The 72,089-nt window shown below is 40.6% G+C and overlaps 1 protein-coding gene across 1 annotated transcript; it reads right to left on the reverse strand.

Annotated features, from left to right (window-relative positions):
* Positions 1-22,506: 22,506 nt before the first annotated feature.
* On the reverse strand, positions 22,507-37,908 carry LOC310662644 (vomeronasal type-2 receptor 26-like; the record flags this gene model as incomplete). Its single annotated transcript, XM_083409588.1, has 4 exons — positions 37,654-37,908; positions 35,439-35,666; positions 35,122-35,248; positions 22,507-23,408 (listed from the first exon to the last, which is right to left on the reverse strand). The coding sequence occupies exons 1-4, from the start codon at positions 37,672-37,674 to the stop codon at positions 22,507-22,509; spliced, it is 1,278 nt and encodes a 425-aa protein (XP_083265714.1). The 5' UTR covers positions 37,675-37,908.
* Between the last annotated feature and the right edge of the window lie 34,181 nt (positions 37,909-72,089).

The following is a 72,089-nucleotide window of genomic DNA, read 5'->3' on the forward strand; positions in this document are numbered from 1 at the left end:
TGCTTAATAAAAGTTCCTAGTACCAAAGCTGTGATTAGGGAAAAGGCTAGGGCAACTGAGGCTAAACTGATCCCTAAAGGTTCCTCATAAGAAAGGAAGTTTCTAGATTTGGGGATACAGCCATCTCTGTAATTGTTTGGATATTGATCTTCTGGGCATTTGAAGCAGTCCACCATATCTGAAAAATAGAAAGAGGTTCTATTTCAGTGTCAATCCATGTTTAATTTGGGGAAGTATTACGTTGCCTGAAACACATTTGTTTCTGTAAGTGGTCATATAAAAATGAATTTAATAGTCTCTTTATCCAACTGATTAGCTGAGGGTGAAGTGTGTCAGATGTGTGTGAGTTAAAGCGTAGCTTGTGTGAAAGCTGAGGATTTGTTAGGCAGGATATGATTAGGAACAGGACCAAAGGTATGAACACATGGTAAGACATGTAAAATATGCAAGCATAATTACTGAATGAAATATTTCAAACATATAGTTATTAACAGATATTTGTTTAATCAAACCACATCTCATACTTGGCCAAGCTATCCAGGCTATGAGAAAGTCAGCTAGAAATATTTTGTCTTGTTGGCAGCATGGGAAAAACTATGGAAAGATGACTTAAAATTTATAGCATGTTAAACGCTGAAAGAAAATTACCTGAAGATGATGTGCCATTGGTACTTAACACCTAAAGGTAAAGGGACCCCTGACCATTAGGTCCAGTCGTGGCTGACTCTGGGGTTGCGGTGCTCATCTCGCTTTATTAGCCAAGGGAGCCAGCATACAGCTACCGGGTCATGTGGCCAGCATGCCTAAGCTGCTTCTGGCGAACCAGAGCAGCGCACGGAAACACCATTTATCTTCCCACTGGAGCGGTACCTATTTATCTACTTGCACTTTGATGTGCTTTCGAACTGCTAGGTTGGCAGGAGCTGGGACCGAACAATGGGAGCTCACCCTGTCACAGGGATTCGAACCGCCAACCTTCTGATAGGCAAGCCCTAGGCTCTGTGGTTTAACCCACAGTGCCACCTGTGTCCCTTACTTAACACCTAGCAAGTAAGCAAAAATGTATAGGACTAACTCAAATGTATGTTGGAAATTCAAGGAAAAAGAGGGCACCTTTGATCATATGTGGTAGAATGGTAAAAGATAAAGAAATTCTGGGAAATGATATATAATGATCTTTTAAAAAATGTTTAAAATAACATTTTAAAGACCAGAAGCCTTTTTCCTAGGAATTATAGGTGCAGACATACAGAAAGATTTGAGAAGACTTTTCATGTATGCAACTACAGCTACAAGATTGCTGCTCACCCAGCGTTGGAAAATCTGAAATCAGGAGGATCAACATTTCAATAGGGAATGGGACAAATATAGATTGTATTTAAAAGAACACTGTCATCATCTGAGTTCTTCGTCAGGCTTTCAGTAACTCTTGCAATGTTACAAAGACTTTGGATATATTGGAAAACAATAATGCAGAAGAACTATAATATGCAGTTGATTTAGACATATAAAGGACCCATAGAGGGGAGGAGGGAAATCCTAGGACTTGGAAGAATCTGGTTTGATGTTAAAATGTAAATGTGGTAAATGTGAAATTTATTTATTTATTTATTTTACAAAATCAATTAAAAAAAATCAAAACAGAAATAACAAACAGAAAAGGCAAATAACAAGTTAGAAGCCTGAGGCATTGGCTTCCCAGACAGGGGAACCCTATAAGGCAAATGGGAACCAAAGCAGACAGAGAGAACATTTACCAAGCAAAAGAGATTTTAAATAAAGTACAGTGGTACCTCGGGTTAAGAACTTAATTCGTTCCGGAGGTCTGTTCTTAACCTTAAACTGTTCTTAACCTGAAGCACCACTTTAGCTAATGGGGCCTCCTGCTGCCACTGCTCTGCCGGAGCATGATTCCTGTTCTCATCCTGAAGCAAAGTTCTTAACCTGAAGGACTATTTCTGGGTTAGCGGAGTCTGTAACCTGAAGCATATGTAACCTGAAGTACGGCTTCAGGTTACATATGCTTCAGGTTACAGGATGAGAACAGGATGTAACCTCAGGATGTAACCTGAGGTACCACTGTACTCTCTTATTCCTAAGTGGTGGGTTTGGGCAGAGATATATATGACATAAGGGCATCCCACAGTGCTTGGCCAATGATAGAAAATACTCATTTTCCTGTCCCAGCCATGTCATATTCTATAGGCTTGGTGTGCTGTTGTGAGTTACATTTCATGTATGACCGCTTGGCCAAGTGGTTACATACATGATGTGAGCAATTTATCACTGGTCATAGGACACAAAATCTGAATTAATCTTGGGGGATGGGAAAAATAGATTTCTACATCACCTACCATTCTGTTTTGAAATCTTCCCTTCTGGGCATGGAATACAGTCATAACAGCAAAATTTTTCCCCTTCCTTCTTTTTCTTCAGTTGACCAGGGTGGCAATGTTCATTACACACAGAGACAGGCTGCACCTATCCAGGAAAAGGGGGTTGGATATCAGAAATATGTGCACACTCTGTCTGTAAAGCCATCCATACATCCATCATTGATTCACAGAAGCGTAGCACATCTGCTATGTTTTCCTATTAAGTAATACATAGACATACATTGTTCGACTATAGATCTACAGATCAAGAAGCTGAAGCAATTACCATATGCCTAGAAACAGAGAATGTCAAATTGTGCTCACTGAGGAAAGATTACATGCATTTTATCCAGACTAATGATCTAGAGCACAGAGCAGCTCCCAATAATACCCTAAAATCTCCACCTGGTTGAAACCTCTGTGCCACACAATTATATCTTCATTAAGGGTGAATCCATTTCCTTGAAGAGCATTGAGATCCTCCATTCTTCCAACTTTCACTCTCTGGAAGGATGTGTTTGGGAATATGATCATGTTCATTATTTCAAATCCACCACCCATTTCCGTCTTCCCGTTAAAGGACATAGTTTCTGCAGCCGAGTTGTTGAATGAAATGCTCTTAAGAATCAAATGGAGCTAATTGAAAGAGCAAAAGAAATAAAGGGTTTTGACACAAATGAGAAAGGGGAGGATACTGTACATTGTTCTGAACTTAAAAGTGTGCTCTTGGGTAGTGGAAAATATGGCATTGGAAATTTTAGAAGCCAAGTCAGGCAAAGACCAGTTATATGCATTTTCTGTTCTTATCTTATCCTCAAGAATATAGTTTCTGGTTGTCTTCCCCACAATTTGTGATTGGGTCAACTTGATCAGTCCAAATAAAATGATTTCATTGCATAACTGTCAACTTTTCCATTTTCTTGCGAGGAATCCTATTGGGAATAAGGGAATTTCCCTTAAAAAGGGGAAAGGTTGACAGCTATGTTTCATTGTGACGGAAGAAGTTCAACTGTCCTGTATTACAGAAAGCTGAGTGGAGGGCGCTCATCTCTCCTACACCAGCCCTTATTAAAGTTCAGTGAACAGAGATCAATGTGGTCTATAGAAAGTCCATTCCAGCCTAACTGTCCATCTGAGTGCCAACCTTGAATGCTATGAGCACACAGGAAAGATTTGGAAATTTATGGTGAGCCCCCTATCCTGTTGATATCTCTGCTTCAGGTGAAGGAGCTGCTCTTTAAATAGTCCTTAAATGTGTGGGTGTGCCCCCAAAATTATAATAATAATAATAATAATAATAATAATAATAATAATAATAATAATAATTTATTGAATTTATATACCGCCTTATACCCGGGGGTCTTAGGGCAGTTCACAGAATATGCACTGATAGAATCTAATTATCAGAAAACTAAAACTTTGACAACGGATAACCTCACAATTTGATCCCAACAGTTATAAATAATTTGTTGTTGTTTGTTAGATTTTCATACCATCCTTCATCAAAAGATTTCAGGGCAGATCACATGATAAAAATACAAGATAAAAATGCAAATGAATAGTTAAAACAAAAATAACGAAACAGTACCCTCAAACACAATAGCACATTTAAAAGACAGTAGAATATTACTGTAGAATATTACAACAACAAAAACAACAACAAGTGGGATGTTTTCACCCAGCACCTTATGATATATCAAAAAGGTACTAAACGAACTTCCCTGGAGAGAGCATTCCACAAATGCAGAGCCTGCAGAAAAGTCCTGTTCTTGTGTTGCCACCCTCCAAACTTCACATAGAGGAGGCACATGAAGAAGGGCCTCAGAAGATCAAAGACAGCAGTACCTCAAGGACTGCCTGTTCCCATATAAACCAACTTGGACTCTGAGGCTAGTTTATATAGGAACAGGCAGTCCTTGAGGTACTGCTGTCATTGATTATTGATTCATTTTTAGCATTTTTGCTATGTAATAAGCATGCTTAGTTGTAGAGCCATTACCTGCCAAGGCTGGATATCTTCAAGGTCTAATCTTCTGCTATCCACCATTGCTCTGTGCTTGGATCTAGTTGAGTAAATGGCATGCAAAGCATGAGCAACAGCATAGACAGCATTATAGATACTGTAGCTGTGGCCAGTCATGTCCATTTCAAACAATTGCCTAGGAAGACTATCTATCCTCTCATCTCCACTGCACATCCCACTGTCGTGCACTGTCATGTTGTCATCTGGAAATGAACAGTCAAATGCTTGCGCCCAGAAATCCTTGAGGAAACCATCTCCTTTGTTCCAGCCAGGTTTTATGCTCTGAATAAATTTCTCAAATTCTGGAAGCTCTTTTGTGCGAATGGTGAAGGAAATGGCGCCTTGGAAGAGCTGAAACCCCCAGTTTCTTTGAATTCCTGTTGCTAAGAAATCAATCTGAGTAGTCATAATCCAAACTTTTACAAATGATGGCATCTCTACATTTCCTGGGTTTTGCAGAGTTATACATGCCCTCAGCCATGCTAATGTCAAGGACTCTCCATTGATGATGCAGACATTGGTTCCATAATCTTTGAAGAATATATGAATAATTGAGAATATATCCATAATTCCATCAAGGTCATCCCAGTGGGCTTGCGCTGGAAGCCTTAGTGTGAAAGCTGAACAGATTCCATGCTGGGAAAACAGTGCTTCCAGGGTGTGTAAGAATTTTTCTCCACTATCATCATCTGCAGCAAATAGGCCTACCCATGTCCATCCGAAATGTCGAAGCAAGTGGACAATCCCACTGTACTGATGGGCTTCATTTGGGACCATGCGGTAAAATGATTGAAACTGTGTCATCTGTTTGTCCTCTAGAGCAAATGAGCCATAAGTGAGCTATAAAGCAATATCCACATTTAATAGAGAAAACTTAGGTGCCATCCATGTTCATGACTATAAAACAAATATACGATGAAAGACTTTGTAGCTTTGGAAAGACTGAAAGTCAATAACTCTTCTGGATGGTTTTTCTCAATTTATTGACATGCAGTACAGTTTTGGGGGGATTTTCTCTCTTGGCTGTATCCCTTCAGGAACTTTGCATTCAGCTAAGTTTATTCATAGAATCGTACAGATTTGGTAGGTACCCCTAGGGTCATCTAGTTCAACCTCCTGCAATGCAGGAATCTCAACTAAAGCATCCATGAACATTAATTTCAGTGGTTCTACTCTGAACAGAACTGTTATTTGTTACAAATCAGTATTTAGAAACATAAACCTATTCCTGGAAAAATAAACAACAGAAGAAGAAGAAGAAGAAGAAGAAGAAGAAGAAGAGGAGGAGGAGGAGGAGGAGGAGGAGGAGGAAGAAGAAGAAGAAGAAGAAGAAGAAGAAGAAGAAGAAGAAGAAGAAGAAGAAGAAGAAGAAGAATTATTTTATTAATTATACCCCTGCAATCTGGTTGCTCCAGCCAAAAAGTTATGAATTATGAACAGACTTATTGTTTACGCTCTTTGCTTATGCTATTCTTTTAATGAAAGATTTGAAAATGGCAATCCATGTGTTAACAAATGTTTGCATAATTATATGCTACAATGCAGAGTGTGACAAAGTCACACACTACAAGACTGAATTATTAATGTCTCTAGGCAAATACAGTTTAACTAAGTAACAACAGACTAAAAACCTGTAATTTATTTATTGAAAAATTGACTTAATTTTATATGAATTGGTGCAGTCATTATTAACTTCATTTCAACACCAGGTAAAGTTAGACTCCTTATCTAGCAAGCAACTAGCAAGTTGAAATGTTACTGAGACTATTACTAATGCACAATAAAGACTCAGCTTTACACATTATTAGGGACTGTATTAGGGCTTGTCCATGCCTCACCTCAGTGTGGATTGTGAACTCTATGTGCCTTCTTTAATTTCCTTTCACCCATGCAGTATTTTCTTCCAACTACTGCTGACCCACACATTCTCCCCCCCCCCTAAATTTGGAAATTTCCCAGTGCAATTGATGTAGCTCTCCCGTTTGGATATTCAAAACATGGGTAATCTCATATGCCTCCTAATTATGTACACAGAGGCACACACACCAAAGGAGCAACAACTTACTTTCATAATTACAAGAGAATAATGTAGCTGGTGGATGTCTCCACACTCTCATCTGCATATCATACCTGTGGAATCTTGTAGAGACCTAGACTTTCTGTCATGAGAAAAGAGGTATCGAAACCAAGTCCCCCAATGACAGCCATGAGGTTTTTCTGGGTGTCACATTTGTAGTTGGCGACAAATCTGTGTGACTTGAAGAGCAGGTCCAGAGTGCCACGATAGGTCATCCTTGGATTGGAGTAGCTGTCAAGGATGTGGAATCCAAGTGTGACATTTGTCAGGATGTTGGGGTTCTTGTTGATCTCATTGATGGTGTATGCCAAGGCCAAGGCATGCTGGTAGAACTTGATCACCCAACTGCCAATAAAGTGAAATGACTATTTCAGTGGACAGCTCTTCAAAGGAATGAATTTCTTATCATTTGTTTATCACAACAATTTATACAACATTTAATGCCATAGTTTCTAAGCTCTGTAAAACCTTTGTTCTGTGCCCAGTAAGCACGGGACGCCTTTGCCCGGCGTTGCTGTTGCCCATAGATTACAGCAAAATACTGGGTAAGGTTTTGCCCAATATCTTGCCTGTGCGATGGGTTCGTGGGAAAAAGCTGTCCCATGAGCCCTTGCAAAGGAGAGGGGAAAGCAGACAAAAGCTGCCTCATCTTAAAGAGATTTCTCACTGGCAGTGTTCCAGTTTTGGGACACACTTCATATGGAACAATCCAGTTATGAAGTACTCCTCAGAAAGATTTATATGGCGTAATATTTTCAGTGCAAGACAAAGGGCTTTTTTTTTTAATTACCCAAGCCCTTTAGAGGGAATTTACTCATTTTTTAATTCCTCTTCTGTGATCTTATAGTCTTTTACTTTATTATTACTGTTTATTGTTGTTATTATTTATTATTACTGTTATTTTTAGTTACATATTAGTTGCTTTATTTCTTCTTCTAAGCCACCATGGGAGCATGATTGAAGGGTCATGTTAAAATACCTCTGTTGAATACCTACCTACCTACTGAAACATTTTTTTTTTCAGAGGCTGTGCAGCACCTTTTAGCCACTACAGAAATCAGAAGTGTACTTTGGAAGTTCATGGAAGCTTATGGTACACTTTATTAGTTTTGCTTAGTTGGGAAATCATCAGATACAGAAAACATGGGGAGTGCACTTTCTGGCTTTTTGGTTTTTTAACCGTTTCTCGCAAATTTTCAGGTTTGGGCACTGACTAATAATGTGCACTGCTGCACCACGGACAGACAGCAATATACAGCTTGGCGCATCTAGCCACAATATATAGAATCATTTCTGCTGCTCTTAAAGGAGAATGTTCTACAAAGCATCTTGTCTTCATAGCTTCAAGTCCATACCTAAAGTGTAATAGGCTAAAGGAATAAATAGCAGCTAATGGCAGGTGAAAGGGTTCCCATGACACTAGTGGTCCCAAATTTCTTTCAGAAATGTGTTTAGAAAAAGAAAATTCATGATACAGTAGCCTTTCCATACTTTCTTTAAAAAAATTCAATCACAATTTCCACCCAGAGAGTTAACAGAGCATAACAGAGTTGTATTCATAATGCACAACACAGAGAAAATGGATACAGAAAAAGTTTTTCTCCATCTCTCATAACACTAAAGCTAATGGAAATGCATCAAAGCTGAATACTGGAACATTCAGGACAGACAAAAGGAAGTTCTTCTTTATATACTGTAGTGCATAGTTAAACAATGGAATTAACTCCCACCAGAAGCAGCAGTAGCTACCATCTTAGATGGCTTTAAAAAGAGTTAGAACTCACGAAGCATAAAGCTATACTAGACATGATGGCTGAATTCTGCCTCCACTCTTGGAGGCAATATGCTTCTGAATACCAGCTGCTGCAAACAACAGGAGGGGAGAGTGTTCTTGCACTCAGGTCCTGCTTCCAGGCTTCCCATAGGCATTTTGTTGGCTACGGTGAGAACAAGAAACTGATCCAGCAGGCTATTCTTAAATTCATAATGAACAGCATTATCTCAGACTCCTTAATCTCAGTGGGTGTACTCTGACCAACTCCATGTTCTACCCACTGAAGTAAATTGATTTAATGCACTTAAGCCCGTTTCTGTCAATGAGTCAGCTCCAAGCACAATCAACACTGAATGTCACCCCAAATCTCATATCCCTCCTATTTAAAAAGAAATACAACTATGCAAGGAAGTAACAGTTACTGTTGTGGAAGAACGAAATCTGAAATGATTGTAATCTTAGTAACATGCACAAGACTGAGAAAGCAATTGAAAGCGCACCAACGCTATGTCTTCTCACTCATTCAAACCCCTTAATTGGTTCAGAAGACCAGCCCTAAACATTGAAAGGATGCGTCAATAGGTGTGTACACCACCTTCCAACATATTTCATTGTGCATTTTAATTATGTCATGATAACAAGAGGGGGCTAACATGTGGAGCCCCAGAAAATCCCTGATTTATTATTTCATTGTGGGGGGGGGGGTCCACCTGACCCCAAATTAGTTATCTGTCTAAGCTCAGATGAAGCAGAAGGAACAAAATCCATACTCTGAAATCTCAAACAGCTTCTGAGATGGGTGTTCCCGGAATAATAGTTCATCAGAAGTGTAAATGATCTGGGAAGTCATTCCACCGATGAGGAGGCCACCTGGCTGGTACCACTCATGTGGAATAGGGAAGGGATCAATTGCAGGGCACTTCACTGTTTCTGTTTTGCACGCGCTTTGGGGTAATAGGAGCAGGAACACCATTAGCCAAAGCATCCTAGCAGCAAAGCTTCTCTTTAACTGCAGGCTCTCCTGTGTCATGTCTAAAGCAACTTCCTGGCTTTTAGCAAGGTATTCAGAGTCTGCATATTCACTTCCTAAAAGGAAACTCTGCAGTCTTACTTTCAACATCCAGAGAGTTACAAAGGCATGCCTTGAATACTAGCTGGGATGGCCAACACTCTGATCTGAAGTCTTAACGACACAGGCTGCCGTTGTTAAAAAGGACACAACAATGCCAGCCTCTTTTCCCTACTCCCAGCTTCCAATAGCGGAAGGAATTATTTATGAACAACTTGTTGCTGATTTTCGTGCCTTCTGGAAAGCCCTGGAGATTTAGCCAGATGAATAATTGGATAACTGCAGGGTGTGATAATAATGTCTGCAAGACTGAAGGTCTCTGTAGCACTCTTTGCAACAAGCATGTTGTTTTGCTCCTCCCTCCCTCCTCTGAATTGTATCACATGCCTTCTCTGTCTCTTAGTGGGTCAATGATTGGTTTCCAGGCTAAGAAGAAGCCAAAGGAAAGTGATGTCCTGAGATGGGGTGGGGGGACCCGTGTGCCATTAGTTGTTGCTGGCATACAACTCCCATCAACCTTCACTGACCATTAGCTATGTTGGCTGAGGCTGATGGGAGATGGGAGTCCAATAACTTCAGGAAGTTCACCACACCTGCAGAAGCCATGATCTTGTTGTGGAAACAAGAGTTAATTTTGACAAGAAGGTGAGGCCTACTTAAGTGTTGAGCTAGCAAGGGAAGTCATATTTCCCCCAAACAAAGTATCTGCATACCTATTTCCACATATGAATTGTTGGGGGACATGGCCTCAGAGAAGAGTAACAGATTTTTTTCCATGGTGGCAAGACAAACAGCAAATGATTCTCTTGTTTTCATTATCTATATATCTATACATATATGCACGTATGTGTAGTGGAGTTCATCACAGTCTCCCCGTGCACTTCCTCATTGGTTCAACACTTTATAATAGAAACTAAGTCAAGTAGTGTCAGATAGGAGCTGCCTTTGCTTTCTGGGCCACCTTCTCCAAATATTGACTGGAGAGAGAAAGAAAGGTGGCTCCTCCTTGACATAGTAGCTCTTTGCAGATCTACCTTCAGCTCCTTTGATCACCCATGGAAGAGGAGAATGCATGGTACTGCTGCAGGCATGAGGCTTCATAGAGTGAGAGGTGGGACTGAGTCTCTCCCCAATGCACATCTCCTCTGATGCATTCTGAGCTATCTGCTGGAGAGCTGCCCTGACTTATCCTGCCTGTTCTTCTGTTGTTTGCAAGATCTAAGGTTTGGCCAAGGAGGTGGTTGCCTGAGCAGAATGAAACCACAGCTGGATGGAGGCAGGGAGGTGGCCAGGGAGGAAAAGAACTGGCCTAGATGGGCAAGCTTATATTTTCTGCTCCCCCAGCATTCCTATTGTCACAAGGAGGTGGCACATAACGTAGTAGAGAAAGTATACCCTTTATTCCCCACTATCAAGTGAGCAAAAGCAAAGTGCATGTAGCTTAAGGTTACCAGATTTTTTTCAAAGTATCCAGGGACACTTTTTTTAAAAGGGGGGGGGAGTTATTAAAGAAAAAGTTATTTAAAATAATAATCATTAAGAAGTAATATCTTCTCTTCTGTGGTCTCCTCTGTCGGGCAGCTTTCCTCTGGGCCCCGGCCTACTCTCTTGTAGTGCAAGGTGCCGTGGAGTAGACTCGTGTCAAGCCTGGGCTCGGCCACGTGTCCTTGCCCTCCAAGCACTCTCCTACCTCATCTCCTCAGCGGCGGTGGCCCCAGTTGCGTGGCAAGGTTGGGGCTCCCCTCTTTGTTCTCCTTCCTCTTTCTCTCTCTTCCTTCTCCTTCTCCTCTCCCCCTTCTCCCTGCATTGATTCTGGGGTTTTCCTGGCCCCGGAGCGCAACTGGGCAGTCAGGCAGGTGGCCGGGCGCTCTCGCTCCCGGCTCAATTTGGGTCATGCAGGGGGTCAGCAGTTCACCCAGTTGATGTGCCGGGCGCCCCCGGTTCCCCCTCGGCAGTGGCAGCAGCAGTCTCAGCAGCCTGGAGCCAGCCTGGTAGCACAGTTGGGTCTGGCTGGCTTCAGGAACTGCTCGCTGCTATGGTGCCCACCATTTTGCCTCACCAGAAGTACCCATATGATGTGTCTTGTGCCGTAGAACCAATCATGCAACATTCATTCCCTACTAATAAATCTACAACACTTAAAATATAAATCTGGGGACATTAAATTAAATCCAGGGACAGATTTTGTCCAGGGACAGTTTTGAAAATCCGGGGACTGTCCCCAGGAAACGGGGACTTCTGGTAAGCATAATGTAGCTGGAAGCAAATATCAGCAGGAAATGTACAGCCCCTCACCCTTTGAGGCATGCATAACACAGAAACAGTTCTTTAAAAGTGTGGGGGGTAGTAGATGCAGTTTCCAATAACACACATAGCCCAAAAGCTTATAGACACTGTACTATACAGTAATAAAGGGAGAAATAATGCAGCTCTGTAGCACAAAGCACTGCACTGATTGGCTTATGTAAATTACAATACTCCATCACAGGAAGTTGACTAAAAATGGCAATTGGTAATGTGGGCTGATGGGGAAATGGAACAGCAAATGAAACTTGATGAGGAGGCCTGTAGATAATTTTAAACACATATCTATAATCATTACTTAACTTCCTACCCCATGCATACTACATGAATTGACAAAAACAGGTTATTTAATTCTTTGCCCTTATTAGTTGCTCTCTGTTGTTCAGCTCAGGCCTGAGCAGAATGATGTAGCATTTAGGGAAAAAGATGCAACCCAGTAACCCAGCACTGGAGGCCAAGATGGAGAAGACCTCCACAGCCACCATGTATTTTCCTCTTGTGCTTAGGTAGGTTGGAACGAAGGACACCCACACGCAACAAAATGCCAGCATGCTGAAGGTAATGAATTTGGCCTCATTAAAACTATCAGGTAATTTCCGGGCTAAAAATGCCACAATGAAGCTGACAATGGCCAAGAGGCCCAAATAGCTCAGGACACTATAAAACATGGCAACTGACCCTTCATTACATTGTACAATGATTTCTCCAGCTACCGAGTGCATGTCTAAATCAGGGAACGGGGGAGACGTTCCAAGCCACCCAATACAAATACTTGCTTGAATAAGAGAACATGAAAGGACAGTGGTTTGACCCAATCCTTTGCCCACCCACTTCATCAACCTGGAGCCTGGCTTTGTGGCTAAGAAAACAAGAACCACGGTGATGGTTTTGGCCAACACACAAGAGATAGCCACTGAGAAGATGATGCCAAAAGTGGGTTGACGGAGAAGGCAGGTCACTTTTCCAGGTTGTCCAAGGAACAGCAAAGAAGAGAGGAAGCAGAGCAGGAGGGAGATGAGGAGAGTGTAGGTGAGGCCTCGGTTGTTGGCTTTGACAATGGGAGTATCTTTGTGCTTAATAAAAGTTCCTAGCACCCAAGTGGTGGTTAGGGAAAAGGCTAGGGCAACTGAGGCTAAACTGATCCCTAAAGGTTCCTCATAAGAAAGGAAGTTTCTAGATTTGGGAATACAGCCATCTCTGTAATTGTTTGGATATTGATCTTCTGGGCATTTGAAGCAGTCAACCATATCTGAAAAATAGAAAGAGGTTCAGTTTCAGTGTCCATCCATGTTTAGTTTGGAGAAGGATTCCTTTGCCTGAAACACATATGTTTCAGTGGGTGGCCATATGAAAATGAGTTTTAATAGCCTCTTGTTTTATGGCTATCATCATTTAGCTACTGTGTATATTCTGGTTGTGTTTAAATAACTCCCATGAAAATTTTATATTTTCCTCCATGGGAAAATCAGGAAAAAATATCCCACCCTCCCCTTTATTTGGCAAAATTTGGAGGCTTAGTATAGGGATGGGGAAGAAATTCATTTCAGTTCATATTTAAAGGTGAATGTCATGATCGCTTTTGAATTCTCTGATTAATCTCAGGGAGCATATCTTTTCAAGCTGTTTGAAGCAACTTATGGCAATGGAAAGGGCATTCCACAGTTCTGGGGTGATGACAGAAAACACCCATTTTCCAGGCACCATCCTGTGGTGTTCTTTAGACCCAGCTGACCGCATGAGTAAAATTTCATGTCAGCTTGACTTGTTGACCTAGTATTTACATGCACATTATGATGATTTAACACAAGGCACAAAATCCAAATTAGGTTTGGAGGATTGGCGGGGCTGGGGTGGGGAGAGTTTTCTATTTCACCTACCATTCTCTTCCGAAATCCTCCCTTCGGGACATGGAACACAGTCATAACAGCAAAAAAGATTCCCTTCCTTTTCTTTCTTCTGGTGGCCAGGATGGCAGTGTTCACTACACAAAGAAAGAGGCTGCACCTATTGACAGTCAGGAAGGAGATTTGCGGTGATAGAAATGTTCTTTCACATTTTGTCTATTTATCTATCCATCTGTGCTATGATTCACACCATAGTAGCTGAGGAAGGCAGAAGCTGAAACATTTAATGTTTAAGAATAAATCTTTGTATTGTTATTCACCATAATAAATATATACATATACAGATGTAGATAAATGTACCATATTTTTCTGTGTATTACACACCCTTGTGTATAAAACACCCCTATTGGAGGGGGGTAAAATTTAAGAAAATGGGGGGAGATGGCCCAGAGTTGTGCTATTTTCAGGGGGAAATGACAAAAACCATTAACCCAAAGGACAAACACTGACAGTCTCTCGTGTCGCCAAGCCAAATTGCTTCTGCACAGTATATACTCCCCCCCCCCAACTATTGATCTACAACTACTTGATCTGCAGATCAAGAAGATGGTGTCTCAATAATTACCATATTCCAAAGAAACAGAAAGTGCCTACTTGTACACATTCAGAATATAGTACATGGATTCTAGCAGATTTCTATGGTACTTATGCAAGACATGCTTAGACTTGCATATATAGCTTTCAGAATGGGGTGAAAAGTATTCAGCACTTGCAGCTACTTTTAGAGCACCTGGACAGCCTTCAGAACCACAGATTAGCACTGTAGAAGTTTTCAGGGAAGTTTTAAATATTTAACGCTGTACTGTTTTTAACACTTGATTGGGAGCCGCCCAGAGTGGCTGGGGAAACTCAGCCAGATGGGCGGGGTATAAATAAAAAGTTGTTGTTGTTGTTGTTGTTGTTGTTGTTGTTGTTATTAGAGTAGTCTTCAACTTTTTCAGATCCAATGCCCACCTTTAACCCAAACATGCTCCTGAAGATCCATTTGCTAATATTCATCAATTTTTTTGTATGGTAGTAGTGCTGCCATTGTGACCCACATAAGATTAGACAATGACTCAATAGTGGAACTGACCCATCGGTAGAAAACCAATGATCTAGATAAGAGAACACTGCCCAAGAACACACCAAAATCCCCACCTGGTTAAAACCTCTGTGCCACGCAATTATATCTTCGTTAAGAAAGAATCCATTTTCTCCAAGAGCATTGAGATCCTCCACTCTTCCAACTTTGACCCTCTGAAAAGATGTGTTTGGGAATGTGATCATATTCATTATGTCAAACCCACCTCTCACTTCATTGTTTCCATTAAAGGAAATAGTTTCTCCAGCTGAGTTGTTGAATGAAGTGCTCTGAAGCAACAGGTGGAGCTAATGGAAAGAAGGAAGGCTCTTAGAAGTGTAGTCATATTGCCGTAATAAATATTGTGCAGCATGAAGCAATAGGAAGCATGAAAACTGATTCCTTTTGGAATGAAATATTGTCCAGACCTATAAAGATTTACAGGGACGCGGGTGGCGCTGTGGGTTAAAGCCTCAGTGCCTAGGGCTTGCCGATTGAAAGGTCGGCGGTTCGAATCCCCGCGGCGGGGTGCGCTCCCGTCGCTCGGTCCCAGCGCCTGCCAACCTAGCAGTTCGAAAGCACCCTCGGGTGCAAGTAGATAAATAGGGACCGCTTACTAGCGGGAAGGTAAACGGCGTTTCCGTGTGCTGCGCTGGCTCGCCAGAGCAGCAATGTCACGCTGGCCACGTGACCCGGAAGTGTCTCCGGACAGCGCTGGCCCCCGGCCTATAGAGTGAGATGGGCGCACAACCCTGGAGTCTGGCAAGACTGGCCCGGACGGGCAGGGGTACCTTTACCTTTATAAAGATTTACAGTGGTACCTCGGGTTAAGTGCTTAATTCGTTCCAGAGGTCCGTACTTAACCTGAAACTGTTCTTAACCTGAAGCACCACTTTAGCTAATGGGGCCTCCCCCTGCTGCCGCGCCACCAGAGCATGATTTCTGTTCTCATCCTGAAGCAAAGTTCTTAACCTGAAGCAATATTTCTGGGTTAACAGAGTCTGTAACCTGAAGCATATGTAACCTGAAGCGTATGTAACCAGAGGTACCACTGTACTTGCAGAATTGTCTTCAAAAGAGAACAAAAACATCAAAGATTTATCCAAATAATTGTGTTGTAATCCAGTATTATTGTTGTTGCCTTTATTGTTAATATCATCGTCACCATCTTAACACTAAATAAGCTGTTAATTTGTAGAGACATTACCTGCCAGGGATGAAGATCCTGAAGATCAAATTTTCTGCTACCTACCATTCCTCTGTGCTTAGATCTACTTGAGTAAATGGCATGCAAAGCATGAGCAACGGCATAGACAGCATTGTAGATATTATAGCTGTGGCCAGTCATGTCCATTTCAAACAGAGGCCTAGGAAGACTATCTAGCCTCTCATCTCCACTACATGTCCCATCAGCCTGCACTGTCACCTTCGGATTTGGAAATGAACAGTCAAATGCTTGCTCCCAGAAATCCTTGAAAAAACCATCTCCTTTGTTCCAGCCAGGTTTTATGTTCTGAATAAATTTCTCAAATTGTGGAAGCTCTTTTGAGTGAATGGTGAAGGAAATGGCACCTTGGAACAGCTGAAAATCCAAGGGTCGCTGAAAGGTTGTTGTTATGAAATCAATCTGAGATGTCAAAATCCACACCTTTCTAACTGATGACTTCTCTATATTTCCAGGGTACTGTAGTGCTATAAAAGCTCTAAGCCATATCATTGTCAAAGACTGTCCATTGATGATGCATGTATTGGTTCCATCATCTGTGAAAAATGCACGCATACTTGAGTATAGATCAACAATTTCATCCACTTCATTCCACTTGTTTTGGGCTGGGAGTCTTTGAGTGAAGGCTGAACAGATTCCATGCTGGGAAAACAATAGTTCTAACGTCTGCAAGAAATGTTCTCCACTGTCATCATCTGCAGCAAAGAGTCCAACCCATGACCATCCAAAGTGCTTAAGTAAGTTGATAATTCCCATATACTGGTGAGCTTCATTTGGAACCATGCGATACAATGATTGCAACTGTGTCATCTGTCTGCCTTCTAGGGCTAACGAGCCATAAGTGATCTATAAGGAAATGTACACATTTCTTAGATAAAAGCTAGGAGCCACCCATGTGTGGTGAAACAAATATAAAATGAAAGACTTTGTAGCTTTGTCAAGAACTCTTTGGGGTGAATTTTCTCAAGTCACTGGCATGCAGTGCAATTTTTGGTTGTTTCCTTTTCAGTAATATCCTGTTTAACTTACTCCCAGAATAATGAATAATGTTAAGGGTTGTATACAACTAAGTTTATTCAGAGTAGACCCATTAAAATTAATGGAACTGATTCAGTCATGAATATTAACTTTAGTGGGTCTACTCTGAGTAGGACTAGTATTAGAAGCATCACAAAATTTAGAAACTTATACCTACTCCTGGAACAATGGATTAAATTAACATCATAGTAAGTTATGACTTTTGACTAGACTAAATTATAACATTCTTTTATGCAAAACACTTCATTTTAATGAAAGATATAAACCGATTATTTATTAAATGCTGCTTGCGTAACATAATTTGGGAAGGGGGAAGAATGAAATACTCGCAGACTACAACATTTAGTTTTTAGGGTGTGGGAGCTAACGAATACAGTTAAAATGAACAACACAGCAAGGATAAAGGAAGGTAGATAACTTATTTATTTATTTATTGAATAACGGATTGTATTTGTTTTGCATTTATGAGATCCTCCAAAGAATTTCATTACACTTCTTTCGGCAGCTGGAAAACTTTGAGATGCCAGATGCATTGAGTGACTGATAGCTTGAAATAATAGTGATAGTAATAATAATAGCAATAATTTGTACAAGAAATTATTTGTATATATTATTAGGGGTATTATGAAATATATGAATTATTTGCATATATTTAAGGCAGTTCATGAATGCCTAATCTATGAATATTTATGAATATTGTAGGCTCTGTTTTGCTTTTGCTTTTCTTTGCATTACTTATATCATAAAGTAACATACAAATTAAAAACAACAATAACCACTTCTTCTAAGAGAAGGGTGCATTTGGTGAATGTCATCACACCCTCATGTGATTATTCTACCTGAGGAATCTTGTAGAGACCTAGAATTCCTGTCATAAGAAAAGAGGTATCCGAATCATATCCCCCAATGACAGCTATGAGGTTTTTCTGGGTGTCACATTTATAGTTGGGGACAAATTTGTGTGATTTGAAGAGCAGGTCCAGAGTGGTATGGTAGGTCATCCTTCGATTGGAATAGCTGTCATGGATGTGGAATCCTAGAGTGACATTTGTCAAGATGCTGGGATTCCTGTTGATCTCATAGACGCTGTATGCCAAGGCTAGGATGTGCTGGTAGAACTTGGTCAACAAACTGCCAATAAAGATAAATCAGTGGATTTCTTATTCATTGATTAATTTCAACAGTTTATTCCCCTTTTAGACACCTTTTCCAAGTTAAAGGGCGTGGAGATAGACCACTTGTTTGGTCAGTTATAAAACTCTTACAAAACTCTTCAAAGTTCAGATTCATGCAATTTTTATACAGCAGTCATAAAAGAAGCAGAAGCAGTTAAAAACATTGCTTAGTTATAAAAGGTAAAGGTTTCTAAATTATCAGTACAAAAAAGTACTGCTGGTTTTAAAGGAGGATTTCCTTTTAAAATACAACAACAGTAATAACTGTATGTTTATGAATCTTGAAAGATTCTTTCTATTTACAGTGATAAGACTGTAACTCTTAAGTTCCCCACCCCCTCTCAATTCTTCATGTTTTGTGTTTCTACGGTTGTGATGGAAACAGCAGGTAAGTGGCACAGCATCTACCTTGCATGCAGAAACTCCCAAGATCAGTCCCTTTTTTATTCAGGTAGGTCTTCCAAAAGCTCCTGCCTGAAGCCCAGTCAGTATAGACAATAATTAGTTATATGGTCCAATGGCTGCACAGCTTCCTATGACCATTTTGAATTGTGGCACACACATCCAGCCCACCATCTGCACCAGCATCAATGCATTGTGTAAATCACACATGGTTAAAAGGTAAAGGTAAAGGTACCCCTGCCCGTACGGGCCAGACGTGTCCAACTCTGGGGTTGCGTGCTCATCTTGCTCTAGAGGCCGTGAGCCGGCGCCATCCGAAGACACTTCTGGGTCACGTGGCCAGCGTGACGAAGCTGCTCTGGCGAGCCTGCACCAGCGCAGCACACAGAAACGCCATTTACCTTCCCGCTATAAAGCGGTACCTATTTATCTACTTGCACTTAAGGGTGCTTTCGAACTGCTAGGTGGGCAGGAGCTGGGACCGAACGACGGGAACTCACCACGCCGCGCGGATTCGAACCGCCGACCATACGATCGGCAAGTCCTAGGCACTGAGGTTTTACCCACAGCGCCACCCGCGTCCCCATTCTTTTAAAAAATGATGATGATGATGAAAGGGTGAGTTCCAACCAAGTTGTACTCAGAGTGATTTATCCAGTGTTTGTCCTACTCAGACTAGACCCATTGAAACAACTACATCAAAGATGCCTGAGAAAGCTTAGCAGTCATGGGGTAACAAAAGAGGTTCTTTTGTGGACCAGGAATTGATTAAGATACAGGAAGCAGAGTGTAAGATTGAGCCAACAATTCTGATGGGTGTGGGGAGGATGTAGAAAGTGGAGTTCTCTAAGGATCAGTATTGGGACCTGTGCTTTCTAACTAGTTCACAAATGACCTGGAGCTAGGGGTGAGCAGTGAAGCAGTTAAGTTTGCTCAGGGTGGATGGAAAGTAGATAAAGTCCCTACCAGAGAGTAATGGCAAATCAAGCTGTTGGAGTACGCCGGAATGGCAAAACGGACTGGAAAACTTAGGAACCAAGAAGACAACAACTTCAATAAAGAATGGGAAAAAATTGTAATTTATTTAAGAGACCACTGTAAGCAGATGGAAACATTAGCAGGATTTTAATAACACTTGTAATGTGGCAATTATCATGGACAATATGGAGAGATATAAAACATGGATTATGGAATAGTATGCAGTTGAAAAGGTTGAAAGAAGGAGCCATGGGGGGGGGGGGAGTCTGGAGATGCAGAGAAATTTCTATACAGTGGTACCTCGGGTTAAGTACTTAATTCGTTCTGGAGGTCCGTTCTTAACCTGAAACTGTTATTAACCTAAAGCATCACTTTAGCTAATGGGGCCTCCTGCTGGTGCCGTGTGATTTCTGTTCTCATCCTGAAGCAAAGTTCTTAACCCGAGGTACTATTTCTGGGTTAGTCGAGTCTGTAACCTAAAGCGTATGTAACCTGAAGCATATGTAACCCGAGGTACCACTGTATATGGATATGTATTTGGTATTGTTATAATTCTATACTTATAAAATCAAATAAAAATTATCCCCCCCCCAAAAAAAAAAAAGATTGCTCAGGGTGGCCAAAACAAAAAGGGATTGTGGAAATTTAATGTCACATATACACTCATGGTGTCTGACCAAAAACGAGATCTTGAGGGATTGAAAATACAGCTGCTGCTGTCACAATGGCATTATACAAATTTACAGTGCCACCACAATAATTAAAGCACTGTGTACAGTTCTGGTAACCTCACCTCAAAAAGAACACTTTAGAGTTGTGAGAAAATCAGAATCAGGCAGCCAGAATAATCAAGGGGATGAAGCAATTCCCCCATGAGGAAAGGTTGCACCATTTGACTTTTCTAATTTGCAGAAAAGGAGAGTAAAAAGTACATAAAATTATTCATGGTGCTCAGAAAGTGGATAGAGAGAACTCACTAAACACTAAAACTCAGGGCCATCCATAAATCTTGGAATGAAGTACTTGTGGACACAGCACTATGGCATTCAATCTCCAAAAGAGTGGTGATTACAAGCAATGTAGTTTGCTTTAAATGAGGATTAGACAAATTCATAGAGGATAAGGCTACCAGTGAGTTCTAGACATGATGGGTGTGTTCTAGTTCCATTGTTAGTATTGTTTCTGAATACCTGGAAACTGCAGGATGGGGGAATGATGTTGCACTCAGGTCCTGCTTGCAAGATTGCAATAGGCATTTGGTTGGTCACCGTGAGAACTGAACACTGGACAATATGGGCCATTGGCCTGATCAAGAAGACTCTTCTTATGCTCTCAATGGGGCTGAATACATTAAGTTCATTAATAACGCACTATTTTACCCATTGAAATAAATTGATTTAACTTACTTTAGTCAATTCCTTTCAATTCCTAGTATGACCAACATTGGACATTGTCCTAAATCTCTTATTGCCCTCCCCAACCCCCCAACCCAATCCAAGCTTTGCAAAGTAGAAGCAGCTGTCATTATGGGGGAAATGGATATTAGATATCTGGTCAAAGAAAATCCACACCAAAAATCAAACAGCTTCTGAGATGGGTGTTCCCGGAATAATAGTACGTCAGAAGTGTAAATGATCTGGGAAGTCATTCCACCGATGATGAGGCCAGCCTGTTCTTCTCATCAGAAGCTTCCAGGCTGAGCAAATATCAACGGCAAAGTGAGGCCCCAAGGGAAGGATGGCTAACCTTAGGCCATCTAGGTATCACTAGACTACAACGCCTATCATCCTTTACTGACCATTGGCCATGCTGGCTGAGGCTGATGGGAGGCATTTAGAGGCTGCAGGCTCATCTCACCTGTTACCAGATGAAGGCATCAGCTTCATATGCTGTGCAAAAGAGTGTTAATTCTGAGAAGAAAGTGAAGCTAGCAAGTGACGCCATATTTTTCCTCACCACAGAACCTGCATAGTGAACTGCTCAAGTGGATTGTGTGACAATATGATCCCAGAGAAGAACAGAAGAGTAGAACTTTTCACGGTGGCAAACTAAGCAGCAAGGGGTGGTGGTGGTGATGGTGCCTGCAGGAACATGCAGGGGAGATTGAGCATTGTAACTCCCCCACCCATGCCCTTCTCCATAAGGTCTATGCAGGGTGGGATGTGGTTGGCTCTTTATGGTGGAAACAGAGACTCAGGCTAGGCCAGAGAGGAACACCTTTCTGACAGAGATCTCCTCTTCACCAGATGGCCTGGAGACCTACTGCTGCCAATTATGATGCAGCAGAAGCAGCTCAGTGATTAGGAATGTGGCCAGAAGTGGCAGTCAGCCAGCTTGCAGTTATTCAGGATGATTACTGGAGAGCTGTGTGACCTGCCCTGCCCATTCTTCTGTGATTTGCCTAGGTCACATTTTGGCCATGGGCTGGGTAAGTGAGAAAAAGCAAACCAGAAGTGAAGGCAGGCAGGCAGGTGATTAGGGAGGCAGAGAACTGTCCCCTTGTTGCTGCCACTGCTAGCTGAAAGAGGGGGACAAAGGGAAAATAGGCCCTGTTCTGCTATGGCTGCTGCCCAAAGAGAATCACCCAGCAGCAACCTTCTATAGCAGGCAGATTTAAAGGGAGCAGAGGCATAGGAAGGTCAGGTGGTACCTGGTGTGTAAAATGTCTTGTTACCCCCCCCCATTGATTCCCCCCCCCCTGCAAAAATGGTCAGCTTCATTATGTCTCAGTTGCCATAGCTTTTTCCCTAACCACCACTTGGGTGCTAGGAACTTTTATTAAGCACAAGGGTTCTTCATAAGATAGGAAGTTTATTAACCCCGTCGCAGGGATTCAAATTGCAGACCTGCTGATCGGAAAGTCCTAGGCTCTGTGGTTTAACCCACAACATAATAGTATCATTTAAATAGTACATCACAGGACTCAGACATGTTGTCAGTTAGGTAAGAATGGCTGTTGTAATGTGGGCTGGTGGGAATTGAAAAGCAACAGAAGAAACCTGATGGAGAGAGAGGTAGAAATATCTCTAAACTTTGTGGTAGTCTTTGCTGCTAAAACATTTACCTATATATTAAATAAATTGAAAACAAATAGATTTTTTAATTCTTTCTCCGTATTAGTTGTTCTCTGTTGTTCAATTCAGGCCTGAGTACAATGATGTAGCATTTAGGAGAAAAGATGCAACCAAGTAACCCAGCACTGGAGGCCAAGATGGAGAAGATCTCCACAGCAACCATATTTTTTCCTTTTGTGCTCAGGTAGGTTGGCATGAAGGACACCCACACACTGCAAAATGCCAACATGCTGAAGGTGATGAATTTGGCTTCATTAAAACTATCTGGTAACTTGCGGGCTGTGAATGCCACAATGAAGCTGACAATGGCCAAGAAGCCCATATAGCCCAGGACACAATAAAACATGGCAACTGACCCTTCATTACATTGTACAATGATTTCTCCAGGTACTGACTGCATGTCTAAATCAGGGAATGGGGGAGAGGTTTCCAACCACACAAGACAAATACTTGCTTGAATAAGCAAGCCTGAAAGGACAACCCATTGGGCCAGTGGTTTGCCCAAGCACTTCATCAATCTAGATCCAGGCTTTGTGGCTACAAAAGCAAGAACTACGGTGATGGTTTTGGCCAAAACACAAGAAATTGCCATGGAGAAATTAATGCCAAATGTAGGTTGACGGAGAAGGCAGGTTACCTTCCCAGGTTGTCCAAGGAACAGCAAAGAAGAGAGGAAGCAGAGCAGGAGGGAGATGAGGAGAGTGTAGGTGAGGTCTCGGTTGTTGGCTTTGACTATGGGGGTATCTTTGTGCTTAATAAAAGTTCCTAGCACCCAAGTGGTGGTTAGGGAAAAAGCTATGGCAACTGAGACAAAACTGATCCCCAAGGGTTCTTCATAAGATAGGAAGTTTCTAGATTTGGCAATGCAGCCATCTTTGTCATTATTTGGATACTGATCTTCTGGGCATTTGAAGCAGTCATCCATATCTGAAAATTAGGAAAAGGTTCAATTTCAGTTTCAATTCATGTGTAATTTAAGGGAAAGTGTTACCTTTTCTTGAAAACTTAAGTTTCTGCAACTATTCATATGAAAATGAATTTCAATAGTCTCTCAATCAAACTTATTATCATAATCATTGGGTTCTGTGTAGATTGTTGTTGTTTTTAAATTAGACTGTGCACTATAATAACCTTTCATGACTTCCTAATGACAACATCTGAAGGCTTAGTCTATGAGAAGAGGAGAAATTTAAAGGTGAATTAAAGGAGAATGTAATGATATATTCTGTTGGTATGGATTTACAAGATGTCTCGAGCAACTAGTGCTTCATACACAGGAGGGAAAAGGGCATTTCACAGCTTTGGGGCAATGGCAGAAAATGCCCATTCTCCAGTCACCACTCCATGGTATTCTATAGGTTGGGTGTCCTGCCATGAGTACAATTTCATGACAGTATTATTGTTTGGACAAGTGGTTACATGCACACTGGGACAAATTATCACTTATAATAAGGATAAGGATAAGGGTAATCTTATTTATACCCTGCCCATCTGGCTGGGTTTCCCCAGCCATTCTGGGTCGCTTATAGCATATATTAAAACATAATAAAACTTCCTAATACAGGGTTGCCTGTAAGGTAAAGGGACCCCTGACCGTTAGGTCCAGTCGCCGACGACTCTGGGGTTGTGGCGCTCATCTCGCTTTACTGGCCGAGGGAGCTTCCGGGTCATGTGGTCAGCATGACTAAGCCTTTAGATGTCTTCTAAAAGTTGTATAGTTCTTTATCTCCTTGACATCTGAAAGGAGAGTGTTCCACAGGGAGGGCACCACTACGGAGCTGTAGTGATAGGGCTGAGTGATAGGGTGGAGATGTTCCTTCAGGTATACTGGGCCGAGTCCCAATGGTCATTGGATATGAAATCTGCATTAAGGTTGTGGGTTGGGGAAATGGTTTCTACATCACCTACCATTCTGTTCCGAAATCTTCCCTTTGGGGCATGGAACACATTCATAGCAACAAAATTTCCCACCTTCCTTCCTTTTCCTCTGATGGCCGGGGTGGCAGTGCTCATTACACAAAGAAACAGGCGCACCTATGCATAAACAGGAAGGGAATTTGGGGCAGAAGAGATATGTACAAGCTCTCACTCACTCTGTCATTTATCTATCCTTTGATTCACACCAGAGTAGCTGAGAAAAATGGATGCTGAAATGTTTTCCTATTATTATTATTTTTTGCTTTTAAAAATTAATCTTTGTTTTTGTCAGTCACTGTAATAGAGATAAATATGTAGATCCCTACAGAAACCATACATATTATTTAGCTGCTAATGCATGGCTCAAGAAACTGATATCTCAAGCAATTACCATATTCTATAGAAGCAGAAAGTACCAATAACAACAACAACAACAACAACAATTTTTTATTTGTACCTCGCCCATCTGGCTGCGTTCCCCCAGCCACTCTGGGCGGCTTCCATAGAAACCAAAAATACACTAAAATATCACACATTAAAAACTTCCCTGAACAGGGCTACCTTAAGATGTCTTCTGAATGTCAGATAGTTGTTCCTTGGGGAAATCTTACATGGATTCTTCCTGAGCATTACTATATTTAAGTATTCTTAAATGGGTAAAAAAAAAAACCTTTGCTTTCAAAGTAGCAGTGGAAATATTTAGCATTTGAACTAATATTATATATTTGGATAAGCCACTACAACCTCAGATTAGGCATTCACCTGAATGATCGATGTAGATAAGATTTTTTTTTTTTTTTCAGATCAGAGATGCACCTTTAACCAATTATGGATCTTGGTACCCATTTCTTAATATTCTTAATATTTACCAAATTTTTGTATGGTGGTAGTGCTGCTGTTGTGACCCACTTTAGAATAAACAGTGACTCAATGGTGGACCTGACCCACCAGTAAAAGTCCAAAGATCTAGATAAGAGAGCAGCTCTCAAGAACATGCACATACCCCCACCTGGTTAAAGCCTGTGTGCCACACAATTATATCTTCATTAAGAAAGAATCCATTTTCTCCAAGAGCATTGGAATCCTCCACTCTTCCAACTTTAACTCTCTGGAAGGATGTGTTTGGGAATGTGATCATATTCATTATGTCAAATCCACCTCTCACTCCTTTGTTCCCATTAAAGGAAACAGTTTCTCCAGCTGAATTGTTGAATGATGTACTTTGAAGAAATAGATGGAGCTAATTGAAAGAGGAAAATACAGGAGTAGAGATTTGGGTCAGTAGCATGTTGCTGACAATGTACTCAAAAACTCTGGATGTTCCCACCCAGTAGTTTCATGTATATGTTAAACAGCATGGTGGATAAAACTGATCCCTGAAGAACCCGACATTGAAGTCTCCATGGGGCCAAACAGAACTCCCCAAGTATCATCCTCTGGAAGCAACCATCCAAGTAGGACCAGAAGCACTCCAAAGCAGTGTTGCCCACCCCTAACTCAAACAACCATTCCAGGATACCATGATCAATGGTACCAAACCACTGAGAGATTCAAGGAGAATTAGCAGGCACACATTTCCCCTGCCTCTTTCCTGAAAGAGGTAATCATACAGGGTGAACAGAAGAAGAAGAGGAGGAGGAGGAGGAGGAGTTTGGATTTGATATCCCACCTTTCACTTCCTTTAAGGAGTCTCAAAGCGGCTAACATTCTCCTTTCCCTTCCTCCCCCACAACAAACACTCTGTGAGGTGAGTGGGGCTGAGAGACTTCAAAGAAGTGTGACTGGCCCAAGGTCACCCAGCAGCTGCATGTGGAGGAGCGGAGACGCGAACCCAGTTCCCCAGATTACAAGACTACCGATCTTAACCACTACACCACACTGGCTCCTAACACAGAGCAATTCGTGTGACAAAATTGGATTCAAATCTTGATTGAAATGGATCTAGAAATTCAGTTTCCTCCAGGTCAACACACTCAGCTTTCAAACATTGGAGAGGATAATATACTTAATTAAGTTACTTATTTCTGCAGGCCATCAAATTGTCATATAAACATGGTTTATAAATAAATAAGGGATAGAGAGTGTGCTTTGAATTTTGGAATTGGATTGGAGTTTTAAATGGGGATTTTGAATGTTGCAATTGCAGTAGAAGACTGTTGGAAAGGTTGTGGCAGAGTTAGGGAGACATAGTGGGGTCAGCATTATTAATGGTAAATGGTTTAGAATAAATGTTGAGGGAAGCTTTTGTTTAGATATATTCAGAAGAGTAGAGTAGGTAGGGATGTTTCTATGAACAAAAGTAGCATCAAAAATTACATAATGGAAGCCATATAATTCTGTGCACTGAATAATTACTTTGGCTTTCAATAAAATTGTTTCCTCATACACATATGCATCTCGCTCTAGAGTAATTAATCATTCAGAGACATTGCATTTGTGGGGTCAGTGAAGGCAGTTGAAAAATCCTCTCCCACTAGTGCCCTGCCTCCCACTGATAGGCATTAGCTTTTTGTGGAGGGGAGGTGTTGCGAAAGAAGCCATATTCGTTAAATGTAAGGTGTTGATGTGACCATATAAAAGGAAGAATTGATGTAGTGAGAGAAGAATGATTCCTCCCCCCCCTCCAAAAAAAAATACAGGATGAAATAAGATTCCACAATTTCATTACCATTCATAAAGGATTGTAGTCTCAACTTTTACAACATTGTATCTGTGCAATCCTACACACAAGTTTAGATGTGGAGATATTACCTGCCAAGGCTGGATATCTTGAAGGTCAAATCTTCTGCTACCTGGCATTGCTCTGTGCTCAGATCTTGTTGAGTAAATGGCATGCAAAGCATGAGCAACAGCATAGACAGCATTATAGATATTATAGCTGTTGCCAGTCATGTCCATTTCAAACAGATGCCTAGGAAGACTATTTAGCCTTTCCTCTCTGCTACATGCCCCATCAGCCTTCACTGCCACATTCAGATCTGGAAATGAACAGTCAAATGCTTGCTCCCAGAAGTCATTGAGAAAACCATCTCTTTTGTTCCAGCCAGGTTTTATGTTCTGAAGAAATTCCCCAAACTCTGGAAGCTCTTTTGTGTGAATGGTGAAGGAAATGGCACCTTGGAAGAGCTGAAAACCCAAGGCTCGCTGAAAGCTCGTTGTTATGAAATCAGTCTGGGTTGTCATTATCCACACTTTTCTAAATGTTGACATCTCTGTATTTCCAGGATCTTGCACGGCAATAAAAGCTCTCAGCCATGCCATTGTCAAATACTGTCCATTGATGATGCATGTATTGGATCCATAACCTAAGAAAGATGCATGGATGCTTGAGAATATAGCAACAACTTCATCCAAGTCATTCCAGTTGTTATGTGCTGGGAGTCTTAGTGTGAATGCTGAACAGATTTCATGCTGGGAAAACAATGCTTCCAGGGTCTGTAAGAATTGTTCTCCACTATCATCATCTGCAGCAAATAGGCCTACCCATGTCCATCCGAAATGTCGAAGCAAGTGGACAATCCCAATGTACTGGTGGGATTCATTTGGGACCATGTGGTAAAATGATCGAAACTGTGTTGTCTGTCTGTCCTCTAGGGCAAATGAACCATAAGTGAGCTACAAGGTAATACACATATTTCATAGAGGTAAGTATAGAGTCCACCATTAAATTAAATTAGAGTCCATTAAATCACATCTGATAAAAGACTTTATAACTTTAGAATGATTTAAAGTTAACAACTCTTTTTGATGAATTTTTCCAAAGTTATTCTCCTACAGTGGAACTTTAGTATTTTGTTACTTTCTCATATTCCCTTCAGAAACTTAACAATATTCCAGAATGATAATTAAAATTAAGGGTTGCATTCAAATAAGCATACTTAATATAGAGCCATTAAAATCAACTGACATATCTGTGTCATAATGACCATTTGTTTCCATGACTCTGTATTCAGAAAGCCAGTATTTGACATAACCTAAAATTCAGAAATTAAATCTACTCAAGAAGTAATAGATGAAACTAGGCTTTCGCAGGTCAGCTGCATCTGCAGGAGTTCCAGACAGATGTAATTAAGTTTTATTTTCTATTAATATTGTTGGCTCTACTACTATTTATTTTATTTTGGTTTTTCTGTGTATTACTTATGTCAAAATTAAAGTAATAAAACAACTAGACCACAACACAAGAGCAATAACAGTTTACGCTCAGAATTTCAAGAGAACATGTAGCTTGGAAATGTCTCCACACTGTCATCTATACATCCTACCTGTGGAATCTTATAGAGACCTAGAATTTCTGCTATCAGAGAAGAGGTTTCTGCATCATATCCTCCGATGACAGCTATGAGGTTTTTCTGGGTGTCCCATTTGTAGTTGGCGACAAATGCGTGTGATTTGAAGAGCAGGTCCAGAGTGGCACGATAGGTCATCCTTGGATTGGAGTAGCTGTCGAGGATGTGGAATCCAAGTGTGACATTGGTCAAGATGTTGGGGTTTTTGTTGATCTCATTGATGGTGTATGCCAAGGCCAGGACATGCTGGTAAAACTTGATCACCAAGCTGCCAATAAAGTTAAAAGACTATTTCAGAGGACAGTTCTTCAGTATCAGAGGGAAGCATCTTTGCCAAACTACAATTTTTCTGTAAAGAGGATACAAAGTGTATTGTTCTGGGGAGGACATCTGAAGGCAACCCGGCATAGAGACATTTTTAATGTTTAATGTATGTCTTACTGTGTTTTTATATTTTGTTGGAAGCAGGGCAGAGTGGCTGAGGCAACCCAGTCAGATGGGCAGGATACAAATAAAAAATTATGGTGGTGGTGAGACAACCTAGACCCACCTCAGCTGAAAGCTTTCTCAGCGATAGTGTTTGAATTTGCTTTTGTATAGGGAAGTTTTTAAAGTTTGATGTTTGTTAAAAAATTCTAAGGTCTCGAATATAGAATAAATATTCACAAATGTCTAAATATTCACACATATCTAAATCTATAAACCATGTGTCTGAAATAGTACAGGAGAGCAATCCTTAAGCCATTTTGACTCCATAAATGACCTCAAATATTCCTCTGCAGTAAGGGAGGCAAAGGGGAAAAGCTTCCCTGTTGTTTTTTCACTTACAAATCCTTCAAATCTTGTTTTAAGGTCATGTTTGTGTATGAATAGGATGAGTCTGTGACCTGGATTCAGGAACTAAAGTATTAGCCATCACAAAAAATGGCCTGACTGCCCAGGTAATGCAATCAGTGACCATTTTGAGATATCCTGTCAGAAAGGATTTTCGTTGTAGACCGCCTCCTATGATGTATGTATGATGTTTTTGAGGTGGTTTTTGGCTAAGAAGCTTGGGCAACGTCAAAAGTCTTTAAAGGCTCTTGCACACTTTTGTTAAGGGTCTCTCCCTCCTTGGAAGGAGGGGAGGGAACTCTAATGCAACAGAAAAAAATAAACATCTGCCTTGCTTTCCACTGGATTCAACCTCCATCCTCTCTTCTCTGACCAATCATGGACTTAGGGGACAGTCCCATGGAGAGTTGGGCAGCAAAAGCCAAAGCCCAATTTTTACATCAGGGGTCAGCAAACCTTTTCAGCAGGGGGCCGGTCCACTGTCCATCAGACCTTGTGGGGGTCTGGACTATATTTTTTTTTGAGGGGTGAACGAATTCCTATGTCCCACAAATAACCCAGAGATGCATTTGAAATAAAAGGACATGTTCTACTCATGTGAAAACACGCTGATTCCCGGACTGTCCGCAGGCTGGATTTAGAAGGTGATTGGGCTGGATCCGGCCCCAAGCCTTAGTTTGCCTACCCATGTTTTACATCATGTCCTATTGTGTTTTTAATAATCTGTTGTGAGTTCTCCAGAGTGGCTGGGGCAACCCTGCCAGATGGGCAACTACTTCTTCTTCTTCTTCTTCTTCTTCTTCTTCTTCTTCTTCTTCTTGAATACCAGTGGAGTGGGGAGCTCTTACTTTTGGGCTGGTCACTGTGAGAAGATGTCATTGTTCTGATCCAACAGGTTCTTCTTATATTTTTAATTGAAATGGTTAACTCATTACTCTACTCTGACACATCCCAAAGTTGTAGCCATTGAAATTTATTGACTTTACTTACTGAAATATATATCTTTCAGTGGGTATTCTAACCCAACACTGGATACCATCCTAAATCTCTCGTCAATAATAATAATAATAATAATAATAATAGTCCAACTTCTAAATTAGAAGCACCAGTCATCAGGGAGAAAGACATATTAATTATCTCTTCAAGAAGACATGGAATGAAAAGAACAAAATTCATACTCTGAAACATCAAATAGCTTCTGAGAAGGGTGCTCCTGGAAGAAAAGTTCCTCGGACATGTAAATGATATGGGAAGCAATTTCACCTATGAGGATGCCACCTGGCTGATACCACTCATGTGGAATAGGGAAAGGATCATTTGCAGGACATGTTTTGCATTCCCCTTTAGGCAACAGAAGCAGGAACACAATGAACCACAGCATCCTGGCAGCAAAGCTCCTCTTTCACTGCTGGCTCTCCTGTGTCTTATCTAAAGCAGCATCCTGGCTGGAACAAGATAAACAGACTTTGCATATTTACTTCCAAAAAGGAAACTCTGCGGTCTTACTTTCAGCATCCAAAGAGTTTCAGATGCATGCAGGGATGGCCAGTACTCTGATTTGAAGCTTTAACTAGTCACATGGACTGCCAGTAAGAAAATTGCAGAGCCCTGTCAGCCTCTTGTTCCTACTCCCAGCTTCCAATAATGCTTATTTCTGTGCTTTCTGGAAAGCCCTGGAGGTTTGGCCAGATGGATGATTGCAGGGGGTGATAATTATACCTGCAGGACTGAATCTCTGAGTAGCACTCTGAACAGAAAACATGTTGGATCCTCCACACCTGCTGATTGCAGCACAAGCCTGCTCTGTCCCTTAGTGAGAAAAGGAGTACCAGGCTGTGAAAAAAATCAACAGGAAAAGGAGGCCTTCATACAGGGGTGGTTAACCTGTGACCCTCCAAATGTTGCTGGACTACATCCCATCATCCATGACTGACTATTTACTATTCTCACTGAGTTTGATGGAGCAATTGAACTATCAGGAAATAAAACATTTGAAGTTTTGTTTTTAGCTTAGAATGAAAGGTGGGCACAGGAAGACATGGTAGTGGTCTATAAACTTAACAACAACAACAACAACAACAACAATGTTTATACCCCCCCCCCCCCGCATCTGGGCAGTTTCCCCAGCCACTCTGGGCAGCTTCCAACAAAATATTAAAATACATTTCTGGGAAGGCTCTGGGGCTGTAGCCTGGTTAAGAAATTACTGAGATACCTTGGGTTACATACGCTTCAGGTTACATACGCTTCAGGTTACAGACTCTGCTAACCCAGAAATACTGCTTCAGGTTAAGAACTTTGCTTCATGATGAGAACAGAAATCATGCTCCAGCGGCGCAGCGGCAGCAGGAGGCCCCATTAGCTAAAGTGGTGCTTCAGGTTAAGAACAGTTTCAGGTTAAGAATGGACCTCTGTAACGAATTAAATACTTAACCCAAGGTACCACTATATAGCGGATTAGATAATGGAAAGGGGAGATGATTCTTTTGTCAGAACTGAAGGTTTATCTACACTTTGTCTTCTCCCACTGCTCTCCCCTGGGGGAAAACTGTTCTTTAGCATTCAGTTGGAGCAAACAGCAATTCAGGTTTCCCCTGGATTATATTTTGCTTCATATTTTGGTTTGGAAAGTGAAAAAATAGATTACTTCTCATTAAAATGCAAACAAAATCATATCCCATAAACATGAACACATTTCTAGCTGTGATTTATGGTCCTGGTTGAAGCGACTTTTAAAACCAGATACATGAGGTGGACCCATTGAAGATCACTCCAGAAAGGAACATTCAGGAATGCTCTGTCTTCATTTTTGAAGCTATGAAGCAAACACAACACTCTATAGATAATTATTTTGATGAACTCTAATTGGAGGCACCAAGAATTGAACTTTTCTCCAATATTTGTATGTCAAGTATGTGCCCCACCAGTGAGCTATTTCCCTCTGTGGATGAAAGGAGTACTGCTACTGTCCCAATGAGGAAGAGATATGTAGTGTAACTTGGTGACTTCCCACTGAGAAAGCCAACCCTACTATTTTCAGACCAAAGTAAAAAATAAAAATGATTGTTGTCTTGCATGTGTGTGTTGGAGGTGTGTTGTCCAGGATGTAGTGGACGGCTTATCATCAATCCTATTGACCATTATCTCTTGCTGCTAATTCACATGAGAAGGGGAAAGACTGCCAGACATTGCTTGACATTGCTGGACTTTGCTTAGTGCCATGATGGTGTTATTCCTACTTTTTGAAGGCTTTGGCCTAGAATGAGAGACAGAGAGGGAAGTGCATGACCTGCTACATCAATAGCGTAGTTAGGAAAGGTAGGACTTTTAAATAATAATAATAATAATAATAATAATAATAATAATTCATAAGCACTTGAAACTGTCTTCCAATGTTTTATTTATTTATTACAAATATAGATAGCTTTTTCAAATAATACCTCTCACAATTTAGACAAAACACTCACAAACATGTAAGTCATAAACAATGTTACAAAGAGCTCATCACAGCAGAGTTTGGAATGGAATTAGGCTTTCCAGGCCACTCTGTGTTCCTAGGTCACACTCCTCACTGACCCAACTCAGAACCCCAAACACTTTTGCCTTTCTGCATTTTACCCTTGAAGTCTAATAAGTCCTTTTGCTTATATGGATGGAGGATAGACAGCAGCCTAAAAGTGTGTGTAGAAAATAGCCTGCTATACAAATATCAAAATCATAAAATATGTGTTTAATGTGCATAAAATGTAATGTTTGTAGCATTTTGCAAAAACTGGAATGCATTTCTGACAGTTTTGCAGTAAAACTCATTTGAACTCATTCTTGTGGTGGAGCCTACTCATGTCTAGTCTGCAGAGGGTCTAAATCAAGGAATTCAGCAGAAATAATTAATGCAAGTGGCTATGAGATGTTTGGGGATGTGGTCCTTGCAATGCAAATATTTTCCCACTCCTGAAAATTGCAATATCAGAAAAACCAGCACAAGCTATTGTGACTATGCCAGAAAAGAAAAGAAAAAAGGGCATTGAGTAGCCATTAAATGCAGCAGTAAGAAGAGAGGCATTTGGGGGGGGGGTGTTAGTAACTATGGTGTAGAGGTAAGGATCTTGTACAGGAGGGTCTTCTCATCTGGGTAGCCCAGAAGCTCTATATACACTGCCCAGGCTTCTGCCCCAGAGAGGTCACTTTCGTGCTGCAAAGACAGCCAAAACAATGAGGGAGGCAACAACCAATGCCCTCCTAGCAGAAGGAAAACAAGAAGGGAACCAATCTAACTTCTCAGTGCCAGAATTTCCAAAGACTGTGAGCAGCCACCAAGAAGGCCCTGAATGAAAAAGTAATGTATTTGCTCCTACAATAAATATCCAGGTGGGGAAAGAGAACTATATTATTATCTTTTCCTTAGTTGCTCCTTGCTGTTAAGCTCTGGCCTGAACAAAATTATGTAGCATTTCGGCGAAAATATGCAACCCAGTAAACCAGCACTGGAGGCCAAAATGGAGAAAATCTCCACAGCCACCATGTATTTCCCTCTGGTACTCAGGTAAGTTGGAAGGAATGAAACCCACACACTGCAAAATGCCAACATGCTGAAGGTAATGAACTTGGCTTCATTAAAACTATCAGGTAACTTGCGGGCTAGGAATGCCACAATGAAACTAGCAATGGCTAGGAGGCCCATGTAGCCGAGGACACAGTAAAACATGGTGACTGACCCTTCATTGCATTGCAGAATGATTTCTTCTATTACCGAGAGCATGTCTAAATCAGGGAAAGGGGGAGACGTTGCTAACCACATAGTACAAATACAGGCTTGAATAAGAGAGCAGGAAAGGACAATAGAGTTGGACAGGTTTCCCCCCACCCATTTCTTCATTCTGGATCCGGGCTTTGTGGCCATGAATGCTAAAGAAACAACAGTAGTCTTTGCCAGCAAGCAAGAAACAGCCACTGAGAAGACGATGCCAAAAGATGGTTGACGAAGAAGACAGGTCACTTCCCCAGGTTTGCCCAGGAACATCAAAGATGAGAGGAAACAGAGCAAAAGGGAGACCAGGAGAGTGTAGGTGAGGTCCCTGTTGTTGGCTTTGACAATGGGGGTATCTCTGTGCTTAATAAAGATTCTGAACACCCACACTGTAATCAAGGAAAAAGAAATAGCAAGGGAGGCTAAGCTGATCCCTAAAGGTTCTTCATAAGACAGAAAGCTTTTTATTTTTGGGTTGCATCCGTCTCTCTTCATGTTGGAATATTGATGTTTTGGGCAGTTCAAACAGTAGCTCATGTCTGAAATATAGAAACAGATCTTATTTTGATTCGAATTCATTAATAAGCCATGGATATTCACAGCAATCAAAATTGTATCTTTACTCAGACAGCCCACTAAGTTAAGTGGGTTTTCCTTGTGTCAAGAAACTTTGCCTAGGTTTGAATGCTTCTTGCACTCTTAATTTCTGAAAGATTTCTGGAACCAGTCTGATTCCAGGATTGACTGGCTAGCCAGGGCACTATATTGTAACAAAGATAATTTAACTATTGAAAATAGTGTTCCAGAATTATTCTGAATTATTCAACCCTGTACAATGGAAAAAGTCACCTACCAATCTGGTTTGAAATCTTCCCATCAGGGCATTGCTCACAGTCATAGCAGCAAAATTTATCCCCTTCCTTCCTTTTCTTCTGATAACCAGGGGGGCAGTAGTCATTACACACAGAAACAGGAAGCATCTATCCATAAACAGGAAATGCGTTTAGAATTGAACTTTTTTAAAAAACACAAACAAACAAACATCAAAGCGTAAGTAGTCTGAGGTTGTCTCCCAATTGAGAAAAATGACTGGCGGGGCATAAAAGATTTGCATCTAGATCCTACTGAACCCTACTATATATTTCTTCATAGTGTACCCTAACTTCCCACCTGGTTAAATGTTCTGTGCCACATTATTATATCTTCATTAATGATGAATTCTTTTCCTCCGAGGTCTTTGGGATGCACACTTCCAGCTTTCACTCTCTGGAATGACCTGTTTTTATATGTGACTATGTTCACAATGTCAAATCCTCCTTCTACTTCCCTTTCGTCATTGAAGAACATTGCTTCTCCAACTGAGTTGTTAAAAGAAATGCCTTGAAGAAGTGGGTAGAGCTAACAGAAAGAAGAAAAACAATAAATTCCAAAGAGATAATAATATTTTGGAGACTTCAAACAAATATTTTATGACAGGTATTTTGCACATGAGCTGTAGATGACACCTAGCTCAATTTCTCAGTTGAGACCAGGAGAATTTGGAACATGCAACAGGCCTCTGTGATTTACTTGGACAAGGGTGAATAAATGGAATCTGAATCCTGATAAGGTATTTCCACCTTTATAAGTAGGATGGGACCCTCATACATTCACTCTTAGAGACCTGCACAAGCTGCCAATTTGTTTCCATCTTGAACCTGAGTTTTTTATAAATAAGATGGAAAGCTATAAAGATCTTTGGACCCAGGTCCTTGAGGAACACCCTCTGCCCATTCAAGTTGTTTGTGTATGCCTTTGCAATAAGTTCCTGATTTAATATGTATTGACATTTTGCAATAGTACATTCAGTGAAATGATAATAATGAAAACAAATGAACTACCTGTTCCACCAGGCCTTTGGCAAGGCACAGCCTGACTCCCTCCCTCGGCAATCTTCGCGGCGCTCTGGCCCAATGGTTGCCAGTGGCTTGAAATAATTAATTTATAATGAATGATTTTAGAGTGTTGTTTGTGCTGTACTTTTGTACTGTTTTATTGTTGTTAGCCACCCTGAGCCCGGCTTCGGCTGGGGAGGGCGGGATATAAATAAAATGTATTATTATTATTATTATTATTATTATTATTATTATTATTATTACCTGCCAAGGCTTGAGATGCTGAAGTTCAGATTTTTTGCTAGCCAATATTCCTTTGTGATTGGTTCTGGATGTGTCAATAACATGCAGTGCATGTGCTACACTATACACAGCATTGTAGATGCTGTAGCTGTGGCCCGTCATGTGCATTTCAAAGAGAGCATCAGGAAGACTCTCAAGACTTTCCTCTCCCGTACAACTTTTTTCTGTTGGTATGCCAGGATTGGGAAGGGAACAGTCAAATGCTTGCTCCCAAAAATCTTTGAGAAAACCATCTCCTTTGTTCTTGTACGGTTTAACGTTTTGGAGAAATTCTTTGAAGCCTGGGGGGTCTTTTGAATGAATGGTGAAAGAAATGGCACCATTGAACTGCTGTAAATCCATGGTTCTTTGAAGGCCTGATAACATAAAATCAATCTGGGTTGTCATAATCCACACCTTTCCCAACAACGTGGTTTTTCCCTTGTGAGGGTCTCCCAAAAAAAAGAAAACAGTCATCAGCCATGTAAATGTTAAATTTTCTCCATACAAAATGAAAACACTAACTGTAGTTTTAATGTAATGTACATATATATTTGAGATAATGAAAGGAAAAGCATCTAAGTCCTTCAGACTTGCTTGTTCTGGGAGTCTCTGTGTGAAAGCTGAACATACATTATGCAGGGAAAAGTAGTGTTCCAGGGTCTGCAGGAAATTTTCTCCAGTGGCACCATCTACAACAAAGAGTCCAACCCACGTCCATCCAAAATGCTGAAGTAGCCAGACAATCCCCATATACTGTGGGGCTTCAGTGGGGACCATGCGGTAAAAGGAGGGGACCTGACCTGGATTACTCTCTTCTGGGTGAAATGTGCCATACATGAACTGAAAGAGAATTTACAAACAGAGATAGTTTAGAAACAGTATTTAAATGCTAGCAGTTTTTATGGAACAAATAATTGTTGAATGAATTTGCAGGCTTAGCAGACATGTTGTTGTTTTGTTTAGTCGTTTAGTCATGTCCGACTCTTTGTGACCCCATGGACCAGAGCACGCCAGGCACTCCTATCTTCCACTGCCTCCCACAGTTTGGTCAAACTCATGCTGGTAGCTTCGAGAACACTGTTCAACCATCTCGTCCTCTGCTGTCCCCTTCTCCTTCTGCCCTCAATCTTTCCCAACATCAGGGTCTTTTCCAGGGAGTTAGCAGACATATCCTCCACTAAATAATATTAAATCTGATCAAGGAAGGAGTGCACTTACATTAGTACTTGCATTGTGCTCTTGGTCATTCTCTACGATAGGTGGCAAACTTTATACTCCTGGACCTCCACATTTGGACGATGTGACCCTTTTGTCCAAGCCAAGCTGACCTGCTTTTCACAATGGCCTCCACTAACTATTCTGCAAGGCATACATAGGGCAAAAAAGCCACCTGATGTCACCTGACAAACAGGGCCCATGTAGAGCAGGGCAGATAGTGATCTAGTCTGCTTCCCCACTCCATGACTTGGAAGGAGAACATGTGTCACATGGAACAACCTCTACATGGGAAGGATTCCTTCTCAATTTTGCAAGAATTGTCTCCTCAGTTCTAGATTACATGGTAGGCTCTTTGAAACAGGCAGTTGCTATGCAACACATAACGAGAAGTGTGACTAAGAGGACATGTTTAACACACACATCCCTGCTTCCTCCACCACCTTATTAACATCACATTGGCATACGAATACTTAAATAGGGTAAGGGTAAAACACTCTCCCACAAGGATTTTCTCTTAATTTTAGTCCCTCCACCATTCACCAGACATTCAGAATCACCAGAACACTCACAGAACATCAGTTACTGACCCATTCACATATCTTGCCTGGGGTATCTTGTAGAGACTTAAGATGCTGTCCATGCGGAAGGTAGTATCAGAGCCAAGTCCCCCAATAGCAACAATGGGGTTTTTATGGGCATCACATTTGTAATTAGGGAAAAAGCTGTGTGGTTTGCAGAACACATCCAGAGTGGTACGGTAGGTGATCATTGCATCAAAGTAGTTGTCATATATGTGGAACCCAAAAGTGACATTGGGCAAGATCTTGGGGTCCTCATTGATCTCATTTACAGCAAATGCCAAGGCCAGGGCATGCTGATAGAATTTTGGCAGAACCCTGCAAATAGAGCTCAATTAATCTTTCACTTAATCTCCAATTTATGTGGAGTTTAAGGACATTCTTTGAGTTGTTAGATATGTTTTGCAGCTGATAGTTTACTTTATTCTTCAGTTTAGGCAAGATTAGGTTTACTTAATTTATCTTTGTGTTCTAGAAGGCCATGAAATGATTTACAAGAAGAATAAATACGGTAATAAAAATACATAAACATATGAAAAACATAGTCAGAGTAAAAGCATTCAATCATTAGTGCTGCCAAAATGTCTGGGAAAATGAAAATGTCATTGCTCGAAGCAGAAATGAAGATAAAGTAGGGGCCAAGCAGTCCTCCCAAGGAGAAGGTTCTTTAGATGGGGAGATGCAATAGAAAGCTTATAGTAGAGTAATTTCTTTCAGAATTGTATAGAAAGAGATGCAGTCATAACAGAGGTTTGTTTTATTTATTTATTTATTTATTTATTTATTTATTTATTTATTTATTTATTTATTAATAAAGCTTTTAAGAGAGAAGTGATTACAGAAATCCATAAAGTTTATTCATCTTTCCTAATCATGATGGCCACATGGAATCTACAGGATCAGTGACAACATAGTTCTGAATTCTACTTGTTCGAGAACAATATGGGAGAGCAATTATTGTGGGAGAGCATATAGTGTTTGGGGCTTTGTGTAGGAATCTGGTTTCCTATTGTAGGAATGCTGAATTAGATAAGATGTCCATGTGCTTACTCCCCCACCCCAATTAGGCATTTAACACGTAATTAAACACTGTGCTAGTTCCCCAAATTATTCAGGGCCAAGATCTGTGTCAGGAATTCTGTTTCATGCAAATCTGATGCAACCTAAAATCCTCTACACACTTACGTGGGAGTAAGCTCCATTGGACTCAATGAGGTTTTTGGCTCATTAGACATGCACAGCATGCTGCTGAGAGATTGCATACCACTAAAATTAAAAGGGTCATTTTTTACAGGAGAACCAACCCTGTGTGTGTGGTAAAAAGGACAAGAGATCAAGAAAGAATATTCTTACACTGAATTAAGCATACATCCACTTTAACTGAGTAACTTCTCACAGGCATAAACAAATCTTTGTGACTGTATTGGGGCCAGGCAACACAAAGAGAAAAATAATAATTTCTTACGCCGGCATTTCAAACAGGTCCTGAGAAGGTGGGTGCTCAAATGAAATTTCGTTGAACATACTAACAATCTGAGAAGTAATCCCACCAACGATGAACCCACCTGGCTGATACCACTCATTTACAACAGGAAAGGGATCACTGACAGGGCAGAGTACATTGCAAATTATGCTAGGCAGCAGAAGCAGCAATTCTAGAAGCCAAAGCATTCTGGTGCCAAAGTTTTCCTAAAAATCCATCAGATGTTCATCAAAAGCAGCTTCTTGAGTTAAAGGGCTGACGCCATCAACATGATTATAAACACATGCCTTGGAAACAAATGGAGGTTGCCAACGCTCTGACTTAAAATTCAAAATGTAACATGAAAGAAGAGGAAACAGGGAGAAATTGCATTGACAGAGTCCTGCCTGCAGCTTGCTCCTACTCCCATCTCTCAATGGCACAGTAGCTGGTGCATCAGCACTTTCAGACTTGCTCATTGCATGTTTTTTAGTGTTTCCTATGGTGATCAAGTCATGGTGGAGTAGATAATTGCAGGGGGAGATAATTGTTTCTTCCTGAGTAGCATTTTTAGGTCCCGTCCCCCCGAATACACACACCATGTTGACCTCAAAGAGGAGTGGGAAGTCAATTCCAAGCTTTTGCGATGAGCAAAAACCAAAGGGGGGAAATTAAGTCCCAACCTTGATTAGGGACACAAAGAGAGCTAAATCGTACATTGAAGGCTTGTCCAACTCCACCTTGATCAAAGACATTAGAATAAACATTTTTTTTTCAATAATGCATTTACTGTGTAGAATTAACTAGAGCTTAGTGGCAAGAATTTTCAGCTTGAAATGTTAAGGACAGGATGAAAACAAAATTCTCAAAACAAAGTTTGAGCAGGGAATGAGGGATCTTCATGAGCTTGAGGAGCTAAGGGTTACCAGGCAGTTTGTTATTGTCATCATCACCATGTCTGTCTATCATCTCTATCTATCATATCTATCTATCTATCTATCTATCTATCTATCTATCATCTATCTATCTATCTATCATCTATCTATCTATATCTATCATCTATCTATCTATCTATCTATCTATCTATCTATCTATCTATCTATCTATCTATCTATCTATCTATCATCATCTATCTATCATCTATCTATCTATCTATCTATCTATCTATCTATCTATCTATCTATCTATCATCTATCTATCTATCATCTATCTATCTATCATCTATCTATCTATCTATCTATCTATCTATCTATCTATCTATCATCTATCTATCATCTATCATCTATCTATCATCTATCTATCATCTATCTATCTATCTATCTATCTATCTATCTATCTATCTATCTATCATCATCATCTATCTAATCTATCATCTATCATTACCCTGACCATAACTTCCAGTTGATAACCAATCAATGTCCCCCTTTGAATAATGTAATACCTTGGTGTATTATCATCAAAGGAGCAATTTTTAAAAATGTAAAAATATAAAAATGCTGTTCCACGCCACATTAATCTCTAAGCAGTCTGAGATTCCAGGGGTTCCTGGCACTTACCCTGGATCTGTGTTTCTTTTTATGAAATTAGAGCTAGAGGAGGGGTCCTACCCATTTGACATCTGGCACAGAGTCCCATTTCCTTTGCTTTCTCAATGGCTCATCACCTTTCCTTTGCTCTCCCTTAATAGCCCAACACCCCGTGATTCCATGAACACAGAAAGCTATCCTGACTTATATTTCAACACTTGCTGAGTGATAGGCCTGGCATTCAGTTTAACACCACAAGCATTTCTTAAATTCTAACACTTACAATATCAAGGAACTTAGAGGAGTCTGTCACCCACAAACTCATAACAATACAATAAAGCAATCTTAAAATTTACAAGAAAAAGCACAACACATATGAAACAACAAAATGGAACACACCTTGCGTCTTCACACAGTGCAGAAGACAAACTTGCATTAGACTTGAACATGGATGGCATTAGGCATGATGGCTATGCTCTGACGCAACACATCATGTAAGAACTCAGATTGGACAATATTAATAGGATTAAGGTAAAGGTACCCCTGCCCGTACGGGCCAGTCTTCACAGACTCTAGGGTTGTGCGCCCATCTCACTCAAGAGGCCAGGGGCCAGCGCTGTCCGGAGACACTTCCGGGTCACGTGGCCAGCGTGACATCGCTGCTCTGGCGAGCCAGAGCCGCACATGGAAACGCCGTTTACCTTCCCGCTAGTAAGCGGTCCCTATTTATCTACTTGCACCCGGGAGTGCTTTCGAACTGCTAGGTTGGCAGGCGCTGGGACTGAACAACGGGAGCGCACCCCGCCGCGGGGATTCGAACCGCCGACCTTTCGATCGGCAAGCCCTAGGCGCTGAGGCTTTTACCCACAGCAACCTGCGTCCCTCATTAATAGGATTATTGCAGTATAATACTTCTAGCCTCCTGTCACAGATTGCCAAAAGTCTGCGCTAGTGCTTTTATCCTGATGACTGCAAATTTTCAGAGAGAGATTCCTCTTTAAATCAGTGATACATACTCATTTCTTCAATTAGTCCATCATATGGACCTGGGACCAGTTTTCTCTTTCAACTCTCTCATTATTTAATTGGGGAAAATAGTACTTTTGCTTGAACTGGTTCTCTCTTCCATAGTCTTCAAAGGTAAATTTCTGTTCATATCACAGCAGCTGGTTGTTTGTGGGTGTTAATATGCAGGGCCACATTGATGCATTAGCAATCTTTTGAGGGCCATATACTAGTGGGTGGGGAGCAGAGGGCAAAGTGAATGGAGCAATGGATAGAATTTTTGCATTCCTGTTGGAGGCTACATTCTAGCCATGAACTACACCTAGGCAGAAATGCCAAAGACATCTCTGTGATATGCAGCAGAGATGACACTGTTTGCTATCTTCCAAAGCTTGATGGGTTAAGCACAACCACAAGCCCTGTTTTGGTGTTCAGAAACAATGCAACAGCAGGGTTATAGTGAGCAGGAGTCCTGCTCTCCATCCTCACATAGTCATCATCGCTTGATTTTGAATGCCTGTATATACACCAAACACAGTTATTCTGTTTTCAAACTGCCTCCATATCTTTATATTCAACAAATCCATGCTAAAAAACCCATGGTGGAAAGGCCCCTCAGATTGTCCTACAAAAGACTAAGAACACACATACTAATCATTATTCATTCTCAACACCAGGGGGAAGCAGCTACCTACACTTCATAGATCATGTTATGTTTCTAAGGGAGTGATCTTGCGCTCGAATCCTGCTTGAAAGTTCCCTGCAGGCACTGGCAGAGGAAGGGGGGCAGGGGAGCGCACTACCCCCAGCACCATTGGGGAGGGGGGTACCATCATGTCCGCCCCCCAACACATGCCATGAACCCCACCACCACCATGTCAGCCACACACACACCTGTTCTCTGTCCCCGGTGCATGGAGCATGCAGCTTCACCACTGCCTGCAGGGAATTGATTGGTCACTGTGTGAAGAGGATGCCTGATCCAGCAGGCTTTTCTTACTTTCTTATGAGTGCTGTTGTACTCATGTTCTGCTTGCAGGTTTCCCATATTCCCACTGGGCATAAAAAGTACTTTTTTCTGCGGGGGGGGGGGGCGACGACGACGCAGAGGTACACATACCCCTAAACATTTTGTGAATCTACTGTATTTTTCGCTCTATTGGACGCACCGGACCATAGGACGCACCGGACCATAGGAGGGGGAGAACAGGGAAAAAATATTTTTTCCTTGTTCTCCCCCTGTAAAACAAGGTGCATTCAAGGTGCATTCACCCGAGCCTATGGAGCTGGCGGTGGGGGGAAGCGCTGCTTCCCCCCACCCCCAGCCTCAAAGATCCCCGAAGCCTTTGGAGCGCAGCACCCTGCTGCCCTGCAGAGGCTTTGCACGCAGCCGTCCCCAAGCTAGAAGAGCGAGACGGAGCCCTCAGTCTCGCTGTTCTGGCTTGGGGACAGCCTTGCTAGCCTCTGTAGGAGAGCGGGGTGCCTTTACCCCGCTGTCCTGGAGAGGCTTTGCGCGCAGCCGTCCCCAAGCCAGAACAGCGAGACGGAGGGCTCCGTCTCGCTGTTCTGGCTTGGGAATAGCCTTGCTAGCCTCTGCAGGAGAGCGGGGTGAACGCACCCCGCTTTCCTGGAGAGGTTTTGCGCGCAGCCGTCCCCAAGCCAGAACAGCGAGACGGAGGGCTCCGTCTCGCTGTTCTGGCTTGGAAACAGCCTTGCTAGCCTCTGCAGGAGAGCGGGGTGAACGCACCCCGCTTTCCTGGAGAGGCTTTGCGTGCAGCCGTCCCCAAGCTAGAACAGCAAGACGGAGCCCTCTGCAGCGCTCCGTCTCCCTGTTCTGCCTTTCGACTTAGCGGCGCAGCCTGCATTCGCTCTATAGGACGCACACACATTTCCCCTTAATTTTTGGAGGTGAAAAAGTGCGTCCTATAGAGCGAAAAATACGGTAACTTTGGCCTCATTTAGGGGCAGTATTTCAATATGTTTGTTGTTGTTTAGTCGTTTAGTCGTGTCCGACTCTTCGTGACCCCATGGACCAGAGCACGCCAGGCACTTCTGTCTTCCACTGCCTTCCGCAGTTTGGTCAGACTCATGTTTGTAGTTTCAAGAGCACTGTCCAACCATCCCGTCCTCTGTTGTCCCCTTCTTCTTGTGCCCTCCATCTTTCCCAACATCAGGGTCTTTTCCAGGGAGTCTTCTCTTCTCATGAGGTGGCCAAAGTATTGGAGCCTCAGCTTCACGATCTGTCCTTCCAGTGAGCACTCAGGGCTGATTTCCTTAAGAATGGATAGGTGTGATCTTCTTGCAGTCCATGGGACTCTCAAGAGTCTCCTCCAGCACCATAATTCAAAGAGTACCCCTAAACATTTTTTTTAAAAAAGAAAAAAAGCACTGGGCCTAACCTTGGCCACTCTAATGACCTTGGTGTTATCAGCAGCATGCTCTAACCAACTGAGCTATCCAGTGGTCCACACACATTTAATTTGGGGAAAAGACAGTCCACCTAACTTGGAAAGCACTGAGAGAGATACACAGGGTTGGAATGGCTTTTTTCCCATGCCTCTTATTTCCAAATACCAAGTTATACAGTCCAGAAAATAAGAGGCTGTGGGCAAAAAGGGATCAGCAAATGGCAATTGTTCTATTTGTGCACAGATTTCTGCTTAGCATCCAGTTTTCTGGCTTTCTGGTGTTTTCCAACCTTTCTGCTGACCTTAGTAGGTCACTTTTAAATCTCTAAATGTAAGTAGTAGTAGTAGTAATAATATTTAAATATTCTTCCTTAGCATTTGCTCCCTGCTGTTCAACTCAGGCTTCAAAACAATGATGTAGCATTTAGGAGAGAAGATGCAACCCAATAACCCAGCGCTGGAAGCCAGGATGGAAAAGATCTCCACAGTCACCATGTCTTTTCCTTTGGTGCTCAGGTAGGTTGGCACAAAGGTGACCCACACACTGCAAAAGAGCAACATGCTAAATGTGATGAACTTGGCTTCATTAAAACTATCTGGTAATTTCTGGGCAAGAAATGCAACAAAGAAGCTGATGATTGCCATGAGTCCCATGTAGACAAGGACACCGTAAAACATGGCAGTGGACCCTTCATTACACTGTAGAATGATTTCTTCTGTTACCGAGTGCATGTCTAAATCAGGATATGGGGGAGAAGTTGCCAACCACGTAGCGCAAATAATGACTTGAATAAGGGAACAGGAAAGGACAATAGAGTTGGATAGGCTTTTCCCCACCCATTTCTTCATTCTGGATCCAGGTTTTGTGGCCATGAATGCTAGAGAAACAATGGTGGTCTTTGCCAGTACGCAAGAAACAGCCACTGAGAAGACAATCCCAAAGGATGGTTGGCGAAGAAGGCAGGTAATTTTTCAGGTTTGCCCAGGAACAGCAAAGATGAGAGGAAGCAGAAAAAAAGAGAGATGAGGAGAGCGTAGGTGAGGTCACGGTTGTTGGCCTTCACAATGGGGGTATCTCTGTACTTCATAAAAGTTCCTAGCACCAAAGCTGTGATCAGGGAAAAAGAAACAGCAACTAAAGTCAAACTGAATCCCAATGTTTCTTTGTAAGCCAGGAACCTTATTGCTTTGGGGATGCATTGAGTTTTGTCCTCTCTTGGATACTGATCTTCTGGGCATTTGAAACAAGCAACCATATCTGGAAAACAAAATTAAATTTGATTTCAGTGTCAGTTATCCTTGGGGTATAAGCATTCCTCGTGCTAATTCCTATATGGCAGTTGCAGATATTATAATGATGTATTTATATTTGTGATGGGATGGTTATTTTGTGTTCCTGACTTGGATTCTATATATGTCAAAAAGCCTAGTTGGCTGGGAAAACTAGAGGTAAATAAAATGATGAAGTCTTAACAACTGGGAATTGGGAACATGGGAAGTGGCAATTGGGGCAGTTAGGCCATGGGAAGAGGAAAGAGTATGATTGATGGGATAGTGGAAAAAAATAAAGTGTTGCTAGATTTTAAATTCAATCTGTCGAAGGAAGACTTTGATTGGGTTCTGGGAGGTTCTGGGCACATATAGACATCAGAGAAGAGTGACAGGGACAGTATGGTGTGACTCTGGGGTCCAGGAATGTTCAGGAACATCACCTCTGGTGATGTTTGAAATGGAATGGTGAAAAGGACTGGAGCTTCACATTATTGGAAATGTTTAATCCATGTAAGCATATGATGTCTGTTCCTTCCCTTATTTATCCTTTAATAAATGCAACAAAGACATTTGTGTATGATTTCAGATTTCTTTATGAGATTGTGGACTTCAATTTCAGCTTTCTTCCTGTAACACTACCTTCTGCCTTCTGGTCCCAGTTCTCCCTTTCATAACACAAAATGACTGCCTTCTGTGTGAGGGGTGAGCATCACCCATTTGCTTCTGTTTTTACATTAGGTGTGGTTAAACCAATTTAAGCCTTGTTTTTTGGAATAAAGCATTTATGCAGCTAAATCTCTTTTGCTCAATGAAGTTCATTACCAAGTAGATGATCATAGAAGTGCTCTTGATTTTACTCTGAAACAGCTGTCCTTATCATATTTTCTCAAAAAGTTGACATTTACTCCCGGATAAAAGTATAATGAATAGCATACTTAGAGGCTCCTAATCATGATGGCTATATTACTCCCAGTATGAGAGGCAATATGCCTGTGAATACTAGTTGCTAGAAAACAACAATAAGGAATATCCATTGCACTCATTTTTGCCTTTTGAGCTTTCTGTAGGGATCTTGTGAAGAGTATCCTGCACTGGAAATGGCTCTGGTGTTAGCCAATTTTTCTTCTTGTGTTCTTTTTATGTCAGGAGTGCTCTGATGGTGTTTCCTGCTTGGCAGGGGGTTGGACTTGATGGCCCTTGTGGTCTCTTCCAACTCTATGATTCTATGATTCTTATTCATTATATCCACAGAGATTAGGATGTAAGCTTGGCTTCTGAGTAAACACGTGCAGGACTGAGAGCAACCTGGAAGGCAGCAGAAAAATGTCTGCATGCTGTATCAAGGAGGGCAGTGTGATAGAGACCAATGACTAGCCAAGTGCTCACAAACTCACAATGAAAACCAGTCACTTTTAAATTTCCTCAGCTAACCCAATAATTTTATTTAGCTTCTTTGATGAAAGAGTAGCACATTACCTACCTGTCTGGTTGGCAAACTTCCCTTCTGAGCATGAAGCACAATCATAGCAGCAAAATTTCTCCTCTTCCTTCCTTTTCTTTTGATTTCCAGTCTGGCAGGGTTCATTACACAAAGACAGGGGAAATACCTATCCATAAAGAGATACCAGGATCAGAGAAATTAGTCAAGGCACTTTCTCTCATTTCCCCATTATTCTAGATTAATTTCAACCTCCAAATTTCCAGTTTTTGAAAGGGGAAAAACTCGAAATAGAAATTGATCAGGAGTTGAGTGCAAATTTATCGTAACATGCATCTCAGTTGATATGTATGGTTTTGCTAAGCAATTGCCACAACTAAATGTATTTTAGTACACATTACTTTTCTGGATAACTTCCTTACAAAACTCAGAGAAACCTGCCTTTTGAAGGGTCAGGGATGATTGGATTTGAAGTCCAATAACATCTTTTGGCCACCAGGTTGGGGGATATACTTTTACAGTCTGTGAAAACACCACATTGAGCAGCAATAAAATAAAACTTTATGACATCCAAAAGACCTATCTAAGACTAACCGAGAAGTCACACCTGATTAAAAGCTCCATGCCACACAATCATGTCATCATCAATGACGAACTCTTTTCCTCCAAGACCACCAGGACCCACCCTTCCAACTTTCACTCTCTGGAAGGAATTGTTTGGAAAGGTGACCACATTAGTGATGTCAAATCCACCTCCTATTTCCATTTTTTCATTGAATGTGAACATTTCTCCAACTGAGTTGTTAAATGAAATGCCATGTAGAGATGAGTGGAGCTAATGGAAGGAGAGAAAGAAACAAAAGGAGATTAAGGGGAGGGAAAGAACAGGATGGGCATATTGTTTAATTTTGCTTTATAATTACTTTTTCTTATATTTATTCACAAAAATAATGAAAAGAAAAGAAGAAAAGGAGGGAAATATCATCATCTCATGACAATTTTACCAACAGTTATCCTTATTAATACTGCTTACAGAGTTTCACCAAGAATGATAAAATATTGGCATTTAAGCTACATGTAAAGTATGCAGAATGGGGATTTTATACTGCATTGTAGATAAGTATTTTAATGCTCCAGTCCTAAGAGGAACAATGTTAGTGTGCAAGTCCATCCTCGGTGTGCAACTCCAGAAATGAAAAAGTTGGGTGTAGGCTCCCCCCAAAGTAATATGATGCTTAAATTAAACTATTTGCTGTAGTGACATTACTTGCCAAGGCTGCAAATCTTGAAGTTCAAATCTTTCCCTTCCCAGAATGGCTCTGTGCTTGGGTCTAGTTGAGTAAATGGCATGCAAAGCATTAGCTACGGCATAGACTGCATTGTAAATATTGTAGCTGTGACCAGTCATGAGTAGCTCAAACTGATGCCCAGGAAGACCCTCCAGCTTCTCCTCCCCAGTACATATTTTAAAGTCATTTTCTGGCTCTTCAAGATTTGTAAATGAACAATCAAATGCTTGCTCCCAGAAATCATTAACAAATCCATCTCCTTCAGTCCAGTAAGGTTTTACTTTCTGAAGAAATTCCCTGAATTCCGGAACATCTTGTGAATGAATGGTAAAGGCAATTGCACCTTGGAGCATCTGAAGACCCCAGTTCCTTTGAATGCTAGATAATGCAAAATCAATCTGAGTTGTCATGATCCACACCTTTCTAAATGTTTCATTCCTTTTACTTTCAGTAATAAATCTTAGCCACACAATAGTCAAAGTTTCTCCATAGATGATCAACGTATTGACTTTGCTATCTGTGAAATCTAAATAATTACTTGATACCATGTCAAAGAGTTTATCCAAGTCATCAAAACGGGGTGATTGTTGGATTCTTTGTGTGAAAGCTGAACAAATTCCATTTGGGGAAAACAACAGCTCCATGGTCTGCAAGAAATTTTCTCCACTCCCGTCATCCACAACAAAGAGCCCGACCCATGTCCATCCAAAATGATGAAGCAAGCTGATAATCCCCTTGTACAGATGGACTTCATTTGGCACCATGTGATATAAAATGTGGTCCTGATCTATGTCAGTCTTTTCTGGGGGAAAGGCGCCATAGGTGAGCTAAAAGAAAATGTATTTATTGTCAAAGATACTAATTTCATTATGTGCTATATCATTGTGTTTTTTGTGAGTGAGTGAATAAATGACTAAATATGTGGATTGTACCTAAATATTTGTGACTATAACAATAATTTCATGCAAGTTATCCATATGGACTACTTGTGGAACACTATGTATGTATACTGAACAGATTTATTTCTGCAAAATAATAGCCCTGTGGTATGCAGCATTTTTCACTGTGTGGCTCAAACCTGCTCCACATTCATCCAAAATAGCTTAGTTAGGTGATGATCCCTACGTAGTGTTTTTTGGGGTTTTATTGGGCAACTTATGGATACAATGGGATTTGCAAATATATTTAGAAGACGGATGGGAGCAATATATACAGAGCAATATGCTAATATTATAGTAAATGGGAATTTGTCAGAAAAATGCTTTGTATCAAAAGAAACAAAACAAGGTTTCCCACTGTCACCATTATTGTTTATTTTGGTGTTAGATACCTTATGTATAGATATAAGAGAAAGTGATGAGATACAATGTATCAAAGTGGGACAACAAACTTACAAATTAAAAGCATTTGCAGATGTTGTGGATTTATTTGTAGGAGACCCCTTTTAAAATATGGTAAATGTATTTGAAAAGATAAAGCAATTTGTTTTTTTAGCAAGTTTTTATATAAATAAAACTAAGATTAAAATATCAGTAAAAATATGGATCAGCAAGCAAAAGAGGCTTTACAAAAGAAGACTGGAATTAAGGTTGGAAAAGGTGAAATATTTGGGTATCTGGGTACCAAGTAAGAATGCAATGTTGTACCAAAATAATTATGTTAAAGTGTGAAATGATGTGAAATAAGATTTATTGAGTTGAGAGAAGATGAATCTTTCATTATTTGAGACTATCTCTGTTGTGAAAATGAATGTGTTGCCTAAGGTGTCATTTTTGTTTCAAACAGTTCTGATAATATGTAATACTTGGTGTTTTAAACAATGCCAAAAAGAGCTGTCAAAATTCATTTGGGAAGAGAAGAAACCAAGGCTTAAATTTAAATATTAACAGATGCTAAAGAAGGAGCTGAAATCTCACTTCCAAATAACTTCCAAATCTAATATTATATTATGATGCAGGACGTTTGACATGAATAAAGGAATGGATGATATTTTTTAAATGACTAAATTGCTGGATCTGGAGGGATATGGTGGAAGATATGGGTGGCATGCATATTTGTGGTGTGAAAAAGCAAAGCTCCATAAAGACTTTCTAAATCATGCTGTAATAAGTTTATTTGGAGTATGGACAAGTTATAAAAATCTACTTGAAAGGAAAACACCACTGTGGTTAATTCCCATAAAGGCCTGTGCTCCAAAAGAAATTAATATGAATGAGAACTGGGGAATTTATAGAGCTATGTTAAGTTACACTGAAAGCAGGTGTAAACTCTTTTTTAAAATAGAAGAAATTCAAGACCTTGTATCATATTGGTTTCAGTATCATCAAGTAAATGAGTTATTTAAGAAGAATGTGTTAAATGGTTTTATGGAATAAGGATCTTATTTTGAAATGGGGATACTTGAGAGTAATGAAAAATTGATTTCTTAAATGTACAAAATGTTACTAGAATGGGATACTAAAGATGAAATGGTTAAGTCAACAATTATACAATGGGCTAAAGACTTAGTTCATAATGTTAATATTGTTTCTTGGGAGAACTTATGGGAAAATGATGTGAATTCATTGCTTGTTATACACTTTATTTGGTATTTAACACTAAACAAACAGCCTAAGATGTACAAAAATGTGTCAAGTAAAAGCTGGAAATGTAAGCAGATAGATGGGTCATTCTTCCATATGTGGTGGACATGTAAAAAATCTAAAGCCTTTGGAGAAATGATATATAATGAAATGAAGAAAATGTTTAAATGGGCCATTCCCCAAAGGCCAGAAGTTTTCTTTATAGGCTTAATAGGGACTGAGGTCCCAATGAAGATGACTAAACTATTTATGCATGTAAATGCAGCAGCTGGAATATTATATGCACAGAAATGGTAAGGAGAGCAGGTTCCAACAACAGAAGAGCGGCTTTTGAAAGTAATGAGCTATGCAGAAATGGCAAAGCTGTCAGCAAAATCAAGACATCAAAATACTGATTTTTGATAGAAGAATGGAGGCCCTTCATGGACTATTTTTTAAAAATACTGTAGTTTAATGAAATTATGGGTAGGATTCCAGATAAAATCAACAGAAGAAAAATGATAAAATAATTGTAATAGAGAAACATTTGTAATAGATAAAATATATAATGCAGTAGAAGAAGTGAGGTGAGGTTGGGAAGACAACTTATGAAACAATGTAGTTATCTGATACAAAGATTGTTGTAAAATGTTTGGAAAACGTCTAGGTGATGATCCCTAGAAGTTGATGGACTTCATAATGCACTATGTGGCAATAGAAAGGAACCTGATCATTCCTGTGTGTAATATGAACTATAAGTTTGTTTTTAAAAATAAATGTGCATCTATTGAAAAGGCATACACAGAGGATTTCTCAGATAGGCTTTGTTGTTGTTTAGTCATTTCTGAAAATCCCGACACCCCATTCACAAATCCAACCTGTGGAATCTTGAAGAGACCTAAGATGTCTGCCATAAAGGAAGAGGTCTCAGAGCCAAGTCCTCCAATTACAGCTATGAGTTTTTTCTGACTGTCACATCTGTAGTTGAGGACAAATTTATGCGATTTGAAGAGCAGATCTAGAGTGCTTCGATAGGTCATCATGGCATCATAGTAGCTGTCATAGATGTGGAATCCAAGTGTAGCATTAGGCAAGATCATGGCATTTTGGTTGACTTCATTTATAGCAAATGCCAAGGCAAGAGCATGCTGGTAGAATTTTGTCACAATACTGCAAAAGAATATATTCTACTGTATCAAAAGCAAATCATACAATTCACAAATATCTTATAGTTCTGTATGTAAACCATTTAGGTTGCAATAACAGCAGTTGTATCTGAATTCTAATATTAGTGCTCTGCATAGTAGTTTGATATTTTATCTGTTTTAAAGTCTGATAGTTTTGCATTTCAAAGTTTCCTTTTCCTTTATCTTATTCCACCCCATCCCACCCAGCACTCCTCTCGTGGCTCTGATGGATTCATAAATCCATGATTCATTTAAATACACTCAAACAATGCAGCATGGGGAAAAGAAGAGATATCTTTACCATGGGACCTCAAACAGCTTCTGAGAAGGGTGTTCCTCAAAGTAAATTTCCCCAGAAACATAAGCTATCTGAGATGTCATTCCACCAATGCAGAGATCAACTTGTTGGTACCACTCATTGGGAACAGGGAGGGAATCAGTAATCCAGCACAGGCTAGAATCTATTTCAGATGCCATTGAAGGCAAAAAATATATAAGTACAAACCCCAGCATCCTTATAACAAAGGTCAATTCTAGATGCATCTCTCAATTATTCATTCAATTCTTCATTTAGATGCACCTCTCAATTATTTCCTCATCCTCATCGTCATCACTTAGGTAGGAAGGGATGGTTTGCAACCCTGCTAAAGGACTCCACAGGAAAGCACCTCAACCTTCTGTTATGTTACAGGGATACAAAGCCATGCCTTCAATAGATGAGATTGGCAATGTTACTGTTTCAAGTCGGGCTACGATGAATAAAGAGAAAACTATCAGAGGTGAAATTAACAGAGCCCAGCCTGCCTCTTGCCCCTGCTCCCAGCTCTTACTACTACTGGGATTACTACTAGTTATACTTTTTGACTTCCTCATCCTTCTGGAAAACCTTTGGAGCTTTGGGCAGCTGGACAAATTAAAATGATTTGAATAATTACAAAATGAGAAAATTACTCCTTCAAAGCCTGGGCCCCAAGTGGCACTTTTTGTAAGAAACATGCTGATAATTTTCCTCCTAGATTTGACCAATAGTCTCTCCTCTGTAATGGAATGTGAAGTAGCAGGTGAATATTACACAAGCTGTACACAAGAGGAAAGTTGGGGCCTAAGATGAAGACACCAGTCTCACTGGGCACATATGTCCTTGAAACTGTTGCTAGGTTCTCCTAACTCTGCCCCTCCCCCAATACTTCACGGCTTATTTTCTGATCCTCAGTTGCTGCTTCAAAGAAATAGAACAATAAAGAAAAGATGGCAATACCACTCCTTTCCACCTTTTACAATACTTGATTAATCTTAAGCCATGTTGTTGCTTCCCAGTTGCTTTTTTTAAGTATGCACCAATTTAAAATGTTCTGCATTTTGGCCAGATACCTACAGTATGGGCTGTTAGCTTCCCACCTATTACTATTATTGGGTCAAAGAGAGAATCCTGCTGCATCATGTCGGGGATAAATCCTCAACTTCTGAACTTTTTACACATGTCTTTTGCTGACATTTTGGGACAGCTATGCAGGAAAAAAATAAAATAAAATCGCAGGGGGTTGGAATAGATGACCCTCATGGTCCTTTCCAACTCTGCAATTCTATAATTCCATGATATTCTGCAGGTGGCAGACAGATGCAAGAAGGAGGCCTGGAGGAAGCCAGTTAGCCAGAGACACCTGGAGATAATCTGCACCTGGCCTCTAAAGTGTCAGGATACTCCATCTCTACTTAGAAAATTACTTTGCAATGAATCCAACAGCCAGCTGGGGAAATTCTAGAATAGGATCCAGCCCATAGGATTGGAACAAACAAATTCCCTTTGGAATCATCTGACCGGTTTCTCATATCCCTCCAAGAGTGAATTCTCCCTTCACTTCCTCTCTTGCACTCTGCTGATTTCTACTGTGCTTGAAGAAACACAGAACATAGGTGCCAACTGCTAGGGGCCAAGTTCCCTTCAGCCCCCCCAAAAACACCCCCCCCCGAGTTGATGGGCATTGTCATTTACATGGTGAGCATGCTTCATGTCTTCTAACCATTTATGTGAGGCAGGTCTTAGCTCCCCTCCCCCATATATTTTATTCACGTTGACACAAGGGATAAGAAACAACTGAGACAAGGACTGGAATTGTGTACAAAAAGAGAGAGAGCACAATACTAATTCAGGACATATATTTCTAGTGCTATTAAAGGAACAAAACATTACTGCATGCTCATGGCCAGTGTAGAGTTACCACCATTTTGTGCTAGAAAAGGCAGAAAGTGAGCTTTGTTTTCACCTCACTCCTGGAGATGACATTGGACTATTCATCCAGATACTGATGACCAGTGTAAATTATTTATAAAGCCACTTCCGAGCTAGGGAGGAGGTGGGGTTGTGGGCTTCACACCCACCCCACCCTTGCGGGGCTGGCTCCAGCCCCACGATAACCCAGGAAATCCTCGGACACATCATCCCCGGCCCAGTACAGCTTACTATCATTTTATGAGAATGACAACTGGGATGGGAAGAAATGTGAAAGTTTTTCCCCTTCCGTAGATTGAGAGCTTCAATATATTAATGACGATTACCAATGGTGAAATAAATGTTTGCATAATAGAAGTTGTGATCAAGTGCTGGGTGTATAGATGTGATTGTGAAAGAAAAGACAAGTATTGATATATTTATATGATGTATTAAATATATATGCTTTCAAATACAATACACAATCCAGCACTTAAAAGAGAGTAAACAACAGAAAAGCCCTCATAAATTTTAAATTTTTATGAAGCATCACTGAAGACCTGCATAAGAAGTCAGTCCCAAAGCATACCTGGTTCCCCTATATGCTGGAATTCTATCGCCTTACTGCTATGACTGAATCCTTCATAACAGTGTCCCTATAATGGAAAACTATCTTTTATATTCCACAATTACTAGTTAAAAACAATGACTTTCGTGTTGAATAAACAGCGATATTTTAATATATTTAATTATCAAAAACCATTGCAATTCAGTGATCAAAAAACAAGTGAAGGCCAATACACATAAGGATTCATTTAGCAAGCAGGGAGAATAAGAGGCAAACAATGGGGAGCAAGCAAAGGGGAGCTTCTTTTTCTGGCCAAAGCCACTCCATACTCCTCATCTGCATTTGAACCAGAAAGGACAAAGAAAAGCATGGGCACAACAAAGGTAATCTGGAAACAATCATGACCAGGCAGCATGGCTCTGAAGGAATCACACTTAGCATTCAGTTTCCTGGTTTCTGGTGTTTCCCAACCTTTCCGCTAGCCAGAAGGGGTAATTTTTCAATCTCTGGATGCAAATAATAATATTTAAATATTCTTCCTTAGCATTTGCTCCCTGCTGTTCAACTCAGGCTTCAAAATAATGATGTAGCATTTAGGAGAGAAGATGCAACCCAATAACCCAGCGCTGGAAGCCAGGATAGAAAAGATCTCCACAGTCACCATGTCTTTTCCTTTGGTGCTCAGGTAGGTTGGCACAAAGGTGACCCACACACTGCAAAAGAGCAACATGCTAAATGTGATGAACTTGGCTTCATTAAAACTATCGGGTAATTTCCGGGCAAGAAATCCAACAAAGAAGCTGATGATTGCCAAGAGCCCCATGTAGACAAGGACACAGTAAAACATGGCAGTGGACCCTTCATTACACTGTAAAATGATTTCTTCTGTTACCGAGTGCATGTCTAAATCAGGATATGGGGGAGAGGTTGCTAACCACTTAGCGCAAATAATGACTGGAATAAGGGAAGAGTTGGACAGGTTCCCCCCCACCCACCAACTAAAGTCAAACTAATCCCTAAAGGTTCTTGGTAAGACAGGAATGTGATAGTTTGGGGGATGCATTGAGTTTTGTCCTCTCCTGGATACTGATCTTCTGGGCATTTGAAACAAGCAACCATATCTAGAAAACAAAAATAAGTCTGATTTCCATGCGTATTCACATACGCATAATCATGCGTATAATCATTTCCCACTGTCTGCTGTATGGAAATTATAGATAATTTAATGATGTCTTCATACGCATCCTGAAGTGTAATGGGTGTTAGGGGAGGGTTAGTACCTCTGATGTGGGACACTTGGTGCTGGTACAGTTGGTCCACCTTTTTTCCCCATCCTGTGCACAGCTGTTACCTGTGGCTCTCAGAAGCAGTCACACTGCAGAAAACTGCTTCAACTGTCGCTCTAAACCAGGTGAGGGTAACCAATTGGTCTCAAACCCTCAGTGAGATAGCATATGAAGACAGACTCCAATGCTTTTTGAACTTTCCATGAACATATTTTTTGCCCCTGTGGAAAATTGTCCAGAAACACCTTTGAGACCAACTAAGTTTCTTATTGGTATAAGTTTTGTGTGCATGCACACTTCTCCAGATATCTTCAGATATTCCAAAATAGAAAGCAATATTATAATAAAGTCCTACTTTTAATTTTGTAGAATTTGGAAGGTTTTGAGCATTCTGTGTCACTACACTCAAAATTTTTTTTGATATAAGTACACTCAAACAATGCAAAATGAGGAAGTGAATAGATATCTTTACCCTGACACCTCAAACAAGTGCTGTGGTGAAATGGGGGGGGGGCTCTCTGCTTAAACAGACGTTCTCCAGAGTCAGCCCCACACAGTTTGGATAACCCTGATGTCTCCCAGATTCCCGGACGGAGGCTGGGAGGGATAAACGCCCAATGCATAAGCCAAGATTTCCCTACGTCTGAAAGTTTGATAAAGTTGTGGCCAATTTTAATCCCATAACAAGTTCTCATGAGTCATTATTCCTCCTGGGGGGTCGCCTGGGGTCGGGGGGTCTCCGCCTGGCTGTGCAGTTGTTACTGACTTCTCAGTGGGATTTTAATGGGATTTAAAGTCCTGCTTTTTTTCTTTTCAATAATGAGATGCCATCTGGTTACCATTTTAAAATAAACTTTATTTTTAGATTCAGACATTGCTCGACTTCATGCTGTAACCCTATGAAATGCATTACAATTTGCTACATGTATCCTTCACAACTGGTTGCAATGCAGTGTAGGTTCTGCAGTAGGAGCTGAAGTGCAGGTTTAATTGACAGCAATATTCATCAATGGATAGTTACAAGACAACTATTTTCATGTTTAACAAACCATAAGACTCCAGTGTTGATAATGCCAAGGCTGCAGGTTTGATCATCATATGGGATAGCAGCATATACCTGCATTGCTTGGGGTTGGATAAAATGATCCTCAGGATCCTTTCCAACTCCAAAATTTTATAATTCTATTTTTGAAAGCCAACTGATTAAAAAGCAGGCTTGGGTCAACTCAAAGACGGGTTCTTATAGCAATACAGTACTTCTCAGGTGCTCCATAAGACAATATATGCAGTACTGAGCTCCTATGAGAAAAAAACGAGGATGTAAACCAAAATAATAATGATGATGATGATGATGATGATGATGATGATGAACAAGATAGTGTGGGGTACCTTTGATGGTCCCAGAAAATCCATCCTCCCCATCTAGATTTGAACTTGAAAGTCTAGGGGAAAGTGTCGCTGCATTGAGCTTAAGTTATAAGCACACACAATTTGTGATATTGCATAATGTCATTGCTGATCATTGCATGCTGGTGGAAACATCAGACTTACCTTCCAGCTTTCCATTATTGTGGAGGTAAAGGTAAAGGGACCCCTGACCGTTACATCCAGTCACAGACAACTCTGAGGTTGCGGTGCTCATCTTGCTTTACTGGCCGAGGGAGCCAGCGTACAGCTTCCGGGTCATGTGGCCAGCATGACTAGCCACTTCTGGTGAACCAGAGCAGTGCACAGAAATGTCATTATCTACTTGCACTTCGTGCTTTCGAACTGCCAGGTTGGCAGGAGCAAAGACCAAGCAACGGAAGTTCACCCCGTCACAGGGATTTGAACTGCCAACCTTCTGATCGGCAAGCCCTAGGCTCTGTGGTTTAACCCACAGTGCCACCCGCATCCCTCATTATTGTGGAACTTGACCTCAAATTAGATACCCTTAAATCAGATCTTAACTTGGAAAAGGCTGCACATCACTGAATAAATAAACTAAGAGAAAGATACTTTAATGCCTTTTTCTTATTATTTGCTCCCTTCTGTTCAGCTCAGGCCTCAAAACAATGATGTAGCATTTAGGAGAAAAGATGCAACCTAGTAGCCCGGCACTAGAGGCTAAGATAGAAAAGATCTCCACAGTTACCATGTCTTTTCCTTTGGTGCCCAGGTAAGTTGGAACAAAGGAAACCCAAACACTGCAAAAGAGCAGCATGCTGAATGTAATGAACTTGGCTTCATTAAAAGTATCAGGTAACTTGCGGGCCAGGAATGCCACAATGAAGCTGATGATTGCCAGCAGGCCCATGTAGCCCAGAACACAGTAAAACATGGCACTGGATCCTTCATTGCACTGTAGAATGATTTCTTCTGTTGCTGAGTGCATGTCTAAATCACGGAATGGGGGAGCTGTTGCCAACCACACAGTACAAATACTTGCTTGAATAAGAGAACAGGATAGGACAATAGAGTTGGATAGTTTCTTCCCCACCCATTTCTTCATTCTGGATCCAGGCTTTGTTGCCATGAATGCTAAAGAAACAATAGTGGTCTTTGCCAACAAGCAAGAAATAGCCATTGAGAATACAATGCCAAAGGTAGGTTGTCGGAGAAGGCAGGTCACTTTTCCAGGTTTGCCCAGGAATAGTAAAGAAGAGAGGAAGCAGAGCATGAGGCAGATGAGGAGAGTGTAGGTGAGGTTTGGATTATTGGCTTTGACAATGGGTGTATTTTTATACTTAATAAAAGTTCCTAGCACCAATGCTGTGATCACAGAAAAAGAAACAGCAAGCGATGTTAAGCTGATTCCTAAGGATTCTTGGTAATGCAGAAAAGTGATAGTTTTGGGGAGGCATCGGTTTTTGTCATCACTTGCATACTGATCTTCTGGGCATTTTAAACAGTCAACCATATCTGGAATATAGAAGGAAATCCCATTTCAGTGTCAGTTAATATATGGATGGTTCTCACTTTGCCTCCTGTACGGCAGTTGTTGTTATGCTAATATGGTAGCTAAAGGATGCATATTCGTGTGAGATTTGTGATTGCATGCTTGTTCAATGTTTCTATCTTAGATTTAAAATATTTCAAAAGACTAGTTGCCTGGGGAAACCAGTGATGAGCAAAAATCAGAAGCCTTAGCAACTGGGAATCTGAAAGTGGGAATGTGGCAATTAGGGCAGTTAGGACACGGAAAGTGGAAAGGGTAGTGAGGAAGAAGGATTTTGAATTCAAATTGTTGAGGGGAGATTGTGATCTAGTTCTGGTCAGATAGAGATGGCACTGAAGAATGATAGTCAAAAATATATACTGACTCTGAGGTGCAAGATACAGGGCCAGATGATTGAAATGGACTGCAGTGATGCTTTTCATTGCCAGAAGTGACTCAGCTGTGCAAGGATATTATATGCTGTATCCCTCCCCTCATATTAACTTAAATAAATGCAGGGATGGTGTTTATACATGATTTCAAACTTCCTTCTACAACTGTGAACTTCAAGTTTGGCTTTCAAACTAATTCACACCTGCTTGTGGCTGGTTTTCCTATGACAACATAAAAAGAGTCAGTTCTGTGTATGGTTGCTCTGAAACTGCAACGCTCATCATAGTTGCTCAGAAACTTGTAGTTTAATGCCAAATATATGTACACAGAATGGCTCTTTATCATGATGGCTATATTACCACCAGCATCAGAGGTGATAGGAGTGTTAATACTGGGAAATAACAGAGGGAGAGTTCTGCTGTACTCAGGTCCTCCTCGTGAGTTTTCCATGGGAAGCTTGTTGGCTACTGTGTGAAGAGCATGCTAGACCATAGAAGCCTCTGGATCTTCTTATGTTTTCATTATTTGTATCCACATAAATTAGTGGATAAGGGTTTGGGGATTGTGCCTGAGTAAGTAGGTGCAGGATTGAGCATAGAAATGTATGCATGTTTTATCAAGGAAGAAACGAAGAACTAGCCAAGGTCTCACAAGCTTGCCTGGATAACTGATCACTTTCAAATTTACTCAGCTAAGACAATAATTTGATTTAGTCTCTTTGATGAAAGGGCTGGAGTAGCACATTACCTACCTGTCTGGTGGGCAAACTTCCCTTCAGAGCATGGGGCACAATCATAGCAGCAGAATTTTTCTCCTTCCTTCCTTTTCTTCTGATTGCCAGGATGGCAGGGTTCATTACACAAAGAAATAGGAAGGACCTATCCATAAACAGAATTTACAATGGGAGAAGATAGCAAAAAAAAGGTGGTTCCCCCCCCCTTCCAATTTGCTGATTTTCAAACAACACTGAACACTGTTTTAAAGATGAGAGCAGGAGTATAGAGATGTTTTGCATCTCTATAGACTGTAACTAGATTTTGAAAATTCTTGGTAGCACTGACTTAATTTCATGCCAGTCATTCTCTATGTGGTGTTTCTTAGATGTTGGTGGGTTCCAACTACCTTCAAATAGTCTAAAATAGTGATCGGCAAATATTTCAATTTCAATTTCTATCACTTTTTCCAGTCTTAATTTCAGTCTCTAAATTTGCATTATATAAAAAAACAACAACCCAACCCTCATATTGAAAATTCATCAGCATTTGATTTAGTTTTTTATTTCATTTATTCATAAGATTTATACACCACTTGATTGTTTAGAAACACACCTCAAATCAGTTTACAAAAAGAAATAAGAAAATCTAGAACCAATATCTTAAAACATACAAAAACTTCAGCTGTGTAAGGGCTATATGCTGTAGAAAATGTATCCCGCCCCTCATTTATCCTTAAATAAATGCAGGAAAGGTGTTTATACAGATTAAAATTTAAAGCAGTTTGAGTGCAGATTTTTTTCCTAATATGCAGATTTTATGTGTATTTTTTTGGGCTAATTGCTAAACAATTGCTCTGAGTGTATGAATTTTTGTACACATGAGTTTTCCGGATAACTCAAATTCATTAACTTTGGTTTTAAATGAAAATTGAACCAATTTTTATCCACCCTTAGCAGTGGCGTAGCGTGGGGGGTGCAGGGGGGGCCGGCCGCACCGGGCGCAACATCTGGGGGTTAGGGTTAGGGGGCACAAATCCACGGGTTAGGGGGTGCAAATTACTTGCCTTGCCCCGGGTGCTGACAACCCACGCTACGCCACTGACCCTTAGTCCCAAACAACATGACCAAAGGTCAGGGAAGTTGGAAGCTGGAGCTCAACAATGTCACCTGGAAGTATTTTTGGGAAGATTCTCGTACAGACTTTAAAAATACCATGGTGGACAGCAAAGATGCTTTATGACATCCAAATGAATACCTCAGAAGAAGCCACACCTGGTTAAAAACTCTGGGCCACACAAGGATATCCTCATCAATGATGAACTCTTTTTCTCCAAGACCACCAGGACCGACCCTTCCAACTTTCACTCTTTGGAAGGAATTGTTGGGAAAGATGACTATGTTAGTGATGTCAAAGTCACCTCCCATTTCTGTTTCTCCATTCAATGTGATAGTTTCTCCAGCTGAGTTGTTAAATGAAACGTCATTGAGAGAGAGGTGGAGCTAATTGAATGTGACAAATAAACAAGAGAGGATTGAGGGAAGGGAAAGAACTGGAGGGGCATGTTGTGTAATCTCTTTTCATATATATATATATATATATATTATATATAAAAAATTTTAATTTTTTTTTTGGGGGGGGGACAGAATGAAAAGGAGAAAGAGGAAAAGTCACCTTCATCATTTCATGACACTTTTACCAACTTTTTTCTTTGTTAATACTGTTTACAGAGTTTCATCTAATCATGACCAAGTATTAGCATTAAACTACATTTAACGTATGAGTAATGAAGTTTTTATACTGCATTGGAGATGACGTAAATTATTTTAATTCTTTAGCTCAAAGAGGAAATGTGAACCGATAAGATATTGTCAACAAGTTTGTTATGCAACTCCATTCCATCAGTTATTCGTGAATCAGAAAACTGGGTGTAGGTGGAATCTACACACATATAAAAAATCATTTCAAAAATGCTTTTTAAATCTATTGTCACATTGTATATTGCACTTAAAACACACTTGGAAGTTTTATTTTTGAGCTGTATAGCTGTCTGTAGTCTCCACTAGAGCTGATACATTGCTTAAATTAAAATATTATGTTGTAGTGATATTACCTGCCACGGCTGCAGATCTTGAAGTTCAAATCTTCCCCTTCTCAGCATGACTCTGGGTTTGGTTCTGCTTGAGTAAATGGCATGCAAAGCATGAACCACAGCATAGACCGCATTATAGATACTGTAGCTGTGGCCAGACATGAGCAGGTCAAACTGAGGACCAGGAAGACTCTCCAGCTTCTCTTCCCCAGTACATTTTCCAGTGAGGTCTGTTGGACCTAGAGAACTTGTAAATGAACAGTCAAATGCTTGTTCCCAGAAATCTTTAACAAATCCATCTCCTTTGGCCCAATAAGGCTTTTCTTTCTGAAGAAATTCTTTGAACGCTAAAACATCTTCTGAGTGAATTGCAAAAGAAATCGCCCCATGGAATAACTGAAGACCCCAACCCCTTTGAAAGCCTGTTAATATTAAATCAATCTGGCTTGTCAAGACCCACACCATTTTAAATGATGTGTTTCTCCGATTTGCAAAATCATGCAGAATTGTAATGCTTCTCAGCCATGCAATTGTCATAGATTCTCCATAGATGATAGAGACATTGGCTTTGTCATCTGTGAAATCTATATAATTACTTGAGAATATGTCACTAACTGTATCCAAATCATCCAAATTGGGTGCCTGTGGGATTCTTTGTATGAAGGCTGAACAGATTCCATTTTGGGAAAACAATGGCTCCATGGTCTGCAAGAAATGTTCTCCACTGTCATCATCCACGACAAAGAGCCCAACCCATGTCCATCCAAAATGGTTAAACAAGCTGATAATCCCCTTGTACAGATGGGCTTCATTTGGCACCATGTGGTATAAAAAGTGGACATGACCTATGTCATTCTTCTTTGGTGGAAAGGAGCCATAGGTGAGCTAAAATAAAATATACAGATATTTATTGTCAAATAATGTATATCTGATAGATGTACTATTTGCATTGTGATTTGCGATGAACACTTCCTAGTTCCTTTTTTATTTACAAAAGTGAGATTTCTAAATATTTAAATGAATGAATATGTGTATGGTATTATAAATATTTTGAGGCTATCAAAGTATATAAAATTATGCATGGCATAGATAAGTTGGATAAAATAATGCTTTTCCACCTCCCTCATAACACTTTAAATCTAAGACATTGAATGAAGCTGGATATTCAAAGATTTAGGATAGGCAATACCAGTAATTCTTTACACAGCACATGGTCCAATTACAGAATTTGTTCCAACAAGAGGGAGTGATGGCCGCAAATTGTGTGGCTTTAAAACAGATTTTGAAAAATTAATTGAAAGATAACTGTTACATGACCGTTAGCCATGACATTTTTTTTCTCTGTCACTTCCTGAAGCACAAAATCACAGTGAGAATGAAGTTGTTTGTGGAAAATTTCCAACACCCTATTCTGAGATCCTACCTGTGGAATCTTGAAGAGACCTAAAATGTCTGCCATAAGGGAAGAGGTCTCAGAGCCAAGTCCTCCAATGACAGCTATGAGTTTTTTCTGACTGTCACATCTGTAGTTGAGGACAAATTTATGCGATTTGAAGAGCAGATCTAGAGTGGTTCGATAGGTCATCATGGCATCATAGTAGCTGTCGTAGATGTGGAATCCAAGTGTAGCATTAGGCAAGATCATGGGATTTTCATTGATCTCATTTATGGCAAATGCCAAGGCAAGCGCATGCTGGTAGAATTTTGTCACAATACTGCCAAAAGATTTATTTTACTATTTTAAAAGAGAATCATACAATTGATCAACTTTTTATACCTCTGCAGGTAATAAATGAGGGTGTGATAATAGTAGTTGAATATGTTTCTGAATTCTGACCTTAGTCCTATGCAGAGGTGTTTGATAGTTTATCACTAGTGATGTCTGACACTTTTGCATTTGAAGATTTCCTTTTCCTTATCCTTATCCCTCCCCCTCACACCTCAGTGGATCTAATGCATGCAAATAGGTGCAGGGGTGCCTAAATCTGTCACCCACACTTTCCAAAATAGAAACCACTGTTACAACAGAGTCCATGTGCATGTTGATTTTAGTGGAACGTGCAAGTCCTTGCCCATACTGTCACTCCTCTCAATTTTTGTATGTATATGATTAGAGCAGGCTCAAACAATAGAAAATGGGGAGTAAAAGTCTTACGCTGAGATCTCAAACAGCTTCTGAGAAGGGTGTTTGTGAAAGCAAGCTTCTTGGGAAGCATAAATTATTTGAGAAGTCATCCCACCAATGAAGAGGCCACCTGGTTGGTACCACTCATTTGGAACAGGGAAGGGATCATTCATCGAGCACATGCTAGCATATATGCCAAATGTCATTGAAGGCAGGAGGTATATCACGACCAACCCCAGCATTCTTGCAGAAAAGCTTCACTCTAAGATACATCTTTACTTTATCTAGTCACTTTCTTCATCCTCATCACTTAAAGAGGCTAAATTGGATGGTGTGCACCTCTGCTAAAGTACTCTGGTATGTTACATGCCTTGAATAGGTGAGAGTGGCAATGTTCCTGCTTGAAGTCTGGCTACTATGAATAAAGAGGTGAAATTAACAGAGCCCAGCCTGCCTCTTGCCTCCACTCCCAGCTCTTACTTTTACTGGGATTACTTATAGCTACTTTTTGGCTTCCCCGTTCATTGTTGTTGTTCTCTCATGGAAAACCTTTGGAGCATTGGGCAACTTGATTTGAATAATTACAAAATGAGAAAATTACTGCTTCTGAGCCTGGTCTCTAAAGTGGCATTTTTTTTTTGTAACAAACATGTTGGTTATCTTCTTCCCAGATTCAACCAAAAGTCCCTTCTCTTCTCCCTGCTGGAATGTGAAGTAGCAGATTGATATTCCAAAAGTAGTAGTAGTAGTAATAATAAAAAACTAGAGCCAGGGCTTTTTCGGCTGCGGCTCCAACCTGGTGGAACGCTCTGTCCCAAGAGACAAGGGCCCTGCAGGACTTGACATCTTTCCGCAGGGCCTGCAAGACAGAGCTGTTCCACCAGGCCTTTGGTCAGGGTGCAGCCTGACTCCCTCCTTTGGCAATCTTTACAAAACTTTAGTTTATGGTTGTCATCAATTTTGAATTAGATTTTAATTAATTTTGTATAATGTTTTTATAATGTTGCACTATTTTAGTGTTGTTAGCCACCCTGAGTCCGGCTTCGGCTGGGGAGGGCAGGATATAAATAAATTTTATTTATTTTATTTATTATTTATTTTTTATTTTTATATATATTTTTATTATTATTATTATTTTATTTATATCCCGCCCTCCCTGGCAAGGCTGGGCTCAGGGCAGCTAACATCACAATATATAATACATTAAAACATTAAGTCAAATGATCAATTAAAATACAGATTAAAATTAGATCAAAATAAAAATAATAAATAATAAATTTACCAAGAGGAAAGTTGGGGCCTAAGATGAAGACACCAGTTTGATTGGGCACGTCATGTTCTGTCCAATGCTGTAGTTTCATTTGACCAACAGAGTTCCACCAGTACAATTGAATTCCCCACCTTCAACATTCACTCCTTCAGTGCCCAATCCTGAAATGGTCAGTACACACCATCATTAACACTAGTGAGAAAGTGAGTCAAAGTCCTAATACCAGGTAATTTAATGGAGTCCATGGGAGAACAGTTCCCAGAGTTCTCTTCTTCCCTGTAACCCTCCAATGAGCCCATCACATAAAGGTTTGATCATCTCACAATCCTCTGGAAACATACATGTGAATGCAAACATAAAGGAGCAATGGACCTGTAGTCATCTGAACTTGGGCCAAGCCAAATCCCACCAGCAAGCTGGAAGACTTCTCCTCAGGGCTGGGATCAGAGGTCAGCATTACTAGCAGCAAATCAGGATTTGCTGTGGCTCCTCTTGTTAGTGCCACCTGGCTGTCATGGTGCTGAATGCCTGAGGAAGTATAATTGTGCTATTACAGGGCCCCCCAAACACTACAAGTGGCCCTACCTTCCCCTTCCTAGAAATGATTGCTTTCTCTGATGTTTTGATTCTCAGGAAGCATTTTGATCCCATCTTCATGCTGTCCTTTCTTAGGACAAACAATTTATGCAAAGCCAGGAGTACTCTCAAATCCTTCTTAAACTCTCAAAGTCTCCCACCCACCACAGATCTGTGGCAGCGCTTACAGAGTCACTTTGAGATCCAGACCACCCACCCCTCTGCTGCACCATCTTGCCAAAATTCATTGCACTGGGTGCCTCTTCACCATGTGTGTTAAACTTTAGACTTATTTTATTTTTCTACCTATCAATTTGGTTTTTTGAAGACATATGTAGGATGTTGCTTCTCCGTTTTAACTTGTTTCCCACTCTTAGTTGTTGTTTTCCCTATTGTTGGTTTCTTTGCCCGCTACAGGTGTCTTCTCACAGATGGTTTTGACTCAGTCAGATTCAGTATTGAAGAAACCTGGAGAATCCCATAAACTGAACTGAATCATCACCAGGTTTGATATTAGTGGCTTTGCAATGTACTGAGTCAAGCGGCAACCTGGCAAAGGCCTGAAATGGCTCCTGTATTATTATGATATTCATTCTGGGTACAGTAATTCCCCTGCAGTCCAGGGGCATTTCACAGTTTCTAAGAGTGGCTCCAACTTCTGTCTTCACATGAACAACCTCAAAGCAGAATACACATCAGTGTACTGCTGGAAAAGATATGCAGTGAGACAGATCTCGTTAGATCTCAGACAAAAACAGTTCGCTGCATGATTTTTGGCAAAAATTCTAAAGAAGTGCCACCAGAGAACCAGAAAATCATAAGACAGAAACTGCTGGACCAAGAAAAAAATTATCCACACTCAACATTGGCCAATGACTGCTTTAGGGTTTCCTAATGATTCTCACCCAGACTCCTTTAATACACAATATTTTAAATTATGTTCCTAATGGGGAAAAAATATTAAATCAAAACACATCTCATTATTTCTTTCTTTTTGTCCTTACATTGTGTTTCCCTTATTACTTCAAAATGAACTATGTATGCTTTGATTACAGTAATTGCCCTCAGTAACTGAGAAGCTCATGTCCACACTGGTTGCAAACCAACCTGGTGTTTAAGAAAGTAAGGACTCCTATTGGTTCATCTAACAGAATATTGGGCTCATCCACACTTCCACTTGCTCCATGCCTAGAAAACACAGGCCTGAGTGGTTTTCCACTTGAAATCCATTTTCTAGGCAGAGGTTTGAGTGGTTTTCCTCTTGTCCCACTTCTTTCCCAGGGAAAGTCTGCTCTTTAGTACTAAATTGGAGCAAATATCAACCTGGAAAAAACCCAAATTGCTCTTTGCTTTGACTGCATGTTAAAGAGCAGCTTTACTCTGGGGGAGGGAAGAAGAAGCGGGACAAGAGGAAGTGTAGATAAGTCCTCTGTCTACACTGACTGGCTGTGGAACTCAAGGGTTTCAGGTTCAGGTCTCTCTCAGCCCTAGCTGGAGATACAGGGGATTGAACCTGGGACCTTTTACAGGCAAAATAAACGTTGCTTCCCAGACTTGTTCCCTATCAACAGAAAACCGCCTTTTATTAGGGACATATGCAAATATTGAACCTGCTTCCTTCATAAAGCACTCACTGTCAAAATTGAGAACACTCAGGCAATCCTACAGACTCCTAAAGTGTCAAGATTAGTATTTGATCAGTGAGCTCTTTTCTTGAGCATAGCATGAAAATGTTCTCTTGGTATCAATGGGTTGTCCTTTTGGTGGTGTTAGAAGGTATGTGTTCCTCTCCACATCCCATAGGCTGAGAACTTTTAAAACATTGGCTTATGTTTCGAATTTCCAACAATTTTCAAATCACAATAACATAAATGGATGTAAATGACATTTCTATTCCCTGCATCTTCTTTCCTTCTTCCTGCAGTTGCCCAGCTTCAGGTTGTTATAATCCAGTCCATGGCTATGGTGAAGCAACCTGGAGAATCTGTCCAACTGACATGCACCATGGACATTGCTGACCAGTGGTGGATGTCTTGGCTTAGGCAGGAACCTGGGAAGGCCCCTGAGTGGCTGACCAGCTATTGGAAACCATCTGTGACAAACTACTATTCTCCCAACATCCAAGGTCGCTTTACAGTCTCAAAGGATGGCAATAATTTCTACATGCAAATGAAAAACCTGAAGCCAGAAGACACTGCCATGTATTACTGTACGAGGAGAGAGACCCACTGTGAGTAACCCTAAAGCAAAAAGGTCTTGGAATTGTAGGAACCATCTTCTCATTTTGTCCACCAGGAGGCTTCAGTGGAACTACTTAGCATAATAATGCTTATCAGTTGTATGGAACATTTCAGCCGTTCACTTCTCCTATTCATGCATCTCATATGTTGATTTGTATATTATATCATATCTCATATATTACCAGAGCCAGTATCTCTTCAGCATGGCTTTTCAGACCCACTATTTACATTTCATGGAATCATAGAATGGCAGAGTTGGAAGGGACACCAAGCATCATTTAGTAAAACCCACATAATTCCTGTTATTTTTTTAAGGTGAAGCAAGTAATACTTAAATTCATTTCATTCATAGATAGATAAATAGATAGATAGGCAGTGTTTTTTTAAAATTACAAAACTAAATAAGAAATAAATGTGTTTCACTTCATTTTCCTTATAAGCTGTTCCCTCTTGTTCAACTCAGGCCTTAACAGAATAATGTAGCATTTAGGGGAAAATATGCAACCCAGGAGCCCAGCACTGGAAGATAATATAGAGAAGATCTCCACAGCTACCATGTCTTTTCCTCTTGTGCTCAGGTAGGTTGGAACAAAGGACAACCAAACACTGCAAAAGAGCAACATGCTGAAGGTGATAAACTTGGCTTCATTAAAACTGTCAGGTAGTTTGCGGACTAGGAATGCCACAATGAAGCTGATGATTGCCAAGAGGCCCATATATCCCAAGACAGTGTAGAAAATGGCAACTGACCCTTCATTACATTTCACAATGATCTTTTGAGATACTGAATACTTATCTAAATCAGGGAATGGGGGCGTGCTTAAGAGCCACACAATGCAAACACTTGCTTGAATAAGAGAACAAGAAAGTAAAATTGAATAGGCCTGTTTTTTCCCCACCCACTTCCTCACCCTAGATCCAGGTTTTGTGGCTATAAACGCTAGAAAAACCATGGCAGTTTTGGCCAAAACACAAGAAACAGCCACAGAGAAGATGATGCCAAAAGCTGGTTGTCGGAGGAGGCAGCTTACTTTCCCAGGTTGTCCAATAAATAGCAATGAAGAGAGGAAGCAGAGCAGAAGGGAAATGAGGAGAATGTATGTGAGGTCCCGGTTGTTAGCTTTGACAATGGGCGTATCTTTGTGCTTAATAAAAATTTGTAACACGAAAGCTGTGATGAGGGAAAAAGAAACAGCAACTGAGGATAAACAGATCCCTAAAGGTTCTTCATAGGAAAGAAATGTTATAGTTTTGGGGAGGCATTGCGTTTGGTCACTGCTTGGATACTGATCTTCTGGGCATTTGAAACAGTCAGTCATATCTGGAAAAAAGAAATAAGGCCCATATCAGTCCCACTTTCTGTTTGCTTGCAGACAATCGTTGCATGAAAATAGTCCATTACACGTATGCCCCTTATGTGTATGGAAGGAATGTCAAGCATTTCTGCTGTGTTTAAACTCATATAAATTCTGCATTGAGCTATCCTAAAAGATATAAGCAGCTGAAACACATTAGTTCAATGACTGCTGTTTCCAAGTGGGTATGCCAAGAAGTGCTGCTTGATTTGTAATGTGAAAGTGCAACCCTATTTGTATTTACTCATAAGTTAAAGCTTACATAAGGAATTTCAATACAGACAAATATACGGTTCTATACTTAGGCAGGAATAAACAGATGGACAAATATAAGAGGGGGGACACATGTGAAAAGGATCAAGGGGGACCACAAGCTTAACATGAGTCAACAGTGTGATGCAGCAGTAAAAAACCCTAATGCTATTCTAGGCTGCATCAACAGAAGTATATTGCCCAGATCAAGAGAAGGAATGGTACTACTCTATTTTGCCTTAGTTAGACAACACCTGGAATGCTGTATCCAGTTCTAATTTAAGAAGGACATTGACAAGCTGGAATGTGTGCAGAGGAGGGTGACCAAGATGATCAAGGACCTGAGAACCAAGTGCCTTATGAGGAAGGGTTAAAAGAGTCTGGTATTTTTGGACTAGAGAAGCAAGGTCTGAGAAATGATAATATAGTCATCTTCAAATATTTCAAGGGCTATCACAAGGAAGATGGAACAAGTTTGTTTTCTACTGCTCCAGTAGGTTGGACCAGAAGCAACTGATTCAAATTACAGCAAAATAAATTCCAACTAAACTTCCTGACAGTAAACTGCTCAACAGTGGAACAAACTACTTCAAAAGCTGGTGGCCCTTCCTTCAATTTTTGAAGTTTTGGTTTAAGTACTATGATTTATTTATTTTTAAGTGAATTCTGTTTTTGCCTTCAAATGCAAACTGAATCAAATATCCCCTCCATCCCTACCTCCGAACCTAATCAGCTGATAAAAGAATTTGAATTACACCACTATGGTGAAAGTGTTGCAGATATATGTCACCTACCCATCTGGTTTGAAATCTTGCCTTCTGGGCAAAAAACACAATCGTAGCAGCAAAAAAACCGCACTTCCTTCTTTTTCTTCTGATAACCAGGCTGACAATGTTCATTACACACAGAGATGGGAAGTACCTGTCCATAAATTAGAGATTAGGGATGGACTAGCTGGAAATAATATTGGTCAGTTTCTGATGCTCAGATTAGTAAACAGAATATTCAGAATATGGCCACTGAAATAGAGATGGCCAATTGCTAGACCATGATCTATGCTTCAAAACTGGGAGCAAGGCTATGGAGATATTTGGTATCTAAATGCTATATCTATTTTATTTTAGCAGATGGCAAATATTTGTAGTAGGTAGAAAATATTAGAGCAATGTTCCCCAACTTGAGGAAGACTCTCTCACATTCTGATAAGGCATAGCTGTAAGCAGCTAAGAAAATAATCACCAATACCCCATTGGTCCATTTGGAGAGCAGAGTTGACCCCCACTAAGGATATCCAATTATTCACACCTGATTAAAACTACCGTGCCACTCAATCTGGTCTTCGTTAATGATGAATTCTTTTCCTTCATGACCATCAGGACCCACTCTTCCAATTTTCACTCTCTGGAAGGACTTATTTGGAAATGTGACTAAGTTGTTAATGTCAAATCCACCTCCCATTTCCCTTTTAGTGTTAAAGGAGATTGTTTCTCCTGCTGAGTTGTTAAATGAAATGTCACAGAGTATTGGGTGGAGCTAATTGAAAAAACAAACAAACAAAATAATATCCATTAAATCATATCTTTTAAGTTCTATGTCTGGCAGCGCATTCCTTTCACAGGCAGTCCTGTACACTACCTGCAATCCTATACATTTCCCATTTAATACAATGAAGCTTATTTCTGAGTAGACATATATAAGGTTGCACACCACTAGAATATATTC

The sequence above is a fragment of the Podarcis tiliguerta genome (genome assembly GCF_965153285.1).
Source record: "Podarcis tiliguerta genome assembly, chromosome: 13".
NCBI lineage: Eukaryota > Metazoa > Chordata > Lepidosauria > Squamata > Lacertidae > Podarcis > Podarcis tiliguerta.